The following is a 72,089-nucleotide window of genomic DNA, read 5'->3' as shown; positions in this document are numbered from 1 at the left end:
TTTAAAAAACCTTAGTTAGCTGGACATTTCTCTCATCCAAAACCATTGAAATTCCTCTGTTATAGTTAGTTGCACTAACTGTAACTCTCGCGCCTGCAATCCACTGGTGATGATGTCACATATTACATCATTCATGACATGGTCAGTGACATCACTGATGACATCTCAAATAACATCACTGATGACATCACTGATGACATCATCCACCTGACAATCAGATACACCTCATCATACACTAGTATAGTCAGTCTGAGGGGCAGATTTACAAGCCCCTTGGGCCACTTTTGCATCACTTTTAACATGGGAAAAGTGACACCAAAGTGGTGCAAGGAGCTTATAAATCTGCCCCTGAGTGCACAAGAAGAAGCATTCACCTCCGGACTTTGGGAATCAATGGGATGCAACTGTCTGGGGACGCAGTAATGAGAACTCACCGCTATGCAGTGGGAGTGCTTGGGGTATAGTACTTTGGAAGAAAAACATCTCCTTGAAGTGGAAATTGATGAAATACAATATCCTGAGTGTACAAAGACATAAAGCAAAAATATACTTGTGCAGTTGTATGTACTATGCTGTTACTAACTCGATAACATCTTTCAGATCACTAAACTGGAGGGTGCTTATGAACCGGCACGTGCTTGAACACACAACAAAGGCAAAATGGTGAGCTACAAAGATTTTCTCCAGTATTAACTGCTCCATCTATTACTTTCTCTCTATCACACTTTTAACGTCATTTTTTCTCTTTTTCTCTCTCTCACATTGTTTCTCTTTCTCTTTCGAAGTTATGGACGCTGCTGTCCACTCTGCCGATAAAAAACATCAAGGCTGAATTTAATACAGTCTGCAGTGTAGAACCAAAGCTGAGTTGAAGTTGTGAACTCTGTTCGCCACAGTGTTTACACAAGGTAAGCAGAGCGGCCTAGATACACAATGCCTCCGATTAAATGCATTCCCAATAAAGAACATTGTCCTGTATAATGACATGATCTCTCACCTAATTCTGTGTGATCTCTGAATCATTTTAAAGACCTGTTGGTCCATACTGTAAATCTGATGCAGTAGGCACTTCCGTACAGACACCTCTTCAACGCGGGCTATAAGAGAGGTGGAATGTATCAGGCACACTACAGACGTGCAAATTAACAAATATTGACAAGTGTTACCTTAATTTGTGATCGTTGACCTCATTCAGTCACATCGATCTAATTTTAAACACTTCATTTTTGTTTTTCAGATTACCTACCCTCCTTGCATTGGAGTCCATCGATCATTTTGTTTATTATATTGTTATGTTAAATTTATGTTTCTAGTTATTTACTATATTGTTATTTTAAAGTTACATTTCTAGTTATTTATTGTTGTTTTAATAAAAGTTAATTTTAAAAAGTATATACGTCTTCTTTTTCTGACAACATTTCACTATTATTTAGTGTAAAAATCATATGCTTACAAAACAAGTAACAATTAAAATAGAAATGATGTTTATAACTAGAAGTATAATACTGAGGCTAGCTCTTTACAAGCTCTTTACCAAAGGCTGTACCTGGGATTAACGGTTCCTATGGAACATTTTAAAAACTCCAGCACTGTAACTGTTTGGATTAGCAACATTGTGTGGTGAACTTGTAACATGTGTGCTCACTTAAGTATTCCATGGACTGTTCCAATGGTAACAGGCAGTAAGCAGTTTGGGGGTAGGGTTGAAAGGTACTGGCTGTACAGAAACTGTTATATTTACCAAGGATCCTCTACATGACAGAAAGGAAAGCAAACTAAGACAGAACACTGTGTAGCAGATTTACAAGCCCCTTGCACCACTTTCGCGTCACTTTTCTCATGTTAAAAGTGATGCAATAGTGACGCAAGGAACTTGTAAATCTGCCACATTGCATATTAAACATGCTTCAGTCTACTTCAGAACAGATGTTAGGATCCAAAATAAACCGCAATTAATGAGAGTTTTCCTCCCGGGCCTCAAATCCAGGGCCTTGTAAATACAACGCTATTGTCATACCTCCCTCTTCCTTTTTATATTTTCATAGAAACACCTACCTTCCCACTGACAACATCTACATTGAAACTCATTGGAGATACGAGGCGAGCCCTTAGCAAACCGGCTGCTAACATGCATTAATGCATCTTAGCGTCACTTAGTAAATAGGGAGATATAATTTTCACCGCATTTTTGCTTTTTTTAAAAAATTGTGGCTAAATGGCACTTGTTAATATGCCCACAATTTTCCTATGACAGAGCGGGAACCTCGACCCCCGCCCTGCCTTAGCAAACAGCAGTGTCCTGGGAGTAGATACCTGGAGACACAGCAGGAGCCGCTCCTGGGCCTGGGGGGTGGTGTTCCCCAAGGCTTTCGACTGCTCCAGAATGCAGACCAAATGGCCCCCCTCCGAAAACATTAAAAAAAAACGGAAGGTGGTAATCCCCCGGGCTTAGACGGATCTTTGAGCTCCCTCACTCATTTATTTTGTAGCACCGAGGAATGGCGGTCCTCGGGCTACAGGACCCCTCTGGACCCCCATCAAATGTAATATTTTTGACCCCAGGATTTGACCCTCCCAGGTAGATAATGCTTAAACAAGTACAGGAGCCCCCGCTTCATTTTTTTAATTATTTTTATTATGGCGGATCCATGCACCCAACGCACATTTCTCTTTTTTTCCCCACCCCAAAAAAATGTTTTTGGACCCTAGGGGTCCTTGTGGGACCCCATAAGCAGGTCTAGATGATCAAAATATTTCTTACATGCCCCCTTTATACCTTTTAAACACTTGTCCCACTATTTTCTAGAAACTCGCTTCTACTGAGGCACAAAATGGCTACCAATAATTCCTGTTTTCGAATGTTAACATCCACTTGACAGCCAATTAGCATTCAGTGTGTGATCGGTGTGGTGTGCTTAGTGTGCGCTCAGGATACGCGCATCCACAGAGGCCATAGATATATATGTACTTTTACTTGTAATTTTCTCAGAAACTACTGAACATATTTACACCATTTAAGCAAAAGGCACGAGTCTGAACTGAGGACTACCTCTTTGCCAAATTTGGTATAATTCCGTTCAACCGTTCGGGCTGTAGCCGTGATGAACGATTTCTATGGAAAATTGCATTGGGAAAACACGTTTTGGGACGCCCCTTTTTTCTCGGCCACTGTTTCAAATGCAATATTTTAGACCCCGGATTTCTCCTTCCCACCTAGCTAATTTTTAAACAAGCACAGGAGGCCGCGCTTCGGTTTTATTTTTTTTACGGCGGATCCATGCACCCACCGCACATTTCTCCGTTTAAAAAAATATATTTTTTTTGGGCCCTGGGGGTTCTTGTGGCACCCCCTAAGCAGGTCTAGAGGGTAAAAATATTTCTTACCTGCCTGCTTTGTACATTTTAAACACTAATTTCTAGATCCTCGCTTCTACCGAGGCACAAAATGGCTGCCAACACTTCCTGTTTTCGAATGTTGACAACCACTTCACAGCCAATCAGCATTCTGCACGTGATCGGGACAGTACACTTATAATCCGCGCATCCACCGAGGCCATAGATATATATGTACTTTTAATTGTAATTTTCTCAGGAACTACTGAACAGATTTACACCATATAAGCAAAAGACACGAGTCTGAACCTAGGACTACAACTTTGCCAAATTTGGTGTCATTCCTTTCAGCCGTTCGGCCTGTAGTCACGATGAACGGTACCTATGGAAAATTGCATGGGGAAAACACGTTTTGGGACACCCCTTTTTTCTCAGCCTCGGCTGCACGAATCAACCCAAGAGTTTCAGGATAGGAGCAAACCGGAGCGCCTCACCAGTTTTGAAAATTTCCCGAATATTCGTCAACCGGCACCAAAGTTATTCCAAATAGAATGTTGCGGATTTCCTATGGAAAAAAGGTCCTAACTATAACTACCTACTGGCGACCGCCAGTAGGTAATATATATATATATATATATATATATATATATATATATATAGACATATACATATACATATATATATTACCTACTGGCGGTCGCCAGTAGGTAGTTATAGTTAGGATTGGCTACCATAGGAAATCCGTAACATTCTATTGGGAATAACTTTGGCGCCGGTGGAGGAATTTGTGTGTAATTTTCCCAAATTTTGGCCAGCTCCGCTGCGCTCCTTCCCTGAAAATTTGGGGGGGATTCGTGAAGTGGGGGCTGAGAAAAAAGGGGGGTCCCAAAATGTGTTTTTCCCATGTTAATTTCCATAGGACGGTCTGACAAGTCTACAGCCCGAACCGCTGAACGGAATTACGCCAAACTTGGCAAAATTGGAGGGACTGGTACGCAGATGTGCCTTTGCTATATTTGCTGAAAATTGCTCCAGTTTTTTTTTTTTTAATTAACTTCAAAAACACATATATATCCATAGGCGCGCTCCGAGCGCTCACCGGTACGTGTACCGGGGAGCGCACCCGGCGCGCTACGGGAGTGTGCGAGCGGAAAGCTGATTGGTTGTCGGGTGTCTGTCAACATTCTAAACAGTCCGGAGAGTCCGCCATCTTGTGTCTCGGTAGAATCAAGACACAAGAGGTGAAAAAGAAAGGGGGAAATAATTAAAAGGGGGCAGAGTAGACACCCCCTGACCCCCTAGGTTTTCTGAGGGGGGCCTAGAAGGATTCTTAAGGGCAAAAAAACTTTTTTTGTTGTTGAAATTTTCACGGGGTAAGCGCTGGGTGCGCTCCCAGGAGCGCACTCCGGTACGCGCACCCTGAACGCACCATGGGGAAAAACTGTGTAAAAAAATAGAGTAAAAAAATAATGTAGAGTGTTTAGAGGTAAGTTAGCTCTGAAAAGAGCTGTTGTGTTAAGTGGGCGTTTTTTGTACCTACAAGTAGGTACCAATGCAGAGTCTTATATTCAAGAGGAAAACTCTATTCCCCTCATCTGTAAAATGCACACCATCTCTCCTATAGATGTCTTGCATGTTGTAACGCAAGTTGTTGTGGTAAATGGAACCCATACCATAGTCTCTGAGGTATGCAGAAACAGTTTTATTTACATGTTTCCTTGCTTTCTCAATCTCTGGACAAAATTGGTTGGACCAGTTCCATTTTTGCCTTTGGCATATATTAGAAAATACCAAGGCAGTTTTTGGAAAAAGTGACATCAATTGCCCAAAGATGTCCTTTAAAAGCATTTCCAGACCTACCCCAGTCAAAGTGCCTAAGTCATTTCCACCACAGTGCACAATTATAAGGTCAGGGTGTGATAAATGCATAAAGGATTTTACCAATGGTATCAATTGGTGACTCCTCAATCCTCTCTGTCCAATCCATACAATGTCCACATTTGGTAAATCAAGATTGTAAATAGCAATGTTAGCTGCGTATTTTTGACTCCAGTGGACATAGCTATGACCCACAAACCAGACTTTTGTCATTTTGAAGATAGATGTGCTTGCATTCAGATGAGTTGTGGAAATGAAATGGCAGTTTGAAAGTAGGAGTTATGTAAAAAAGTGGTTGAGATTCAGTGCACTTGAAAAACATAAAATGATTGGTGCTTTTTTAACATTCTCCACTGAAAACTAGGATGCATGCTTTTGTTTTTTGAAAGAAGTCATTTCAATGGTTGAGGAAAAGTCATTTCAAGAAACATTGCTCATGATTAGCTGGTACATTGAGTTGTCAAACACCCTTGCTGCTTTTTTTTTGCAACATAGTATGATGAACTTCTGAACTGTGTGCTGGGTGAGGAGGGAGTTACCATGGTAACAGGGGAATGAGCACTGGGGGGATGGGTGAATGTTATGTGACTTTCAAAGTGTTCAAAAGTACAACCAATTAAAATGTGCAGTTTCTTACTTACTCCTACACTCATCTTCTTTCAGACCTTCTCCTTTACTTTCACTGTTTTCCCTTCCCTTACTCTCCTTACTCCACTTCACTTATTCCTTCTCTTACTCCCTCTGTCCTCTTACTTCTACACTCCTCTTACCCCATTCTCTCTTTGTTAGCCTCATTCTCTCCGTCCCTTTAGTCTCTCACTCCTCTTCTGTCACGCTCACTCCTCTTCTGTCACGCTCACTCCCTATAACTCAGCCATACTCCCACACTCACCTTCTTTCAGACCTTCTCTTTTACTTTCCTTCCTCTCTCTTCCCTTCCTTTGCTCCTTCACTCTTTTCTCTTCCCTTACTCTCCTTACTCCACTTCTTTAACTCCTTCTCTTACTCCCTCTGTCCTCTTACTTCTACACTCCCCTTCCCTCATTCTCTCTCTGTTAGCCTCATTCTTACCGTTCCTTTAGTCTCTCACTCCTCTTCTGTCACGCTCACTCCCTATAACTCAGCCATACTCCCACACTCACCTTTTTTCAGACCTTCTTCTTTAGTTTGCTTCCTCTCTCTCCTTCCTTTGCTCCTTCACTCTTTTCTCTTCCCTTACTTTTTTATTCCACTGTACTAACTCCTTCTCTTACTCCTTCTATCCTCTTACTTGTACACTCCCCTTCCCTCATTCTCTCTTTGTTAGCCTCATTCTCTCTGTCCCCTTAGTGTCTCACTCCTTTTCTATCACGCTCACTCCCTATAACTCAGCCATACTCCTACACTCACCTTCTTTCAGACCTTTTCCTTTACTTTCCTTCCTCTGTCTTCCCATCCTTCGCTCCTTCACTCTTTTCCCTTCCCTTACTCCCCTTACAACATTTCAGTAACTCCTTCTCTCAATCCCTCTGTCCTCTAATTTACTCACTCCCCTTCTCTCTCTCTCTCTCTGTTACCCCCATTCTCTCCGTCCTCCTATTCGCTCACTCCTCTTCCATCACACTCACTCCCTATAACTGAGCCATACTCCCACACTCACCTTCTTTCAGACCTTCTGTTTTATTTTATTTCATCTCTCTTCCCTTCCCTCACTCCTTCACTTTTTTCCCTTCCCTTACTCTCCTTACTCCACTTCACTAATTCCTTATCTTACTCCGTTTGTCATCTTACTTCTACACTCCCCTTCCCTCATTCTCTCTTTGTTAGCCTCATTCTCTCCGTCCCTTTAGTCTCTCACTCCTCTTCTGTTACGCTCACTCCCTATAACTCAGCCATACTCCCACACTCACCTTCTTTCAGACCTTAACCTTTACTTTCCTTCCTTCTTTTGCTCCTTCATTCTTTTCTCTTCCCTTAATCTCCTTATTCAACTTCACTAACTCCTTCTCTTACTCCCTCTGTCTTCTTAGTTCTACACTCTCCTTCCCTCTTTCTCTCTGTGTTAGCCTCATTCTCTCTGACCCCTTAGTCTGTCTCTCCTCTTCTATCACGTTCACTCCCTATAACACAGCCACACTCCCTCACTTATGTTTCTTTCCTCCCTCACTCAGGGCCACATTTATGAGAAATGACGCATCGCTGCGTGACAGCAGCGATGCGTCACTTCTCAGTGTGCTCTCCTTAAGACATTCCTGATGAGTCATATTTAATGTATGACGCATCATGTCGCAAGGAGTTACAGATATGTCAGTATTTCTGACGTATATGTAAGCGCAAAAGTGACGCATTGCTCGAATTTGTCACAAAAGTGATGCAACTCCAGGAAGGCATCCGTTCACATGGCGCAAGCCCCGTGTGAAAGGGCCTGCGTCAGTCTTACGCCTGCTGCGAGGCAGGCACAAGATTTTGTCGCAACGGCGTCCTAAAAGAGATGCAGTGAAACCTCATAGATTTTACTGCGTCACTTCTACGACCCTTCCTTCCATCAATATGCCCCCTTTGCATACATTATACCTGGCACAGATATAATATGGCGCAGGGGTTTACAAAGTGACACATCTACCTAGATGCGTCACTTTGTAAATATGACTCAACAAGGCCCTTTTTTTACACCACTGGTGCGTCACAAAAAGTGACGCACCGGCGGCGTAAAAGTGACGCATGGGCTCATAAATGAGGCCCTCAGTCTTCTACTCTCACTTTTTCTTTCACTTTCTCTGTCTTTTTACTCCCTTACTCACCTTGTCTCACACTCACTTGCCTTTATCCAGTCTGTATCTCCATTCTTTCCTAAACATCACTGCTCTTTTCTTACCCTTCCACATCCCCGTTCCTTTACTACATTTTCTTCACTTATCCTCATTCCGCATGTTCACTCTCCTCCTCACTCATCTCCCACACTCACCTTCTTTAAGTCCCCCTACTTCACTTCACTTCCCTTCCCCTCTCGTCCCTTTCTTTGCTTTCTCACTCATTTTCCTCTCCTCTCTCACTGCACTCCACTTCAGTTACTCTTTTTCATTTTTTTAAGAATACAGCTCTTTTTTGAGAATTGGAGGTAGTTCTAAAAATAACTTTTTTTTTCTTCTTTTTTCTTTTTTTTCAACAAAAACAAAAACAGGGAATGGCAAACTGCTCAACAGGAGCAAAAAAAATCAAAATTAGGGCTGGGGATGGCAGCGGTGGTTCTCTAATGCTCGAGCAATGTTCAAAATACTTTGTTCCCCGTAACAAATTAGGGCATCACAATGTTTGTATTTGATGGATGCCTCATTAAAAATAGGTTGAATATTGGGGATCAGCTGCTCTGGTCGCCCCCTCACCGATGTAGTTGCTCCTCCAGTTGAAGTAGAGGCACCATCCCTTGTAGCCTCTCGTGCCAGAGCCCTGACACTCTCCCGGGCATAGTTCTGTGGGTGCCTCCTCTGGACGTGCCGAATCATGGTGGAATTTCCAAATGAATATTTTCTGGTAGGGTCACCCCGTGACAGGACAGTGTGACAAATTCGGCACTCCACCTTTGGAGCATTTACTTTTTTTTTATCATCTGGAATGGAAAAAAACTTCCATATGAAGTGTTCTTTTACCCTGGGCTGAGGAGCCTCTTCTTCTATGAACCCAACTGAGTCCTCACTGCTACTGGAGGGTCTTGCTAGCTACCCAGAGCGTTTTTGCGCGCTGCGTGCTGATGTAGATGGAATAGCGGTCTTCCTTGATATTTTAAAGTACCTCGTTTTGTATTTTCGTTATATATTCTATTTGTTTAGTATCCCTTGTTTTTAGTCTCCAGCCCCCCACTTGCACCATAATAACTTAAAACCCACCGCTGTTGGGCGGGCCCTCTTCCCGGTTCGTTTAGGATTTTGTGGCGGCCATATTGGGTGTACTCTGGGACGCCTGCCGGCGTCACTTGGGAGCTCTGACGTTCTAGCCGTCATAAGGACGATAGACGTCTTCGAAAGGAGGTCATGCTGACGCGCAGCGGGGATGCCGGATTTCCGCCGGAGTTATGCCTGAGTTCAGCCCGTCTGCGCCCGTCCGCGCTGAGGACGGGCTGGACGCAGGACACTCTCCTTCTACCCCACAGGTAACATCTGTCTATTCTTTTCAGGAGCTAGTGGCACTTAAGCCTGCTCTTTTGCCGTGTCACCATAGCTTTTCTCCAGAGGGTATATTACACTCCTCCCTCTGTCACACCTGTAAGTCGATCCTTTCGCTCCCCATTGCCTTTAAAAGTAGAGCACAGACCTCGCCGATATCTCAGAGTGCCATTCCATCTAGAACGGGCTTTCTGGTCAACGCTAGGTCTGTTATAAAAAACAATATAGCCTTTCCCGAGTTTGTGACCGAAAGACAACCCGAGTGGGTTTTTGTGACTGAAACGTGGGCCTCTGACTCGTCAGGTCATGACTTACTACTGGCGATTCATGATTGCATAGACAGGATAGAATCAGACGTAGAGGGGGGGGCTGGCCATTCTTTGTGAAGCCTCTCTGTCCTGCACTATAAAAGCTTTGTCTGTTGCCTCGGACCCTTTTGAGGCACTATACTTCTCTATTCTATGTTCTCCAGCGGTTTCTTTCACCGGTATTCTCATCTATAGACCGCCTGGCCCTAGAGCCAGTTTTAGCGGTGAGCTCCTGAGAATTCTGGAACCCTATTTTGGTAAACCCCACCTTACCATTCTAGGGGATCTGATTTTCCACTTAGATGATTTGGGAGCCAATGACACTGCCACGCTGGTGGACTCACTGGGAGCATGTGAGTTCACTCAACTGGTACGTAGCCCAACCCATCGGGTGGGCCATATTTTAGACGGTGTGTTTACTAACGACCTCAGACTCTCAGTTGGTCCTCCGGTGCCTTTGGTCTGGTCAGATCATCTGGCAGTGCCTCTTGAATTGGCACCCTCCCCAGCAGAGATGTCTTCTCCGGGTGCTACCAATAGAGGTCCCAAAAGGTGCTACAGGAATATTACAAACAAAGCCCTTGCTCCTTATATAAGAGCTAGCGGGCACTCCTCTTCGAGAGAAGCTGGGGAAGCGGCTCAAGAGCTTATTAATTCCATCACTAAAGCTGTGGATGAGCTAGCCCCCGCATCCCTTCGATATTCGGCACGGCGTAAACCTTCAGCCCCCTGGTTCACGGAGCCGTTAAGGCTTCTGAGACAGAGTTGCCGGAGACAGGAGAGAAGTTGGAGGAAAGCCTGGGATCCTATTGAAAGAGAGGCACACAAACGCCTTCTGCGAGAATATAAGACTAGAGTAATTAAAGAAAAACAGGAGTTTTTCTCTAACCTTACCACATCTCTCACTTCGTCTAGGGAACTCTTTAAGATTGTGGACTCACTGTGTTCCCTCCAAGTGCCTGATACAGTTGTGGGATCACAGGAGCTGTGCAATAATATCTCAGAGTTCTTTCATAAAAAAATCGAGGATATATATCTCGCCTTGGAAACTCAGAGGAACACTTTGGGGGATCCTTCCTCCCTAACTCTAGCTAACTTAGAGTCTTGGTCGAGAGTCCCCATCAAGACCCTTACTCATTTTCCCCCGCTCTCCCTTGATGGGCTTGATCGCCTGTTAGATAGGACAAAGTCGGCTTCCCCTTCGGACCCTTGTCCACTGAAGATTCTGAAGGAATGTAGGGACACCCTTCTGCCGCCTCTTCTTGAATTGATGAATGGTGCCATGGCTCAGGGTACCTTCCCTTCGGTTTGGAAAAAAGCAATAGTGAAGCCCCTTTTAAAAAAGCCCACCTTGGACCCCGAACAGCTTAAAAACTTCAGACCCATCTCTTTGTTACCTGCCCCAGCAAAAATCCTCGAATCCCATTTGAATTTTCATCTATCTTCTTTTTTGGATTCCTCGGGGTACCTAGACAACTCCCAGCACGGATTCAGAAAGTTCCATAGCACTGAATCTGCACTTACTATGGTGGTCAATAACATCCGCCTAAAGGTAGATCTGGGCCAAACCACTGTGTTGGTCCTACTTGACCTCACAGCAGCGTTTGATACCCTGTCTACCTCTACTTTAATATCTCGCTTGAAGGAGGCAGGGATTGCGGGGTCGGCCTTGAGCCTTCTGCACTCTTTTTTACATCTAAGAGAGCAGAGAGTCATGCTCGGAGAGTTCCTCTCCCCTGCTAAGTCCGTGCAATACGGGGTGCCACAGGGGTCGGCCTTGAGTCCGACCCTTTTTAACATCTATGTGGCCCCCCTTGCTAGGTTAGTAAAATCGCAGGGGATGGAGCTTGTGTCATACGCCAATGACACCCAAATCATGGTGTCTCTGGCTCACTCTGTTACTACATCCGCTGTCAACTTTAGGACCTGTATGCAGACAGTTGCGGAGTGGATGATCCAAAACTCCCTAAAGTTGAACGGCGATAAAACAGAGATCCTGGTCTTTGGCAAAGACCAGGACATTTGGTCTAAGGAGTGGCGGCCTACATCTTTGGGAACCTGCCCCTCTCCTTCCCAATTGGCCAGAAATCTCGGCGTCATATTTGACACATCGCTGTCCATGACTCTCCAGGTCAACCGAACGGTGGCCACTTGCTGGGGGATCATTAAGATCCTTAAAAAAATTCTGCACTATCTTTCTCCCCAAGCACGTAAGCAGACGGTCGTTGCATTAGTGGGCTCCAGGTTGGACTACTGTAATGCTCTTTATGCAGATTCCAACAAGGGCCTTATCCAGCGCCTTCAGGTCGTGCAGAACGCGGCTGCGAGATTTGCGTTGGCTCTACCTAATGCATCCTCTGCCACAATGGCCAGGAAGAGCCTGCACTGGCTTCCCATTCAACAGAGGATCTCATTTAAGATCCTGTGTTTGGCCTATAGAGCTCTTTCAGCCGGCCCTCTGGACCCTTTGGGCTCTCTTTTAACTCGCTATTCTCCTAGCAGGACCCTTAGATCTTCGGAGATGAATCTGCTTGTAGTTCCCCGCGCAAGAAAGGTCAGATGGGGCAGCAGAGCTTTTTCCATCATTGCCCCTCGGTTGTGGAATGCCCTCCCACTGGAGATTAAGGCCCAACCGTCTCTGTCCCTCTTTAAAAAAGCGCTCAAAACTTGGTGCTTTATCAAGGCCTACCAGTAGGAGAGTATATTTGCTCCAGCTATTTTCTTTTTGGTTAGGCGCCTTGACGCCCATTGGGCTTAGTAGCGCGATACAAATCAGATTTCATTCATTCATTTCATTCATGATAATCCAAAAAAGATTAAGCAGGAAAAAGACAGGTCTTGCAGTCACAAAAGTGAAAGAAGAAGTTAAGGAAATGGGTGGGGATTTCATTCTTTGGAAAAAAAAATGTTAACAACCAATGAAAAGTGTTACTTTAAGGTCACATGACTTGACGCGCTTACGCTGCGCGCACCGGAGCGCTTCCGGGGGCGCTTACGTGGCGCGAATGTAGGCGCTTCCGGGGGAGCTTACGCGGCGCGCCTGAGTGACGTTTTGGTAGCTTTACGGAAATGCAAAATCATTTTCATTCGGAAAATCAAAAATACTGCTTTAATAAGTATGGTACTGAATGTCTTGCATTATTATTTAGTTTTCATACATATTTTTTTTTTACGAACGCAGAATTATCGCTCTCGCTGCGCTCTCGGGAGAGCTTACCGGTGCGCGCACCCTGAGCGCTCCAAGACAAAATGATATGGGTAAGCTTACCGGTGCGCGCACCCTGAGCGCACCAGGGAAAAATGACCAAAAAAATATATATACATTGAACAAATAATTTAAAAATATATATATATATATATATAATTAATTGTTGTAAAAAAACAGCTAGTAAAAAAAAAAAGAAAAACGTAGGTTACAAAGTCGATATACAAAGGAATTAGCTTTTAAAAAAACTATGAAATTCACTGAAAAAAACCATAGGTTTCACAAACGTTATAGTTAGGAATTAGCATTTAAAAAACCTTTGAAATTCACTGAAAAAACCATAGTTTTAACACTCGTTATAGTTAGGAATTAGCATTTAAAAAACCTTTGAAATTAATTGAAAAAACCATAGGTTTCACACCAGTTATAGTTAGCTGGACATTTTACTCATACAAAACCATTGAAATTCCCACGTTATAGTTAGTTGGACTCACTATAACTCGCGCGCCCGCAATCCACTGCTGATGATGTCACATATTACATCATTCATGACATGGTCAGTGACATCACTGATGACATCACTGATGACATCTCAAATGACATCACTGATGACATCACTGATGACATCACTGATGACATCACTGATGACATCACTGATGACATCATCCATGTGATAATACGATGCACCTCCTTACACTCTAATCTAACCTTTGATACACCCAGTGTTAAATACAAACTACCATTCCTGAAATTATTGACACACCAATACCAGTAACTACATACGCACTCACTGATTTCTAGGTCTACACGCACATCCACTCATTGACCCATACAATCACTCATACATACAGTCACTCATCAATAGAACACTATCATATCCACTCATACACCTATACAGACACTCACACGCTGACACTCATCCACAGAGTAACTCACACACCTAGTCAGTTATGCAAAGAATCAATCACACTCCCATTTTCTTAACTACACAGTTTTACTCACTAAACCTTAATTAATCAAACATATACTAACACATACTTACTCTCTTTTACAATCACTGATACAAGTACACATTGATCCATACAGTCACTTATGCAATCACAGGCTCTCATATATAGTCAATTATATATGCCAACTCTCACATGCACTGTGTTTTACATATGTACTTACTTGGACATGGAGCACTGAGATAGCCATTCACTCACCAACACACCCATGCACACAGTCAACCACCCATACAGCACTTTCCACATGCACTCTTGAACCCATATACCAAGTGAATCAACTGCTCACACATATATGCACAGAGTCACACACCTCCCAGCCACCCACACACACACTCACCCTCACATACAAATATTTGGGCAACCAATCAATAACCCATATAACCACTCATATAGCTACTGATCAACACATGCAGCAGCTTACACAACAACAGACATACTGATGCACACATTCAGACAGTTTAGTTACTAACCAATGCATTCAATAAGACACATTTAATCACTCACTCATACAGTCAGTCATGCACCTACTAAATCCTTCATCCAGACACTCATACATACACTCATTCTTCAATATATAAAACATATTTTTACTTTTCAGTGACCATGTCATGAATGATGTATTATGTGACATCATCAGCAGTGGATTGTGGGCGCGCGAGTTATAGTGAGTCCAACTAACTATAACGTGGAAATTTCAATGGTTTTGTATGAGTAAAATGTCCAGCTAACTATAACTGGTGTGAAACCTATGGTTTTTTTCAATGAATTTCAAAGGTTTTTTAAATGCTAATTCCTAACTATAACGAGTGTTAAACCTATGTTTTTATCAGTGAATATATGTATATATATGTATATATATATATATATATATATATATATATATATATATATATATATATATATATCCGAATTAAACACCTCAAGCATTAGAAATTCTACAGTTATAGTTACCTCTTGATTGTATGATTTATGCACCAGTTATGTACTTTGTTCTATCTTATTTGTGCCAAATGGCTTAAATTCCACAACCATAACAAATTCAAAACTTTAACAAAGCATTCTTTAGAGTGGCATACAACTGAATAGGGGTAATTATACAAGCATAGTCTATAGTCACTTAAAGTAGTGTGTGGTTTAGTGGAGTGGGGCAGAATGTAGTCTAAATAAAAATAGCATACAGTCGATTGTGGTACAGTCCAGTGGTGTATAGTGCATTTCAGAACAATGGAGTGGTATAGATTGTAGTACCAGACACTGAATAGCGTACACGCCAGTAGTGCACCATCAAATGGGCCATAATAAAATGCATAATTGGATTAGGGTACAGTTGAATAGTGTAGAGTTGTGTGCAGTACACAGTACAGTTTGGGGCTGTCCAGTAAAGTAGCATACACAAATGTGTAATAGCATATAGTGGGAAACAATATGATATCTTAGAGTATAGTGTTGTACATTGCAATGGCATAGTGTCCAGTTGGGTCAAGTAGAGTGGATTGAAGTACAGTAGATTAACGTACAATGTAGTTGAATATATTGTAGTGCTGTACAGTGGAGTCGCATACAGTAAACTGTGTACAGTGCAATGACGTAAAGTGAACATTTAGATTTTGGAGTTGCATGCAATGTAGTGTGTTAATTTAAGGAAATGTAGTGTTAAAGCATGTCAAAAGATGTAAATGTTTTCTCTCCAAAATATATTGCAATATCTAAGGGCATTATTACAAGTCTTGTGGTACACAGACAGCTAGACTTGCGGGGACGCAGTGGTGGCGGTCTTACGACTGCCTCATTTCGACCAGGGTGGTCAGGCTGCCCTCGGACCTCCACAACCACCAGGGACCTCAGCGCGATAGTATTAAGGCCTCAATATGCTTGTGGGGCCACTGTGGCCCCGCCAAGCATATTACGAGTTTCCTCGCCGCTACACTTTTCATCGCAAAAGTGTGGCTGTGAGGAAACAAAGGGGTTCTACAGGGCCCTCTGGTGCCTCACGCCTTGTGTTTGCACACAGAGGGGGGGCTCAACATATTCCACCTGTGTGCATCTACATCAGTACCTGCATGGCATGGACTGCAGCAGTCCATGCCGTGCAGGCACTGCCTTTCACGTTGCCATTGTGGTGCCTATATCACAGGCACCACCCTGGAAACGCCAAATAAGCACCCACCATGCATGAGAAAACTCAGAATCTTCCAGGCGGGTTGTACATGGGTTTGGTGATGCGGGCGGTCTTGCTCCCACACTGCCAAACTCATAATATGGCCGAGTTGGACTTGGCCCTTTTGGCAGGTTCACCCCGAACATTTTTGCATTTGCCTAGCCTGTTTCTGTAACCTGGTGTTGGTGATTTTAGGCCTCTGCGCAATTTGTCACTGTGGTCCAGTGTAAAGTGCGTGCGCTCTCTGTGTATGTGTGGTGAGAGTGGCCTGCCCTCCCATAGGAATGCATGGGGATATGTGTGTCCATGGTATTTCCTGATGTGTGGGGAGTGCAGGGTCGAGTTTGGTATGTGCAAACTTGTGTGATTAAATGCTGCGCGATGATGTGCGCGGATTTATTGTGTCTAGTGTGGAAGGGCCACTTCTAGAAGTTGGCATGCCTGTGCAGTGAATGTGAATTGGCTGTCTGGCTTGTGATTGGCTGGAGATGGCTGGTGTGCCTGGCTCCAGGAGTAAGGATGGGTCTGTCCCGGTGGTGAATGGAGAGATCTGCATGATGATAGGAGGGACGAGTGCACCTGGGACCTGAATAGGGCTGGGTCTTCCTTCCACAATGCTGGCTCCACCCCCTGTGGTGCGTCTGATGTCCCTAGCCTGGCCAGTGAAAGGGAGAGAGGGGCCGAGCAAAACAAAGTGCTCAGGAGTTCCCCTGAACCAGTTGTAGCTGGTTCTCCCATTGCCTGCACCTTGTTAAACAAAGGGTTTGAGTGTATAAAAAGGGTCTGTGACCCCATGAAATGTGTTCTTGTTCTCCTACTTGAATCTATCAGGGGCGTGCTGCTACTGGGGCCCAGGGGAAGGCTTGCCTCCCTGGGCCCTGCCCAGCCCCTGGATGCCCTGGATGCTGGAGAACTTATTTGGACCTGGCCTTGGAGGGCTGGAAGACTTTCCTGGCTAAGGAGCTGTTTGTGCTTCATCTTAATGTCCCTGGCTCTCTCTCTGCGCTCTATCCCCCTCTGGGAGCGCTTTATTTTGGCCTTGTCGCACTGGGCTGCCTTCATTGCGGGTGCCTACTCCGCTTATTTTAATCTTTGACTTGCAGGTGCCCACCCTGCTTTATGGCCGCGATGCTCCTATTTATTTAAATTGCGCGGGTGCCCACCCCGCGACTTTGCCCTATTTCTCCTTTTAATCCGAGCGGGTGCCCACCCCGCTTATGAGAGCCTTAGCGGGTGTCCACCCCGCATGCCAGTGTTATTTTTTTTCCCTCAAGGGAGCCTACCCCTCATTTTCCCCAAGATATCACCACCGTGGCCCGGGCGGCCGCAGCGGAAGTCAGGCGCCTCTCGCCGGGACATAGACGGGGCCTGGGATCCGCCCGGAATGGTGCCTGAGTGAGGCATCACATGCGGGGCTCCCGTGTGAAGATGGTAAGCCCCGCGCCGTGAGGAGAAGTGCTGCGGAAGCTCGGCAGGGTTCCCGAGGTGAAGGGATAGCCCCGCAGGTGCCACGCTGGAGAAGCCTGTCCCCACCGATGACCGGTAGAAGTGGTGCCGGTCCCGGAGGCCCGAGAAGAGACCAAAGGAGTCCCGTCCTGAACCCGGGTGAGTGAACACCTTTCCCGTGTTTGGGCCGATCGTGGCCAGTGGTAGTAGGGATTCCCCTGAGTGGCCCCCGTCTTTCAGGGGTCAGCTCTGACCTTTGATGGGCAATCTTTAATCACCGAGTCCCGAGTGGCTCCAACGATGGGGGCAAAAGTTAGTTACCAGCCCCAAGGGGGCCAGAGGGCATCGTAGTGCCGGGCACCTATCTCCATACAAAGCTGCCCCGCGAACTAGAGGGCAGCTGCCACGTTGTTGGGGACCAGTTTGTTCCAGAGCCTAAGTGGCTCCCCCATGCCATATTTATTTAAGGGACCAGCCCCCTCCACAGTGCGCTCCGATCTGGGGGCAAGTTTGTTTCCTTGATGGTGGCCCTATTATTTGAGGAGCCTGTGAGCTCCCGGGGAAATGTTTATTTTTAGAGCCTAGAGGGCTCCAACGTGTGGCACAATTTATTTAAAGAGCCTCTGAGAGCCCATGCCGCATTTCTCTTTCACAGCTGCCCAGCAAGTAGTGGGCAGCTGCACCGTTAAGGTTTTTATTTCTAGGGACATGTGTTCTCTTGAACTCAGGAGTGAGTCGCACCACTTCGCCCCTACTTTGGCCTCCCCAGCTGCGCAGCACTTAGTGCCAGCTGCAGCGTTTAGGCCTCCCAGTAATTGTTCTCAGCTGCCCAGCAAGTAATGGGCAGCTGCAACGTTTAGGTTTGCGCAGATAGCGCACCCCTGACTGGCGCTGCGTTGGCAGCGCGCACTGACATTCTGGACACAGGGCATTTGAGTCCCTTCTAGAGATGGCCAGTTGATGTGCTCTAAATGTGGTGCTAGGAAATGTAATGCATTTAGTATGTTTTACGCACCCTGTTTGATACCTCTAGATATGGTGATTGATTATGAGCTTGTTTTACCTATTTAGGTTTGTGCTAGTGAGATTGTACTTCACTGTGTGACTTACGCCCCTAATGTGAGTTATACTTAGGAGGTAGGCTCTAATGTGTTTAGACTAGTGAGGAGATTGCATAATGTGTTTTGGCGCAGGATATAATTTGCGCCTGATGTGACTGTTCATAATGTAAAGTTATGTTACGTGTTGAGGTGGAGTACAGTGATTACCAGTAGTTACTGGTTGTAGGTTTATGATCTATTTTTACTTGTACCAATTTCGCCTAAGTGTTGATCCTGACAGTGGCCCACGTGGTCCTGTCCTGTATAAATAATCCCTTGTGAATATGGCCTGTGCCAGTTGGCACAATGTATATTGTGTGATTCCTATCTGAGGTGTTTTGAGAATACAAAAGCTATTTTTATATAACCTGGTGTGGAGTTCCTTTTGTAGTGTGCCTGGGATGTTGTTGCTGTGTGCGTGCGCAACTGCTTTACACATTGCCTCCGGGATAAGCCTAACTGCTCGTGCCAAGCTACCAAGGGGGTGAGCAGGGGTTATCTTGGGCGTGTAACTTCCTTGCCCTGACTAGAGTGGTGGTTTCTGCCTGGCTTTGGCGCAAGCCTTAGCCAACCAGAAATCCCAGTTCTAACGGGCCCTAAATGTTGTGGGGGTTCCAAAACATGCATACATTCAATGTAATTAACATACATTGTTTTACTGTGTGTATTGCAAAATCCATCCTTTGGATTTTGCTCAAACTTGCCTGGATTAGATAATATGTTACGCAATGCTTATGTTGGGTAGTGCAGGTAAGTAGTGCAACTACTTTATAAATGTTATTTCATTTAAACTTTGTGAGATCTGTTTACGTTGTGTGTTTACGAAATATGGGTGTATTTTGTTGTACTACCGCGGTACATAGTGATGCCACATCATTAGCTGATTGACTAATGACTGCCTCTACAAAAGTTAAAGGCAGGCATGTTGTTTTTAGGTCCACTTTGCCAGTGTTCTGTGTTACGTCTTCGAATATAAGTAAGTATTTAGTTTGGTATTTTTGCTCTACTTATTAACACTTTACTAAAATGGCAATAGGTTTTGCTAAATATTTATAACTTTCTTTATTTTATTTGTATAAATAGGGTGTAGTGTGATACTACCACGGTACACCAGAATTATTTAGTAAGGTTACCATTTTCATTTCTAAATGTTTCTCTATTTTTGTAGCACTGCTCGGAGCATGATGTAGTGTTTTAAGTATTGCAGTACATGTTAGTAATTAATGCAGTACCATGAACACTTTTGTCAGCATATTTAAATTTGTTAACATATGAAAATACACTTTAGCACTCTATATATATAAAAGATACTGTGTTAAAGCGTATTTCCATATTTTCAAGATATTTGTAAAAGTTTTTTGATACAGCAGTACTAATTATATATATGAACTTATAAATATTTTTACTTGCCCATTGCCATGTTAAAAAAAGTAGTAATGGGTATGGGAAAATACCAAACAAAATACTTACATTAAAGGCGTAATGCATCACACAGGGAAACTCAAGCTGAGGACAACGTGGCTGCCGTTAACTTTTGTGAAGGCAATCTTTAGCCAATCAACTAATGACTCTTATTTATTTATTTACTGCGATTTTCTAGAGCGCGAACATTGCCCGAAGTTGTCAGAGCGCTTTACATAAGAACCAGTTGTGATACATAAGGACTTAGGATTACATGAGTTACATAAAAGATACAAACAGAAAAAATTGCAAATGTACAAGTGGTAAAGTCATACAAGGAAGAGATACAAGCAGAAACAATTGCAAATGTACAAGTTGTAGAGTTACACAAGGAAAAGTTACAAACAGAAAAAATGGCAATGTACAAGTTGTAACGTCACTCAAGGAAGAGATACAAATGGATAAACTCTAAGACTAACATAGGAATGGTAGAGAGTACAGGTCTACTACATGTACTAGTGGTTAGAGTTATGTCTATATACATGTATATACAAATACTTGTTATTGCAATACACCCTCAGTAGAACCACAGGACTACAGTGGTTACAATTATAGCTAAGTTTAAAACATTAAAACTTGAGAAAAATGTCCTACTTGCCTGCCATACCCCACAGAATCATCCTCACACTATAATATATCATCCTGCCATATTTTGCACAAATCCAACTGACGTTTTTTGCTCTATGCGAAATACAGAAGTCTATGTAAATGCTTTGGATTTTTCATCTGCTTTGGGACCCCCTTTTGTTTTTGTACCCGCTTGACCAAATGCCACAAAACCTTCAATACTCAAAATATAAAACAGGGCAGTAGGTTGCATACATTTGTCAAAGCGGTGCAAAGTTATTAAGGGACAAAAAGTCTAAAAAGTCCCTATATCTGGACACCCTAACTATACCTGTAGAGTGGATACCACCGCTCTGAAATATATATATATATATATATATATATATATATATATATATATATATATATATATATATATATATATATATATATTCACTGAAAAAACCATAGGTTATAGACCATATATAGTTAGGAATTCGCATTTACAAAACCTTATTTTACTCACACAAAACCATTGAAATTCCATATATAGTTAGTTGCACTAACTATATATCGCGCACCCGCAATCCACTGCTGATGATGTCACATATTACATCATTCATGACATGGTCAGTGACATCACTGATGACATCACTGATGACATCTCAAATGACATCACTGATGACATCTCAAATGACATCACTGATGACATCACTGATGACATCTCAAATGACATCACTGATGACATCACTGATGACATCTCATTTGACATTACTGATCACATCACTGATGATATCATTCATGTGATAATACGATGAACCTCTTCAGACTCTAATATAACCTTAGATACAATCAGTGTAAACAGACACTCACAGACTGTCACTCATCCATGGAGTTACTCACACACCTAGTCAGTCATGCAAAGAATCAATCACACCTCCATTTCCTCAACTATACAGTTATACAAACTTTACTTATTCAAACATATACTAACACATATTTACTCTCTTATACAATCCCTGATACAAGTTCACAATGATCCATACAGCCACTCACACATTCACTGGCTCTTATGCACAGTTATTTATATATGTCAACTCTCACATGTACTGTGTTTTATATATGTACTTACTTTGACATGTAGCACTGAGATATCCATTCACTCACCAATACACTCATGCACACAGTCAACCGCCCATACAGCTGTTTCCACATGCACTTTTGAAACCATACATCTAGTGAATCAACTGCTCACACATCTATGCACAGAGTCATACACCTCCCAGCCACCCACACACACACTCAGTCTCCCATACAAATACTTGGGCAACCAATCAATAACCCATATAGTTACTCATATAGCTACTTATCAACACATGCAACAGTTTACAGAACAACAGACATAATGATGCACAAATTAAGACAGTTTAGTCACTAACCCATGCACTCAGTGAGACACATTTAATCACTCACTCATACAGTCAGTCATGCACCTACTAAATCCTTCATCCAGACACTTATACATCCACTCATTCTTCAATATGTAAGACATATTTTAACTTTACAGAAACATACAGTCACTGGATGTTGTCATTAGTGATGTCATCAGTGATGTCATTTGAGATGTCATCAGTGATGTCATCAGTGATGTCACTGACCATGTCATGAATGATGTAATATGTGACATCATCAGCAGTGGATTGCGGGTGCGCGATATATAGTTAGTGCAACTAACTATATATGGAATTTCAATGGTTTTGTGTGAGTAAAATAAGGTTTTGTAAATGCGAATTCCTAACTATATATGGTCTATAACCTATGGTTTTTTCAGTGAATTTTCAAGGTTTTGTAAATGCTAATTCCTAACTATATATGGTCTATAACCTATGGTTTTTTCAGTGAATTTTCAAGGTTTTGTAAATGCTAATTCCTAACTATATATGGTCTATAACCTATGGTTTTTTCAGTGAATATATATATATACATACATATATAAACATATATCATCTGTATATCTATATAAATACAAACATAAATGCATGCATACATATACTTATATGCATACAGATGCATGTTATTTACATGAAAGTTGAAAAAACACTAATAAAAGCAAAGCTAAAAAGCCACCTCATTACAAACAGAATGGCTTTAACTTAAACGAGGGCGAGATCTATTGCATTTTCAATGCTTGTTTACTTTGGTTCCATCAAGAAGGCATTCAGATGTGTCACACATTTGCCATAAATTCAGAATGTTAGCACTCTAGTTGCACATTAGATCACTGTAGTAAAGCTACTGCTCACCAGGGACGTCTGCTGCTGGTATTCAAAGTGCATGTTTCAGTCTGCATGTCAGAATTTTTTTTATGAAATTGAAGAGGGTTTGAGAAGTCACTCAAAATGTGCCCTAATTTTTCTTTCTGCAGCACTAATCATAATTCATATGGCAAAATATACCCCCTCATTTTGTTCCTTTTTAAATTAAATGTTTTAAGAGTTACCACTTTATTCCAATCAAGATGGCTTCAGGTGTGCCATACCTTTGTAATAAGTAGGACTGTTAGCGCTCTAGTTGTTCTTTAGAACACTCTGGGACATTCTGTCATTGGGCTATACTTGGGCTACATCTGGGTGATATTTGGGCTACATTTGGGCTCTTTTGTCTCTGGTGGCCATTTTGGGAGACTGCATGTCAGAATTTTTTAATGAAATAGAAGAGGATTTGAAAAGTCACTCAAAATGTGCCCTAATTTTTCTTTCTGCAGCACTAATAATACCTTCTATTGCATAATATACCCCCTCATTTTGTTCCTTTTTAAATTAAATGTTTTAAGAGTTACCACTTTATTCCCATCACGATGGCTCCAGGTGTGCTATACCTTTGTAATAAGTAGGACTGTTAGCGCTCTAGTTGTTCTTTAGAACACTCTGGGACATTCTGTCATTGGGCTATACTTGGGCTACATCTGGGTGATATTTGGGCTACATTTGGGCTCTTTTGTCTCTGGTGGCCATTTTGGGAGACTGCATGTCAGAATGTTTTAATGAAATAGAAAAGGATTTGAGAAGTCACTCAAAATGTGCCCTAATTTTTCATTCTGCAGCACTAATCATACTTTCTATGGCAAAATATACCCCCTCATGTTGTTTCTTTTTAAATTAAATGTTTTAAGAGTTACCACTTTATTCCAATCAAGATGGCTTCAGGTGTGCCATACCTTTGTAATAAGTAGGACTGTTAGCGCTCTAGTTGTTCTTTAGAACACTCTAGGAGGCTGCAGTAGAACACAAAGGAATCAACTGACAGTCTCTGTCCTTGTTGGATGTACATGTTTTACTGAGAATGTCAGACTTCATTTTGACATGACTGAGAAAGATAATGTGAATTTACAGAAAATATGCTTTCAGTTTAGCTTATAGATCCCCTTCCAAACCACTGTGGGAAAATCATGAGATATTAGTTTTCTTTCAAACAATATTCATGATATCACAGCAGAAGGTTTTTTCACATGGTAAAATCACCTTAGAACCCACCACAATTCCTAAAACGAGTATGGTACCATCAACAAATGATTTATAATGTAACTAAAGTTCTAAAACCCTCTATTAACTACAATGCTTTTTAATGAGGTGCTATCATGTATATTGGTCCCAAGATGGCTGCCAACACTTCTTGGATGAAGTGCTGACAGCCAATCAGATCAGATGTGTGGTTAGGCTCCGCCCAGATATATATCTTTTTTTGAACCTAAATTACTCAAAATCCACTGGAGCACATATATTGAGACCTAGCAAAGGCACATCGGGCTAACAGTCCCTACAATTTTGCCAAGTTTCGTGCAAATCCATTCAGCCGTTCGAGCTAAAAGTGAGGCCAACCGCCCTATGGAAATTAACATGGGAAAAACGCGTTTTGGGACCCCCTTTTTTCTCGGCCCCCCCTTGATGAAACCCCCCCAAATTGTCAGGGGCTGCTCAGAAACAAAATGTTCCATTTTCCTGAAAATTGCAGCCAATTCCGTCCACAAACGCCAACGTTATTAGACATAGAATTTTCAAAAATCCCATAGAGAAAAAATCCTAACTATATATACCTACTGGCGACCGCCAGTAGGTAATATATATATATATATATATATATATATATATATATATATATATATATTACCTACTGGCGGTCGCCAGTAGGTATATATAGTTAGGATTTTTTCTCTATGGGATTTTTGAAAATTCTATGTCTAATAACTTTGGCGTTTGTGGACGGAATTGGCTGAAATTTTCAGGAAAATGGCACATTTTGTTTCTGAGCAGCCCTTGAAAATTTGGGGGGGTTCGTCAAGGGTGGCCGAGAAAAAAGGGGGGTCCCAAAACGTGTTTTTAACATTGAGTTTTCCATAGGGCGGTTGGCCTCACTTTTAGCCCGAACGGCTGAATGGATTTGCAAGAAACTTGGCAAAATTGTAGGGACTGGTAGCCCGATGTGCCTTTTGTAGGTCTCAATATATGTGCTTCAGTGGATTTTGAGAAATTAACGTTCAAAAAAAGATATATATCTGTAACAGCGGACCGGGCAGCGCTCCAGTTCGCGTACTTTTCGCGCAACGGAGCTTTGTGAAGCGAAGCTGATTGGTTCTCCGGCGTCTGTAAACATTCCAAACAGTCCGTAGCCGCCGCCATCTTGTCTCTCGGTAGGATCGAGAGACAAGAGGAGGCCAAAGCGAAGGGGCAAATGACCATAAGGGGGCATAGTAGATCCTCGCTGACCCCCTAGGTTTGATGTGGAGGTTTTAAAAGGGCCCCGCGGGGCAAAAAAAAAAAAAAATAATAATAATCGAACGGCTGAATGGATTTGCACGAAACTTGGTAAAATATTAGGGACTGGTAGCCCGATGTGCCTTTGCTAGGTCTCAATATATGTGCTCCAGTGGATTTTGAGAAATTAACGTTCAAAAAAAGATATATATCTGTAACAGCGCTCCGCTTCGCGTAACGGAGGTTTGCGAAGCTGATTGGTTCTCCGGCGTCTGTAAACATTGCAAACAGTCCGTAGCGGCCGCCATCTTGTCTCTCGGTAGGATCGAGAGACAAGAGGAGGCCAAAGCGAAGGGGCAAATGACCATAAGGGGGCATAGTAGATCCTCCTTGACCTCTTAGGTTTGATGTGGAGGTTTTAAAAGGGCCCCGCGAGGCAAAAAAATAAAAATAAATAATAATCGAACGGCTGAATGGATTTGCACGAAACTTGGCAAAATTGTAGGGACTGGTAGTCCGATGTGCCTTTGCTAGGTCTCAATATATGTGCTCCAGTGGATTTTGAGAAATTAACGTTCAAAAAAAGATATATATCTGTAACAGCGCTCCGCTTCGCGGAGATACAATTATATCTGTATTACCTAGCTGTTGCTAACACCAGTTAGCGACGGCTAGTAGGAGATAGCGACCATCTTGGGCCCCACTTTGCATGTGAGTGATATTTATCACTAATGACATGCAAAGTGGGCATGCCAAGATGTTAGCGACAGTTCTAAGGCATGTTATCCAATGGGAGGTGGATAACATGGCTAAGAGCATTAGCTCGGTAATGCATGAATATCGCGGAGTTTTCAGCGATATTAATGCATTGCGGTCGTTTTTTATCGTATTTGCGATAAACCTTGATAATAGCAAGGTTTATCTGCGATAATTTCTGACGATGCTTAGCGGTAAAAAAATCGTTGCTAAGCATCGTTAGGGATAAATATCGCTTAACTTTGGTAATATGCCCCAACGTCTGTTAACGTTCGATTCGAAGGAAATCAGGAAGTGTTGAAAAACATTGTCTGCGCCATCTTGCCTTTTTTCAAATGCCACACTTTTGTCGTGCACGGCAGTCATTTTAGATGCCTTGACCAGACCCACTCTGTGCACGCTGTTGATCCTTAGCATGACTCCCCACCCTCGCAAGCATCTCCCCCAGGCAGTGGTCACCCCCGCTCTCTGTCTTATGCATGGGTAATAAACCACCCCCCATCTGCGCTGCTCTTCCCTGAGAATCACACCCTGTCCCCGCCCGACACCTCCCTTTCGCCCTATTCACTACCGCACCCTCTGACACTCCTTTTCCTCTGTGTCCGATTGTCCAGGCCGGTCCTAGGGTATCAGCTAGCCCTGCAGATGTAGTTTATGGCCCCAGCTGTAAAGAATCACCCCTCTTCAAAGGAGTTATAGTAGATCAAGGCCCACACTCGATGAGATCCGTCACAGCAGACGCGTTCCTATTATCTGAAAACCATCCTGTATTGTGATTGGGGAGGGGACCGAGCCTGAAGCGGAAGATTCCAGGGATGACTCTTTGTACATCAAAGTTTTTACAATTATGTGTCACATTAAAAATATATAGCACTCCAACAAAGTAGTAAGATTATAAAACTTTAATAACTTATAAATATATACAAGAAAACAAAAACAGTAATAACATATAAACATTTTTAGGGAAAAACAACGAAGTAGCGGTCGGCTGTGCGAATAGTCCCAACGCAGCACAACGTCCAGATTTCTGGCGTGGGGCGTCGCGGGGGGTGGGTCATCAGTAGCAAACTGTTGTGCGAATAGTTCCAAGGCAGCAGAACGATGGCACCAAGGTGATGTCCAGTAAGTTGCCGCACTGGTTTTGGTATCCTACAATGCTGCTCCGAATAACGGCGTGGGGCGCCCCGGGGGAGGCGGTGTGAACGGGCCTCTCCAGGTGGAGTGTCATCTGTTGTACTGGGGCGCCCCTTTACCGTTTCAGTTGCCATTCCGTCCGTTTTTGGTCCACTGTGTCAAAAGCCGCAATTCAGCTGAGTTGCGCCCACTCTTGCGGTGCAGCGATAGGCGGCTGTCACAGGACTCTCAAAATGGCGGCAGGCTCTTTCCTTTTTGGGTCTGGTCCACTGACATGGCCCTGGGACACCTTGGAAATCGGACGCTTGTCTGCTAGGTCTTGGACCCCATTCTCGAAAGCGTCCCCTCCGCCTTGAGGATTTATCAAAAGTTTTGGGGGCCCCCGACTCCTGTAGGCTTCTGGTGGGGAGCGGTTGCCATGATTGCTCGCGGAATGACCACGACGGAGCTACGAGATGGTGGTGCTCTCATGCTGAAGCCAGCTTCAGTCTGAAACATCCAGAAACAAGGTGGGGCTTTCATCGTTTGGGAAAAAAAAAAGTTTTCATCCAATGAAAAGTGTTGTTTTTAGGTCATATGATCAAGCCTTCCATCATTAGGAAACCAAAAGTAAAATGAACCAATGAAAAGTTTTATAAACAAGTCACATGACCTGTTATGCGGCATAGGGTATAAAATGCGGAGAAAATACGTTGGCACGTGAGGCGGCGTCAGTAGCGGACCGATGTGCGAATAGGCCGAAGGCAATACAACGCGCCAAGATCCGGATGGCACCGAGGTGGTGTCCAGCAAGTTGCAGCACTGGTGTGGCCATCCTACAATGCTGAAAGTCGGCGTGGGGCGCCCCGTTGGCCTGTGAGTTTGCGTCAGTAGCGGACCGATGTGCGAATAGGCCGAAGGCAGCACAACGCGCCAAGATCCGGATGGCACCGAGGTGGTGTCTAGTAAGTTGCCGCACTGGTGTGGCCATCCTACAATGTTGAAAGTCGGCGTGGGGCGCCCCGTTGGCCTGTGAGATGGCGGCAGTAGCGGACCGATGTGCGAATGGGGCCAAAGGCAGCGCAACAATATTTTCGGAATAGAAGACACCACAAGGCGCTGAGATGCCAAGATCCGGATGGCACCGAGGTGGTGTCTAGCAAGTTGTGGCACTGGTGTGGCCATCCTACAATGGTAAAAGTCGGCGTGGGGCGCCCTGTTGGCCTGTGAGATGGTGTCAGTAGCGGACTGATGTGCGAATGGGGCCAAAGGCAGCGCAACAATATTTTCTGACTGACACCACAAGGCGCTGAGATGCCAAGATCCGGATGGCACCGAGGTGATGTCTAAGTTGCGGACCGATGTGCGAATGGGGTCAAAGGCAGCGCAACAATATTTTCTGTATGGAAGATACCACTAGGCGTTGAGATGCCAAGATCCGGATGGCACCGAGGTGATGTCTAGCAAGTTGCTGTACTGGTGTGGCCATCCTACAATGGTAAAAGTCGGCGTGGGGCGCCCTGTTGGCTTGTGAGATGGTGTCAGTTGCAGACCGATGTGCGAATGGGGCCAAAGGCAGCGCAACAATATTTTCTGTATGGAAGATACCACTAGGCGTTGAGATGCCAAGATCCGGATGGCACCGAGGTGATGTCTAGCAAGTTGCTGTACTGGTGTGGTCATCCTACAATGCTGAAACTCGGCGTGGGGCGCCCTATTAGCCTGTGAGATTGCGTCAGTCGCGGACCGATGTGTGAATGGGGAAAGGTAGCGCAAGAATATTTTCTGAATAGAAGACACCACAAGGCGCTGAGATGCCAAGATCCGGATGGCACCGAGGTGGTGTCTAGTAAGGTGCACTGGTGTGGTCATCCTACAATGCTGAAACTCAGCGTGGGGCGCCCCATTAGTCTGTGAGATGGCGTCAGTAGCGGACCGATGTGCGAATAGGCCGAAGGCAGCACAACGCGCCAAGATCCGGATGTCACCGTGGTGGTTTCATAGTTGAGAGGCACTTCATCTGCAGTGGGGCGCCGAGATCCGGATGGCACCGAGGTGATGTCTAGCAAGTTGCTGTACTGGTGTGGTCATCCTACAATGCTGAAACTCGGCGTGGGGCGCCCCATTAGCCTGTGAGATGGCGTCAGTAGCGGACCGATGTGCGAATAGGTCGAAGGCAGCACAACGCGCCAAGATCCGGATGTCACCGTGGTGGTTTCATAGTTGAGAGGCACTTCATCTGCAGTGGGGCGCCGAGATCCGGATGGCACCGAGGTGATGTCTAGCAAGTTGCTGTACTGGTGTGGTCATCCTACAATGCTGAAACTCGGCGTGGGGCGCCCCATTAGCCTGTGAGATGGCGTCAGTAGCGGACCGATGTCCGAATAGGCCGAAGGCAGCACAACGCGCCAAGATCCGGATGTCACCGTGGTGGTTTCATAGTTGAGAGGCACTTCATCTGCAGTGGGGCGCCGAGATCCGGATGGCACCGAGGTGATGTCTAGCAAGTTGCTGTACTGGTGTGGTCATCCTACAATGCTGAAACTCGGCGTGGGGCGCCCCATTAGCCTGTGAGATGGCGTCAGTAGCGGACCGATGTGCGAATGGGGCCAAAGGCAGCGCAATAATATTTTCTGAAGAGAAGACACCAAAAGGCGCTGAGATTCCAAGATCCGGATGGCACCGAGGTGGTGTCTAGCAAGCTATGCAGTTGAGTTGTGTGCGCACTTGCGGCGAATAGGTCGAAGACAGCATAACAATGTTTTCTGAATAGAAGACACCACAAGGCGTTGAGATTCGGTTACCACCGAGGTGATGTCTAGCAAGTTGCCGCACTGGTGTGGCCATCCTACAATACTGCTCCGAATAACGGCGTGGGGTGCCCGAAGGGGGGGGGGGAGAGGCGGCGTGAACGGGCCTTCCTAGGTGGAGGCTCGTCTGCTGTAGTGGGGCGCCCCTTTACCGTTTCAGTTGCCATTCAGCTGAGTTTCGGCTGCTCTTGATGCTACAGCGACAGGCGGCTGCAACAGGACTCTCAAAATGGCGGCCTGTTCTTTGGATTTGGGCCTGGTCCACTAAAATGGCCCTGGGACACCTTAGAACTCGGACGCTCGATTTTTTTTTCCTTTCCTGTACATGCAAAAAAAGGTAAATGCCCGGTACGTTACACGCTTCATCTGCCACGATGAACTCTCCAGAGGAACCGAAAAAAATATATAGTTATGGTAACTATACCATGCATCGTCATATGGAGAGGTGGCACCAATTAATTATAGTGCTGCATAAAAGAGAGATTTGGAGGAGAACCCCTGACCTGCTAGTACATTCATCAAAGAAGTGGCACTGACAGCATCAGAGGCAAGGGAAACGGTCCCAAATATTTAGAAGAACTTTGGAAAGATTAAAATGACATGTTTAGATTGTGGCAAATTAATTTCATGTGGACAGATGAGTGTTACTCTAATAAATACAGCATATGAACATCATCATAGTCGATGGTTGGTAGAGACATTTTGACTATATCCTGGACCTGCCCGTCCTCGCCCAAAATGGCGCCGGAATAAATGGGACTCGTAACTCCTTGTTGTGTACTGGTTGCAGAACCTTGAAATCACGAGATACGTATGCAGTTTTGAAGCACATGGCGGGCGGGGACGAGAATTGATTGAATATTTCGACATCCCTATTGATATTAAGTTCTGATGTGTTATTGATTACTGTACTATTGAAAGTTCGAATTAACGTCACCCATGGTACTTGCCCGCAAATGTATATCTAGATAATTTTATTGTAACTGGCCCTGTCGTATTTTAATTATAAAATGTACGTCCACCGATTCCGTAACTGTTAGACACCTTAGTTCTTGCAACCTAATAGCCCGCCCGTTACGTTCCTCTACAGTGTAAATGTCTACTCATCATATACGATTACAGTTTGCTCCGTGGCCGGCCCACGTGGTTATAGGCTCGTATTTGTATAATGAAATTTTCACAATAAAGGTTTTTAAAAGAAAACATGGTAGTAGTATATACATTGGTAAAGTTTTTAATAATAGTCACTGTTTTAGAATCATTAAAAGGCAAGTGAAATAAAGCAGACCAATTACATGAAGGGTAAAAGGTATAATACGAAGGAACGCAGTAAAGATAAATGGTCAAGGGCTGTTGTGTTTTCTATTCCTGCAACATAAAGTGATCGATAAGAATCTCATATTCAGGCGTATCGGCGACTAAGGCAGCAGGTCGACCCTCTTTTGCTCAACGGCTCCGTCATGGGACGAAGAAACGCTCTTTTTCTCGAAAAAAGAATATATTTTACTTGCAGGACAGTTGTAAATTTTCCGGGAAAGTACATTAGCCTGGAACATTATAACATATATTTAAGAAAAAATAATGTTCGGAAGTAATAAAAAGCGTAATTTTTAGGTCATATGACCAAGCCTTTCATCATTAGAATAAGAAAAGTAAAATGAACCAATGAAAAGTTTTATTAACAAGTCACATGACTTGTTATGCTTACGTTACGCGCTGCGCGCCCCGGATGACTTCCGGATGCGCTAACGCGGCGCGTCATATGACGCATTACGCGACAACGCAGGTCCAGAATATAGTCAAAATGTCTCCACCAACCAGCGGTCGGAACACAACCCCTTTTAGCAGGCTAAATAGTTCTGTTAAATGACAACAGAAGGGACAGGCAACAAGAAACATCAGTCAAAGAGGGGAGGGCTAGTTCTTCTCTACCGGGTTACATTGGGGCGCTACCGGAACTGATCGAATTGGTAGTCTACAGTGTTTCTGGATGTTTCAGACTGAAGCTGGGGTTAGCATGAGAGCAGTACCATTTCGTAGCTCCGTCGTGGCCATTCCGCAACCAATCATGGCAGCCGCTCTTTATCGTTATTTTGGGCGGGGTGGGTGGCGGAGCCGAGCTGTTTTGCAGCCATCATTGTGTGGAGTTCAGTTCATTTCACTAGTTTTGTATTTGTCATGAGGGGTTGTTCCTAATGTTTCTATTTTAGCGAGGTCAAAAAGAGATCCCGTTAGTGGCCTACTGATTTTGCTCGATTCCTTTTCTTTTTTTTTTACACGATTTTTCGTTATCTGCAAAGACTAAACAGAGTATTGCGACTCTGTGTTTGTTTGTAAATAGAGAATGAACCAAAGAGAACCAATTCTAAAACAGTAAATACTTGGATAACAATCAATCAAATGGAGAGAGAAGCAGGCACGACGTATTACAACGGGGGCAAAGGCCTGCGTTAACTACCCTTCACTATGTGCAAAGAGAGAGTACTCCTAATAGAAATGAGGGGGGGGGGGCACCATTCAAAGCAGATCAGTGTGCATAAACACGAAAATGTTTTCACTTACCACGTACTTGACATTCGACAGCTTATGATATTTGCTATTAAAAAACCATTGAAATTCACTGAAAAAACCATAGGTTATAGACCATATATAGTTAGGAATTAGCATTTACAAAACCATTGAAAATTCACTGAAAAAACCATAGGTTATAGACCATATATAGTTAGGAATTAGCATTTAAAAAACCTTATTTTACTCACACAAAACCATTGAAATTCCATATATAGTTAGTTGCACTAACTATATATCGCGCACCTGCAATCCACTGCTGATGATGTCACATATTACATCATTCATGACATGGTCAGTGACATCACTGATGACATCACTGATGACATCTCAAATGACATCACTGATGACATCACTGATGACATCTCATTTGACATCAATGACCACATCACTGATGATATCATTCATGTGACAATACAATGCATCTCCTCACATTTTAATATAACCTCTGTTTCACCCAGTGTTAAATACAGAGTATAATTTTTGAAACCATTGACACACCAATACTAGTTACTACATATGTACTCACTGATTCCTACGTCTACACACACATTCACTCATTCACCCATACAATCATTCATACATACAATCACTCATCTTTACAACACTATCATATGCACTCATACACCTATACAGACACTCACACTCTGCCACTCATCCATGGAGTTACTCACACACCTAGTCAGTCCTGTAAAGAATCAATCACACTTCCATTTTCTTGTCTATACAGTTAAACATAGAGCACCTTACATTTTCAAACATATACTAACACATACTTACCTTGTTATACAAGCATTGATATAAGTACACATTGATCTGCACAGAGTCACACACCTCCCAGCCAGCCACACACACACTCAGTCTCCCATACAAATACTTGGACAATCAATCAGTAACCCATATAGTTAATCATATAGCTACTGATCAACACATGCAGCAGTTTACAGAACAACAGACATAATGATGCACAAATTAAGACACTTTAGTCACTAACCCATGCACTCAGTGAGGCACATTTAATCACTCACTCATACATTCAGTCATGCACCTACTAAATCCTTTGTCCAGACACTTATACTTCCACTCATTCTTCAATATGTAAGACACATTTTAACTTTACAGAAACATACAGTCACTGGATGTTGTCATCAGTGATGTCATTTGAGATGTCATCAGTGATGTCATCAGTGATGTCACTGACCATGTCATGAATGATGTAATATGTGACATCATCAGCAGTGGATTGCAGGTGCGCGATATATAGTTAGTGCAACTAACTATATATGGAATTTCAATGGTTTTGTGTGAGTAAAATAAGGTTTTTTAAATGCTAATTCCTAACTATATATGGTCTATAACCTATGGTTTTTTCAGTGAATATATATATATACATATATATATATATATATATATATATATATATATATATATATATATATATATTCACTGAAAAAACCATAGGTTATAGACCATATATAGTTAGGAATTAGCATTTACAAAACCTTGAAAATTCACTGAAAAAACCATAGGTTAGAGACCATATATAGCTAGCTGGACATTTTATTGACATAAAACCAATGAAATTCCATATATAGTTAGTTGCACTAACTATATATCGCGCACCCGCAATCCACTGCTGATGATGTCACATATTACATCATTCATGACATGGTCAGTGACATCACTGATGACATCACTGATGACATCTCAAATGACATCACTGATGACATCACTGATAACAACATCCAGTGATTTTTTGTTTCTGTAAAGTTTAAATATGTCTTACATATTGAAGAATGAGTGGATGTGTAAGTGTCTGGACGAAGGATTTAGTAGGTGCATGACTGACTGTATGAGTGAGTGATTAAATGTGTCTCACTGAGTGCATGGGTTAGTGACTAAACTGTCTTAATTTGTGCATCATTATGTCTGTTGTTCTGTAAACTGCTGCATGTGTTGATCAGTAGCTATATGAGTAACTATATGGGTTATTGATTGATTGCCCAAGTATTTGTATGGGAGACTGAGTGTGTGTGTGGCTAGCTGGGAGGTGTGTGACTCTGTGCAGATCAATGTGTACTTGTATCAATGATTGTATGAGAAGGTAAGTATGTGTTAGTATATGTTTGAAAATGTAAGGTGCTCTATGTTTAACTGTATAGACAAGAAAATGGAAGTGTCATTGATTCTTTACAGGACTGACTAGGTGTGTGAGTAACTCCATGGATGAGTGGCAGACTGTGAGTGTCTGTATAGGTGTATGAGTGCATATGATAGTGTTGTAAAGATGAGTGATTGTATGTATGAATGATTGTATGGGTGAATGAGTGAAGGTGTGTGTAGACGTAGCAATCAGTGAGTGCGTACGTAGTAACTAGTATTGGTGTGTCAATGGTTTCAAAAATTATACTCTGTATTTAACACTGGGTGAAACAGAGGTTATATTAAAATGTGAGGAGATGCATTGTATTGTCACATGAATGATATCATCAGTGATGTGGTCATTGATGTCAAATGAGATGTCATCAGTGATGTCATCAGTGATGTCATTTGAGATGTCATCAGTGATGTCATCAGTGATGTCACTGACCATGTCATGAATGATGTAATATGTGACATCATCAGCAGTGGATTGCGGGTGCGCGATATATAGTTAGTGCAACTAACTATATATGGAATTTCATTGGTTTTATGTCAATAAAATGACCAGCTAACTATATATGGTCTCTAACCTATGGTTTTTTCAGTGGATTTTCAAGGTTTTGTAAATGCTAATTCCTAACTATATATGGTCTATAACCTATGGTTTTTTCAGTGAATTTTCAAGGTTTTGTAAATGCTAATTCCTAACTATATATGGTCTATAACCTATGGTTTTTTCAGTGAATTTCAATGGTTTTTTAATAGCAAATATCATAAGCTGTCGAATGTCAAGTACGTGGTAAGTAAAAACATTTTCGTGTTTATGCACACTGATCTGCTTTGAATGCTGCCCCCACCCCTCATTTCTATTAGGAGTACTCTCTCTTTGCAGATAGTGAAGGGTAGTTAACGCAGGCCTTTGCCCCCGTTGTAATCCGTCGTGCCTGCTTCTCTCTCCATTTGATTGATTGTTCTCTTTGGTTCATTCTCTATTTACAAACAAGCACAGAGTCGCAATACTCTGTTTAGTCTTTGCAGATAGCGAAAAATCGTGTAGAAAAACAAAAGGAATCGAGCAAAATCAGTAGGCCACTAATGGGATCTCTTTTTGACCTCGCTAAAATAGAAACATTAGGAACAACCTGTTGAAAATAGCAATGTGTATGTACATAAGCGGCGTTCATTTGTGTTCACAGTACCCCTTGTTGATTGTTTGAATCGAGCATTGAATTGTTCGAAGTTGGTTCTCTTAAGGATCTTCTCTGCCTGCAAACAAGGAAGAATAGGAATATTCTCTCTCCCTTTGCAGATAGTGAAGGGTAGGTAACGCAAGCCTTTAACACGTCGTACCTATTTCATTCCTCATTGATTGATTGATTGTCCGAACATTGACTGTTTGGGAATTAGTTCTTTTTGGAGGTATTCCCTGTTTGCAACTAAACGTAGGAAAATCTTTGCAAGTAGTGAAAGGGTAGGTAATGCGGACCTTTCTCCCCCGTTGTAATCTGTCATGCCTATCTACTCCCCACTGATTGATGCACCTGTTTCACCCAGACCATTTACTAGAGATATCTGGCCCAACAAGAGAGCACCCCTAGTGAAAAGGACATATGCAATAATAACGAAGTGATCACTGTATCCTGTTAACAGAAACTTTAGCATGAAACAACCTGGAAAGAAAAGAATAGGAAAACGAAAATCAGTAGGCCACTGATGAACTTTTTATTAAATAACAAACAAAGAAACGATAACAATACGTAATGATAAAACCTATTATTGTCCTAGAAACAAGAAACGTTAGAAGTAAGCCCGTAATAAGAAACCTGAAAACATCGCCCCTCACTGCCCCAAAACGTGTCTGTCCCACCGCCTGCCACGGCCAAATAACGGCAAACTGGGAAAGATAGAAGTCAGCAGACATCCGCCCCATTCTAGAAACTTCCAAAGGGCAACAGGTTTTCAGCTACGCCCAGCCGGAAGCAACACATATAAGGCGGGTCCTGCTGCCACGCCTCGGAGATCATCACGTAGGGTGTAGCCGGAGGAGAGGCCGAGGCCGAGGCCAGCGGGACCCGGCCAGGGGGATTGACAACGCTGGAGAGTTGCAGGGGGGGGAATGTCCGTGTCCTCGACCCTCCCCTCTCTCTCCCAGTCCGGCCGCGGTGGCCCTTGACAGTTTCAGGTAGTCCCGCCACATTCTCTACCAGTCCGGCCACCAACGGCCGGGGCCGATGGGATCCGGCTGCAGCCGATAAACCAAGGAACCCGTTCATGGGGCCAGAGCAAGGGGCGTCTGGCCGACATCCACCGGAAGCCCGGCCCGAAGACGGACGGGACACTTCTTCTTTCTTGAATAATGGCTTTGACAACACTGGGGGGGATGTCTTGCACATGCCTCCGACCCCCCCCCTCGTCCTCATCGCCTGGTCCGGCCATAACAAATCTCAAGCGAGACGCCGTGGGGTGCACTGGGAGGGAGAGACGGTGCAAACAGGCCTCTCCCGCCTCCCCAGTGGAGGCTTCCCACCTGCACCCTCAGCGCTCCAGGCGCCCGGAAAAGGGTTCTTCCACTGTGGCGATGCTGCAACGTCTCGCCCGGCAGGGTGGAGCCCGTCCGCTCATTTGACCCCGCGAGCGCCAGTAGCTACCGAACTCTCAAAATGGCGATCGACCTGGCAAGAGCGGGCCCAGCATAAAGAAATGGCCCGGTCACTGGTTGACTCCACCACAGTAGTCCTCCACGACCTTGAAGATTCTAGAGGAGCCGCGGGAGTCTCCGACCCCCGCAGACACCGCCGATGGGGAATGACTGCCATGATCGCCCGTGGAGTGACGAAACTGTATCCGCGGGACGTCGGCGCTCCCATGCTGGCGCCAGCCTCACTTTGAATTACTAGAATCCTGCAAACCTCAGTTCCGGTGAAAGCACACTGTGACCCGGTAGGAAAAATTGTTGCACCCCCTCCCCTTTTTGACTGATAGTTCAAACCACCGATCCTTTCCTTTGCCCTTTTACCAGAACTTTGGACTGCCTCCCCCTCTTTTACATTTTCTAGAGAAAACAAAACATTAACCACTACATTAGCATAGCAGTTGACACCAGAACTGTTTTCAAATTGAAAACCAACAACATCTTCAACAGAATCCTTTTTGTTTCTGCTGTGACCCTGCTACAGCACAGGCATTGTCCCCAGCAGTAATTCTGCAATGCCGGTAAGAATACCTGTGGTGCCTACTGGACTCACTCACCCCCGCGGCGCCCCACGCCGTTATTTGCTGGGCGGCAACTTACTAGACATCACCTTCGTGCCATCTAGATTTCAGCGCGTTCTGCTGCCTTGGAACTATTCGCACAACAGACTGCTACTGACGACCCACCCCCAGGCAACATCTTCTGAATTTTCATAATTTGAAAGAACTAGTAACATGTCCTCATCAGGAATTTCCTCATGAAAAGTCTGCAATGATGATTCTTGTAACTCTATGGTCTCCAAATATTCGATAAATTCGCCATCAAGAGATTGATCAAAAAAATCATTCAAGTCATCTCCTCCTTGTGAGAAAATTTCATTATTGGTGCTGTCAATTTCAATAAATGTATTGGATAATTCAAAAGAAATTGCCACGGTCTCTTCGTTGCTTAAATGTTTTTACTGTTTTTGTTTTGTTGTATATATTTATAAGTTATTAAAGTTTTATAATCCTACTACTTTGTTGGAGTGCTATATATTTTTAATGTGACACATAAATGTAAAAACTTTGATGTACAAAGAGTCATCCCTGGAATCTTCCGCTTCAGGCTCGGTCCCCTCCCCAATCACAATACAGGATGGTTTTCAGATAGTAGGAACACGTGTGGTGTGACGGACCTCATCGGGTGTGGGCCTTGATCTACTATAACTCCTTTGAAGAGGGGTGATTCTTTACAGCTGGGGCCATAAACTACATCTGCAGGGCTAGCTGATAGCCTGGACAATCGGACACAGAGGAAGAGGAGTGTCAGAGGGTGCGGTAGTGAATAGGGCGAAAGGGAGGTGTCGGGCGGGCACAGAGTGTGATTCTCAGGGAAGAGCAGCGCAGATGGGGAGAGGTTTATTGCACATGCATAACACAGAGAGCGGGGGTGACCAGTGCCTGGGGAAGATGCTTGCGAGGGTGGGGAGCCATGCTACGAATCGACAGCGTGCAGAGAGTGGGTCTGGTCAAGGCATCTAAAATGGCTGCCGTGCACGACAAAAGTGTGGCATTTCAAAAAAGGCAAGATGGCGCAAACAATGTTTTTCAACACTTCCTCATTTCCTTCGAATCGAACGTTAACAGACGTTGGTGCATATTACCAAAGTTAAGCGATATTTATCGCTAACGATGCTTACCAACGTATTTTTTTACCGCTAAGCATCGTCAGAAATTATCGAAGATAAACCTTGCTATTATCAAGGTTTATCGCAAATGCGATAAAAAACGACCGCAATGCATTAATATCGCTGAAAACTCAGCGATATTCATGCATTACCGAGCTAATGCTCTTAGCCATGTTATCCACCTCCCATTGGATAACATGGCTAAGAACTGCTCAGGGCAGGTGTTAGTTTTTGGAGATATTCGCGCTTAGCGCGAATATCTCCAAAAGTTGGTAATAGGAGATATATATCTTGCATGTTGTAATGCAAATTATTGTGGTATATGGAACTCATACCATAATCTCTCAGGAAAGCAGAAACTGATCCTTTTGGGACCGCCTGAGAAGGCCTAGGGGGTGAGGGGTACTCTACTTTGCCCCCTTTTCACGTTCCGAACTATTTTATTTTACTCTCTTCTGTAATTACACAAAATAGCAGCGATAAGATGCATCAGAGACACACAGTGAGAGAAAGGAGGCCGGAGATGAAGAAGAGATGTCAAATACACATTGGAGATAATATAGTGGGAGAAGGGAAGTAAATATGAGTAAACTTACCATGTAACATAAAAATGTTGCACTCTATACTATAAGTCTCATTTTATACTACAATCACTTCGCTACAACCTCATAAATTAAAAATAAAAATGAATAATGTCTCAAACAATTTTTGATTTCTAAATATAAATGTATTCTTCTGAATTTTCTAAATTTGAAAGAACTAGTAACATGTCCTCATCAGTAATTTCCTCTTCAATCATCTCATCTGGAATCTCCTCATTAAAAGTCTGCAATGATGATTCTTGTAACTCTATGGTCTCCAAACATTCGATAAATTCGCCATCAACAGATTGATCAAAAAAATCATTCAAGTCATCTCCTCCTTGTGACAATATTTCATTATTGGTGCTGTCAATTTCAATCAATGTAGTGGAATCATTCAAGTCATCTCCTCCTTGTGACAATATTTCATTATTGGTGCTGTCAATTTCAATCAATGTAGTGGACAATTCAAAAGAAATTGCCACGGTCTCTTCATTGTGAGCCATTTTATTTTGAAATTGCTTGCTGTAAATTGCAGAAAAAAATAATCACTTTCATTTATCGTTTTTAGTAATACATAATATAAAACTAACTTTATCAAGTATTTAGTATAACAGAAGGACTGCAAATAAATAACAGAAAACATTTTTCAAATTATCTTCAAGTGTACAACATAGTTCCCCTTACAAATTAACAACTCACCTTTTTAAAAGTAGGAGAAGTGTTAGTACTGTGTAAATCAAACACCAGAAATTCACCACCAAAAATTCCTCACAAATGTACCTCAGACAGTAGTATCACAAAATGGCTGTGGTTTCCTCTCATTTGAGATATATACATAACCAATTAACTTTCATCACACACAAATACAAAACCAAAGTAACATTTTAATTGGTTCTAAATTTCAACACTTTCAAATGTGTTTTCCCCATGCAATTTTCCATAGGACATTTACATACGTCTACAGCCTGAATGGCTGAACGGAATTACACCAAACTTGGCAAAATGGTACATCAAACCTAAGAGGTCAGGAAGGATCTACTATGCCCCCTTATGGTCATTTGCCCCTTCGCTTTGGCCTCCTCTTGTCTCTCGATCCTACCGAGAGACAAGATGGCGGCCGCTACGGACTGTTTGGAATGTTTACAGACGCCGGAGAACCAATCAGCTTCGCAAAGCTCCGTAACGCGAAAAGTACGCGAAGCGGAGCGCTGTTACAGATATATATCTTTTTTTGAACGTTAATTTCTCAAAATCCACTGGAGCACATATATTGAGACCTAGCAAAGGCACATCGGGCTACCAGTCCCTAATATTTTGCCAAGTTTCGTGCAAATCCATTCAGCCGTTCGATTATTATTATTATATTTTTTTTTGCCCCGCGGGGCCCTTTTAAAACCTCCACATCAAACCTAGGGGGTCAGCGAGGATCTACTATGCCCCCTTATGGTCATTTGCCCCTTCGCTTTGGCGTCCTCTTTTCTCTCGATCCTACCGAGAGACAAGATGGCGGCCGCTACGGACTGTTTGGAATGTTCACAGACGCCGGAGAACCAATCAGCTTCGCTTCACAAAGCTCCGTACCGCGAAAAGTCCGCGAACCGGAGCGCTGCCCGGTCCGCTGTTACAGATATATATCTTTTTTTGAACGTTAATTTCTCAAAATCCACTGAAGCACATATATTGAGACCTAGCAAAGGCACATCGGGCTACCAGTCCCTACAATTTTGCCGAGTTTCGTGCAAATCCATTCAGCCGCTCGGGCTAAAAGTGAGGCCAACCGCCCTATGGGAAACTCAATGTTAAAAACACGTTTTGGGACCCCCCTTTTTTCTCGGGCCGCCCTTGACGAAACCCCCCCAAATTTTCAGGGGCTGCTCAGAAACAAAATGTTCCATTTTCCTGAAAATTTCAGCCAATTCCGTCCACAAACGCCAAAGTTATTAGACATAGAATTTTCAAAAATCCCATAGAGAAAAAATCCTAACTATATATACCTACTGGCGACCGCCAGTAGGTAATATATTACCTGGCAGTAGTTATAGGTAGGACCTAGTTTCCATAGGAAAAGCATTTTTTGTTTTCCCAATAGCTTTGCAAATTTTTCAAAACTCGTTGGGCGCTCCGGCCAGCTCCTATCCTGAAAGTTTCTGGGTGATTCGGTAAGCGGGCCGAGAAAAAAGGGGGGTCCCAAAATGTGTTTTCTCCATGTTATTTTCCATAGGAAACTTTAGACACGGCTACAGCCCGAACTGCTGAACGGAATTACACCAAATTTGGCAAAAAGGTAGCCCTTGTTTCAGAAAGAACTCTTTTTGCTAAATGGAGTAAATCCGTTCAGTAGTTCCAGAGAAATTAAAAAAAAAGAGGTCAGAAAATGAATTTCCCATAGGAAACTTTAGACACGGCTACAGCTGAACAGAATTACACCAAATTTGGCAAAAAGGTAGTGCTTGGTTCAGAGAGTGCCCTTTTTTTAAATGGTGTTACTACGTTAAGTCGTTGCTGAGAACATAAAAGTTTCGATATATAGAGGCGCGGTGGATCCGCGGACCCTCCCGACCACGAGCTTTATTGTAATTGGCTGTCAACACTCCAAACCAGGAAGTGTTGGCAGCCATCTTGTGCCTCGGTAACGGAGTCACAAGAAAACAGGGAAAGAAAGATGAAAAAAAGAAAAGGGGGCAGGGTAGAAACACCCTGACCCCCTAGGCCTGCTCACCGGCAAGATTTGCGCACCCAGAGACCCCCTGGGTGGGCCAAGTCCCGGAGGCATGCAATATTGTAATTGCGGCGGCCTAAGGAGGCCCCTGCAGCTCCAGGGACCGCCACCCCCAGGGGCTTTCAATAAATTCTTGCAGGGGCACACGGCCCCCTCCCCGGGGATGGCCAGCCCCGGGGCTTCCTATTTTTCATTTGTGGGGGCCTCCAAGGCCTCCCAAGCCCTGGGGACCGCCATCCTGGGGCTTTTATTAATTACTTTTGTTGGGTACACTGTGCCCGCTGCCCTAGAGACCGCCAACCCCTGGGGCTTTTAGTTTTTTTTACAAAGTACACCTGTGTGGGGGAGCTTTACCACCACACATGCCCCGGGGACTGCCACTTCCCTGGGGCACTAATATTCAAATGCGGGGGTCTGTTACGGACCCCCGAGCCCCGGGGACCACCACCTCCCAGGGGCTGTGCAATAGGTGAGGGGGACCGTGTGGCCCCCTCCTGGAGCCCTTCATGGCCCTGGGGACCACCACCCCCCGGGCCAGCTCTTGCAGTGTCCCGGGGTGCCCACCCTCAGGACACTGCTGTTTGCAATGACAGGGTGGGAGCCACGCGGCTCCAGTCCTGTCATTGCAAACTGCTTTGCTTCATTGAAGAGAGAGCAGGGAAACCTGCTCTCGCTTCAATGAAGTAAAGCAGAATTGCTTTTCCCCAAGGGGAGCTGCATGTCAGCAGCTTCCCATGTGGAAAAGCAATGCCGGCTCCCGTAGGACGCGGGGAGCCGGCAGCACCGCGGGGCATTGAGGCTCCCCCCATGGTCCACAAGGGATAGGGCCTGGCCCGGAGGATGGGGTCCCCGGGGCTAGAAGTGTCCCAGGAGGGGGGCCACACAGCCTGCCTCCCAAAATATAAAAATAATAAAAATAAATAAATAAAGGCCAGCCTCGGGGCCAATAGAGGCCTCAGGAGGGGTGCCATGAAAACAAAAAAGATTTGGCCATGCCCCGGGTGACGGGGTCCCCGGGGCTGGAATTGGGCACAGGAGGGGGGCCACGGGCCATGTGTCATGTTTTAAGTTAGGGAATTAATTCCTCTTCAATCCTGAGGGCCCCTGGGGGCCATCTAGCCCACCAGGTGCCTCCAGTAAGCGCCAGAGGGCTGCCTTGCGGAGAGGTGGTCCAGGCCATACCCCTTTTTACACCTTTCTGCAATGCAGCTCTGTGGAGCTTACTGGAGGTACCTAGTGGGCTAGTTAGACCCCAGGGACCCTCAGGATTCAAGGTAACTTAATCCCCCAACTAAAAACGCGCCATGGGGCACGTTTGCTCAGTGGTGAAGGGTGAGGGCAGGGCCTTAGGTGACATGTGTGCAAACACGCCCTGTGGCATGTTTTAAGTTGGGGAATTATTTTCTCTTCAATCCCGAGGGTCCCTGGGGTCAACTAGCCCACCAGGTACCTCCAGTAAGCTCCACTGCGCTGTGTTGCAGAAGGTGGTCCAGGCTATGCCCCTTTTTACACCTCTGTGCAATGCAGCTCTGTGGTGCTTACTTGAAGTACCTGGTGGGCTAGTTGGACCCCAGGGACCCTCAGGATTCAAGGGGACTTAATCCCCCAACTAAAACGTGCCACTGGCACGTTTTCCCAGTGGTAAAGGGAGGGGGCAGGGCCTGAGGTAACATGTGTGTAAACACGCCCTGTGGCACTTTTTAAGTTAGGGAATTAATTCCTCTTCAATCCTGAGGGCCCCTGGGGGCCAACTAGACCACCAGTGCCTCCAGTAAGCCCCACAGGCCTGTGTTGCAGAGAAGTGGTCTACACCACACCCCTTTTTACACCTCTCTGCAATGCAGCTCTGTGGCGCTTACTGGTGGTACCTAGTGGGCTAGTTGGACCCCAGGGACCCTCAGGATTCAAGGGGACTTAATCCCCCAACTTAAAACACGCCACGGGCGCGTTTGCTCAGTGGTGAAGGGAAGGGGTGGGGCCTTTGTCTACCTCTCACCAATCCCACTGCGTGGGGTCTACTGGAGGTAAAAGGTAGGCTAGTTGGTCCCTAAAGGACCCCCAGCAGTGAAGGGGGCTTTAATTCCTAATCAAGAGCATGCCAGGGAGCACGTTTGTAGAGTGGTGGGCAAAGTGGGAGTGGCTGGTACGAGTACTTGCTGCTGTGTGGGACTGACTGGCAGTAATTGTTTAGGAAGTTGGCCCCCAAGGATGTCCTTGGGGGCCAACTACCCCTCATGTTACCTCCAGTAAGTCCCACACAGTGGGATGGCTAAGACGTCTTCGGAGGCCATGGCTCCCTTTCTCTATCACCCTGCAAATGTGCCTCGTGGCAGACTATGGGATGGGGGGTGAAGTCCAATTTAGTCCTGAGGGAGTTTGGGGCCAAGAATACCTCCTGTAAGTCCTACGTAGCGGAATTCCTGAGAGTTGGTTGGAAGCCCAGCACCTTTTCTCCACCACTCTGCAAATGCGACTACCAGTTAAAGTAGCATATTTCTGCACCTCTGACTTAGAGGTAGTTTTAATCCCCCTGCCCTATGATGTACTAGGGCCTTACAGAGGAGGTCATGCTAATCACAGGGGTACCCCAACGCATAGTGTTCCCTAGTGTATGTAGGTGTTTTCACTGTATTCTAAGTTTCTTTTAGCATAGCACTACCTCTAGGCCTGGTTAGTCAGAGTCAGTTACCACCATTACCCATCTGAAAAAGTTGTGGGCACAGGATGATTTTGCAACAAGGCCTCTTTCTGCACATGTCTTGCTTCTTCCTGCACTTTTCTTCGTCTTTGTGGACTTTAGTTGATTTTTCCGCATTTCTTTTGCTTCTTTCTGTGCGTTTCTTCTTCTTTCTTCACATGTCCTACCTCTGTAGGCAAAGTTAGAAACTAGCATTTAAAAAACCTTAGAAACTCACTTAAAAAACCATAGGTTTGAGGAAGTTGTGAAATCGTTTTATCATACGTCCCCTTTAATGTGAATGGATCTATTTTACGATCATAGTTAAGACACACTGAGCTATATATTATACATACAAGAAAAGATATGATATGCAATGTATGTTTTCATAAATCTCACACCACTTGTTTTTCTATGTATATGTCACTCTAAAAAAAGTGTATGAAGAGAAACGTACATGTATATTTAAATGATAATGAGGGCATTATCATTCACTCAACACAAATTTTCAAACTAATGAATTAAAAATGTCTTTGATAATCTATGGACTCTTATTCTATCAAAATTTATATTTTGAAATAATCAAGTAAAGACCCACGTGGCAAAATTAACTGGAAGCTTAATAAACACATCTACTGCTGCAACTAATAATTCAGCCAAAAAAGTGTGCAACTAAAGATTAATTGGAGCGTAGTGGAGTCCTCAGAAAGATGTTGATAAATTGCTGTCTATTACATGATTCAAAGCAAACTACATCGAGGGATTAGGAGGAGCACCTTTATGTAAAGCCACTAAAGGCTGTCCTTTAAAAGCAGCAATAAAGAAATTGGATAACTCCAAGAACATTGGTTGTCACTGAAGGATCGATCGAGATATACAGCACCAATCTTTTGTTAACAATCATTAAAAACTATTATAACTATTATTTTATTCATTTATTTGTATGTGTGTTTTTCTATAGTGCATACTTTATAATGAAAAAATATAGGTTATAAAGTATGAAGTATAACTGAATCACAATAAACGCATACATCAACCAAGAAAAGAAACATGGATCAGTTAATATAAATGGCAGAAAGCCAGTAAAAATAAGCAAGTGCCGGGAAAATTCAAAGAGTGGAACAGTCTTAAAGTATGGTAAAAAGTAGAGCAACAGGAAGTGGTACCTACAACTGATGGAACGATTTTCATATTCTTGTCAGGCTGTCAGAAAATGTTTGAATCACAGAATGTTCTTTTGTGGAGCTGGAGGCTCAAAAAGAATCAAGTCTGCACCTTGAGGCACTTCTGCTTGCCAGAAATATTCAATTTCTCATCCAAATAAATGAGTTTAGATAAGTGTAAGGCATTGTAGGTGATGTAACGTTTCTTGGTTAGATGGATTGACTGCCATTGTAGCATTTTCAGTGCAGGGGTAATATGGCCAACTTTCTTGCATCCAGATTCAAAGAAAAATGCCACGTACAAAACTGCCCCAAATGGTGTCTTAAACATACTTTTGGTGCTCTATTCCAGAGAGAATGAGGGCTTGTACTATAAGGTCTTAGGTCTAGTTAAGGAACAAACTACCAGAACCCCATATCCACCTAAGGTGGTAATGTGCTCTCCTAGTCACTTTCTTATTTTGATATTGTATGTTAAATCTGTTACTAAGGATAAAGCACACCAATGTAACACGTTCCACAAAAACAGGTTTACAGTCCGGGCTACCACAGAAAGATACCCATAACTGTACAGATAGGTTGGAGCTTTATTTGAGATTAGTAAAATCTATAATTTCATTGGGTTCATTTTTAACTGATGTATAGTCATCCCTCTTTAAATGGTCTCCAATGTATTAGAAAGCAAGGCAATGCCACTAGGAAAACAGATTGAGATACATCTCTGTACCATCAGCATATTTATAATAGAGGATCTTAATTCCTAAGGATGAACTGAAGTGGTTCCATACATAGATTGAAGAATCAGGAACAATTTAAAGCCTTGAGAAACCCTTTGTCGCAGACTAACACAATGTGATAAATTCTTACTGAGCTTTTTTGGTGACCACATTGACAGGTAGGGGTAAACCACATTAGGACCACACCATCAATTCTTATTTGAACATTAAGGGTGTTGGTCAGAGAGGTATAAGTGGCAGAATCATAATCAGCATATAGGTCTAGGAGCCTAACTTGGCGTCAGTTTCCTCAATCAATAAAGAGGAGCACATTATCCACAGCTTGTGTAATCATTAACAGAATCTGTATTCAACTATTACAAACAGCCATAAAAGCACAGATAATATAATACTTAAAAATTGACACATATTAAAAAATACAAGCTTTTGCTGTTACCCATTACTAATTTATAGCTCAATACTTTTCCTTGCGGTAATTGGTTTTAGAATAAACAGGGCAGTGTTATAACATGTCAAAGGATCCTCTAAGCTTACAAGAAATGTCATTGGCAGGTTATGGGACCTTTCCACGGTTAACAAACATGAGCTTCAAATAAAAATTCCTAAAATTACAATAAAATTTGCAAAACAATAGAAAGTGCAGCGTACTTTGTTTACTCTTATTATCACATGGAAAGGGTACCTTATCTAAGGGAAGTGTCTTCATTTTGGGAATGCGACACAATAGTGTACAATGCCACATCTCAGCCTCAATGAAACATATCGATGCTGTGCAGGAGTCACATGCAACAGGTAACCATTTATTCCCTCTTCTAACACATATGTCTTGTATAGAGCCACAGTGGGTTTATTCAATTCCATTTTTTCTCAATGGTTTTCTCTAAATGACAGAAAAGAGGACTTAATTTCTTTCTTTTTAATAGGTAATATTTTTTCAGGGTCCAACCATAAAGACATATTGAACAAGTTTCCCAGTGTAGTATTAATATAAGACAGCCAGGAGATTTTCGAGGCGTCATCTAAGTTTAAGCAATCTAGAATGATGGACCTAGTAAAGGCAGTTTCTTCATGTTTCCCAGAATTGTGCCCACAAAAATAAGGGTCCTGCCATCAAGGTGTCCTCTAAAAATTGCAGCCCCCCCTTATAGTGTGCAATGGTGTTCGATACAGCAGATGGTAGGGACAACAAACATTTTATAAAACAGTTTTCTTCAATTTGTAGAGCACAACTATTTGCGTTGCCCCAAATGCCTGCCCAATAGATAGCAATGCCTATTCCTTTAGCTTTATAGATGGTAACATCTCCTTAATTGATTGGTTGCCCAATTTGGCTGCAAATTTAAAATTCCCTTGGTTGGCCCTACTCATTTTAACTTTTGTATTTGTGATATGTTGAGACCATGTACCATTATCTGAAAACAGTATACCAAGGTAGGAGAAGGAGTTTACTGTACAAATTGGGGTACCATATATGTGAAAGGTTCTACAAGTTTTCTTTTTAGGCCCACATATCATTGTGAACATTTATGATTTGTTAATTACCATCCTCCGTTGTTCCATAAAACCTAAAAAGCCATCCATCAATCTTTGGAGGCCTACTGTGGTCCGTGCCAATAGTACTGCGTCATCCGCATATAATAATACAGGTATCGGAAGACCAGCCACCCTGGGAACATCTAATTTAATTTTCTGTAAATAAGTATTAACTTCATTGAGAAAAAGGGAGAATAAAATTGGGGCTGGCACGCATCCTTGTCGTTTACCCCATCCCACTTTGAATTTAGGTGTACATTCTGCCTGGGAACCACACTAGCTAATTTTTCGTATAAGCGTGAAAGAAAGTTAATAATTGCCCATGGGGCTCCCAAATCGGTCAAGGTTTGCCATAGTAAATTAAGACATTGTTCGATTGTCCCCAGACATTTTCTGAACCCATACTGCACAGGCAATAAAATACAGTGCTCATCATCCCATTCCTCCAGCCTTTTAAGTAAAACCCTGCTCATTACTTTTAGGGAGGTATCTTAAAGGGAAATTGGGCGATCATTTTTTGGGTCAGTTTTGTCCCCCTTTTTATATATCGGGACAATAATAAACTCGCCCCATGTTTGTGGTGTTTTTTCCTTTACGGCTGAATTGAACACTCTAGTTAAAATAGGTCCCCATAATTCCGGTTCAGATTTATAGACGTCTATTGGAAGTGCATCGGGACCTGGTGCCCACCCCCCGGCACTCTTCTGGATTGCTAGTAGGACCTCTGTTATGTTATGTTATGTTATTTTATTTTGTAGTGCGCACAGCTACCCAACAAGGGTTTCCCAGCGCAAGCCATAACAGAAGCTAGGCGATATCGGAATTAGCAATCTTGGTTAAAAAAACAGGTTTTTAATTGCTTCCGGAAGATGGGGAACAGCTTCTCCCTCCTCATCCCATCAGGTAAGGAATTCCATAAGGTTGGCCCAAGTAGAGGGCACATGTGATATCTAGTGTGCAAAGGCTCTCTTCATGAACTTCCTTATCTACTCCCCCACCCCGTCCCCTCGTTATTATTGAAGATTAGAGAGAAATGTGTCACCCATTTTTCTGCTGGGTGAATGAACCAAACTCTGGTACATCATCATTTTTTAGGAAAGGGGCATTTATAGTGCCCCAGAAGAGTTTACTGTTCCTTGTTTCTGTTGAGGCAATCAGGTTATCCCATGCTTCTTTCTGTAGTACCTTTTTCCTAGTTACTAAAGCTATTTTATATTCGTGTCTTAGGGATTTAATCACCAGGTTGTCTCACAGTGCTTTGGGCAGTGCATATTTAAGTACCTGGAGTGCTTTAGTGCAGGTATTGTCAAACCACCCCTTCTTATTTTTGGTTGCTCTACTGGTGTGCCTAGTTAAAAGTCCTTTATTATACATAGTAATACAATTAAAATGACTAATTAGTACAATTGGGGAAATATCATCCTGGAGGCAGTATGCAATTTCACCCTGATTATGTAAAATTATTTGCTTTAGTGTCCTACTGGGGTCAACACCTGTCCACTTTATTCTAGTTCAATTATTCCTAAGTGGGGAAATATAGTCCGCAGTAGAAAAAACGTCACTCTTCGTACCCCAGAAAGACAAGGATAGAGCCAATAAATTATGGTCACTCAAAATAGAGGGAACAACGATGGGGTTTCCACATCTTAATATATCTGCTGTAAACACAAGGATATGGTCTGAATACATATTAATATGAATAGCTGAATACATATTTCTCCCTACATAAGTTGGGAGTAGAACCCCATCTTGGCCACAACCCCCCCTAAGTAAGAGGAGATCGTATTTGGATTTCATCTGGTTTAAAGCTTACCCATACTAATTTTGGCAAAAGTGGTCAGTTTCATATCTGTCACCACGAAACGGGCAGCATGTCTGGGGGTTTGAGACATTACATGCCTGTATATTGAAGTCTCCTATCCATATTAAAACATAATCTGTACTGATTGGTGTTAAGAAGGTTTCTAGTTGCCAATCAAGGGCTGTTACCACATTAATACGTTTAGTGTCAAAAATATTATTATAAAAGTTTACTAAAATAAGATCTTTCCCTCCCTTCTTGCTTAGCCATAAAATCTGGGCATCAGGTTCTACTAATACAACTTGTTTTTACCGTTATTGAAATTTTATTAGAAATGAGTATCTGTAGGCCCCCCTTTGCTCGACCTGATTTTGAGCCAGTTGCTAGAAGGAAATGGGAAGAATAACCATTAATATGTGCAGAATTTACACACCAGGTTCCTGAAGACATACAATATCATAACAGGAAATAAAAGTAACCAAGTCAATGTTCTCAACCTTATTTTTCAGCCTGTTCACATTCCAGGTCGCTAGGACAAACCCTTCCCCATGGTATTGGTCAGACAACCCTGTGCATATCACTGTACTTCTAGATTGATCCATTTTCAATCCCTCACATGCCTCTCCTACATCACACAGCGTAGTTTTAACCTGCCCACCCATATTGGGGATCTTTGTTGCATGGGTACCATCACTGGAACCTAAATTATTTGGTTGTCTCTCAGTAGAGGGAGAAGTGGGCCGCCCTTGCTGCTCTCTATGTAGCCGTGACTTCGGTCAATCACACTGTTCCAAGTCACTTAGGGGGGCAAATCTGTTATATATAGCTAACTCTCTAAAACCCCCCTCCATTGGAACGGGGATTTTCATTGGTCCTCCCCTCCCAAGTGATGTCCACTCATTAATCGGTTTGGGATGGTATCTAGGGAAGGAAAACCCATAAGGTAAGGCTTTTATCTGGGTATCCCTACTTGAGTACCCTCGCAGGTAATCCATGAGGATTCTAGGGCTGTGATCATTGTTGAAGTTCAGGATAACACAATCCCCATTCATCGATTTATTCGTTGGGCCCAACCGCTCCACCCTTCATGCCATATTGATCTGTTTTACTAGTGGGACAGTCCCCATTACCCCTCTAGGGACCTGAAGGGAGAGCCAGTGAAGAGATTTATTTAGCAATTGGATAGGACTTTCTAACTGATCTTTCCCTAAGGTTGGGACATTGAACAAGATCATAACAAGAGGGTCTGAGGCCTGGGGAAGATAGAGAGACTGATACTGTTTAGTAAGGACCCCCTCTAACAGGCTTTGTTTGTTCAAATGAGCGACCCCCCCCCTTTTGGCCCTGTGAAATTGTGCGGGTATTATTGCCTGGGCATTTATGGTAATAACCGGTTGCAATAGGGGGGTCTCATCGCTCTGATGAGGTTGGTGTTTGCTGTATCTCGTAGGCCATTTGGGTTTGTGACTCAATTTGAGCAGTAGGTGGCAAACAGTTTGGAGTAAATTGGCTATTTCTGTTCTCCTCCTTTGAATTAAATGGATCCTGCCCTCCATCGCCCAATGGCTAGGTTGGTTCCCCTGCACAGTGCCATTCCTTAGATGCGACGGGGCAGTGGTGGAAGCGGCGGCCCAACCTGTTGCTGCTGATGGAAGAGCCAAGCATGGGAATTACAAAATGTTGATACCAAACCCTCAATGTTCAACATTCGTTCCTCAATCCCATTCAGTTGTATTTGTAAAGGGTTTAGCAATACGGTAATCATTGTCTCAAACCTCTCACACATACCATCACCCTCTGTTGATGGGATGGAAACGGAATCCTTGTTTATCGCATGAGGCGAAGAGTGATTTGGGCCAAAGTCAATTCTTTCAATTGCTTCTTTCCTTTTGGATCTTGTTGGTTGAGCTTTTTGCTTCACCGGTTGCTTTGCGGGTGCACTAACCCTTCTGCGCTTCACTGGGGGCTTGTTGTTTTTATCAGGCACTACTATTGACCCCTGGCTTACTGTCAGTGACTTGAGACTAGTGATAGGTTCATCAGGTGGATGGGATGAGTGTGAGCCCACTAATGCAACCGTTTGTACAGGTGACGCCAGTGAAGTTAACAGGGTAGAAGGCGAGCCCAAAAGCGGCTTTAGTGAGGTAAATGTCCCCAATGAGAAACGCTTTTGCACGGTTAGTGAGTCCAAGGAAAGGCGTCTCTCTGTTAGGGCAATCTTGTGTGTCAGTACCGATTCTGCCCTAATCAAAAAGACATCTAAAGTTCCTGCCACACTCCCTACAGTGTGATCAGCACGGGTCTTCCTTTTTGCCATTGATTCTATCTTAAAATTAAGTAAGTAGTCAGCATAATCTGTCTACAAATGGCTGTAGGTTTTGTGACACTACCTTATTTGGTGAAATATGGGGTCCCAAATGTCAGAGGGTGAGCCCAGTCCAGTCTCTTCCAGGCTCAAGTGGAGATCTGCTGGCTTGCTGAACTCGTAGCGGTGTGGTAGTAAGATCGAGCTTGTGTAATCATTATTAAGAGCTTTCTCTGTGCTTCAACCATTTCTGACTTAAAACATAGGGGCATATTACCATCAACTAGCGATAATTATCGCTGTGTTGGCTTAGCGGGAATATTTCTATCACCTTCCTATATTCCTTCACCTGTTTTTATCGCTGAGATACCTTGCTATTAGCAAGGTTTATCTCAGGAGCGATAAAAAACAGGCGAAATGCGTGAATATCGCTGTCAATACAGCGATATTCAGGCATTACCGTGACAATGCTCTTAGCCATGTTATCCACCTCTCATTGGATAACATGGCTAAGAACTGGTCAGGGCAGGCATTAGCTTTTGGAGATATTCGCGCTTAGCGCGAATATTTCCAAAACTACGCCTGTGTTGATCAAAGGTGATAGCGACTGCAGCGACTGTTTTCAGTAGCTGACATTTTGGCACGCCCACTTTGCATGTCATTAGCCATAATTATCACTGACATGCAAAGTGGGCCCCTAAATGCCCACTATCGCCTACAAGCTGTCGCTAATTGGTGTTAGCGACAGCTTGGTAATAGGGGGATAAAATTATCACCGCATTAGCGGGAAAAAGTCCCGCTAAAGCGGCGATAATGGCCCTTGGTAATATGCCACGAAGTCCTTCTACTTAATAAAACTGCTCAGCAAGGTAGGATTTGCCTTTCCAATTATTTGGAAATGTTTCCAGGCAATGCAACAGTAAAATGGTCCAAATGTTTCATCTTGACTATAATGTTACATAAATAACACTGTGTGGTAACTATGATATGATATTAAGTGGGCTGAGCTTTATATTTCAAATTGCAAGTGACCGGAAGGAATGAAATTGGAGATAGATAAAGTTAGAATAAATTGATTGTTTCAACATAAAACTTCTAGACATCTTCACATTTATAGTGAGGGTCATTGACCATAGAAGCAGATGATAGCCTGATGGAAAATGTTAGAACTACTTGCAGACGTTATGAGCAATTATCAGTGGTATGTAATGACCATTTTATGTGGGTGGACTTCACCACATAGATGTATTTCTTTTCACAGACCTACACTGAGTCAGAGTGGCAGATGAGGGAGATTATTCTCATTTATTCTCCAATCTTTAAGGGATTTCCTTTTATCAAATAGATCATTCAGAACTGTGGAGCAGAGGGTTTCAGACATCTTTTTACATTTCAGAGATATGCCATTATCAAGACGATCAGTCACACAATCATAATAATTAACTATAGAAACACTGCCAGGGTCGGACTGGGACAGAGCACCGAAATAAAAGTGGAACAAATTAGGTCATTAGATAGCTAAAAAGGTGACTAATTTGCAAATTTGTAATAATAACGGGGGGAACCCAATCAACCAAAAGGCATCTGGGTGCTCTAAACTAACGAAATACAGGTGATGCCAAAGGTATTCAAATTGAAACGTAATTATTTGAGGAAACAGATACCATCAATTATCTATCTCCAACATACATATTTACACTGATTCAATCAATTGTCCCATTTCTATGTTCATCTTATGGCTAATTTTTCTAAAGAAAAAATAAAAACCAAACACATAAATGATATGTAGTCTTCATGTATTAATCTATAAAGAATCGTTTTAAGATCTTCAATATTTCGATCATACACATCAAAAGAATCACACAATATATATTCTTGTATCGATTAATTTTCAACAGGACATACAAGAAAAATAACAAATCAAGTTAAACAATCGTTGACCCTTGCTCCATGGGTTATGTCTGAAGCCCAAAAGTTTGTAACACAAGGAAATTTGGTAATGTCTTTTGTAACCTTAATTCCTTTTTCAAACACCAAAATTATATGTAGGAGTCAGTGAAGCACAACTAAACGTTTTTGTGGCTCCTCAAGTCAATCTAACTCCTAGGGAATGTATCCCATATTGCTTCTAAATCAAACAAAAGGTGTCGAAATCAATGGTAAACTGTTGACGCGTTTCGGCCTGTCAAGCAGTTTCAGGCCTCATCAGGACAATGGGCAAACAAAACACGCAATATTTTACCTAAGACAAAAAATCAAAAAAATACGAGTGTCCTTAGTAGTTAACAACATGCTCGGACACATCGACAAAAATAGCGGCGAGGTTTGTTTATATATTGAGTACATGTAATGACATTTAGATCTATGTAGAACTGGTTTTATTGTACAGTTCGTAAGAAGTGGTGAATCATTATCCATGGACAATATGACATTTAGAAGTGGTTGTCGATTATGCCATTTTGGACTTGTCAGAATTTAGGAGATGGGATATTTTGACAGAACACAGATATGTCTCCATACAGATAGATGTTGGCTTTACTATGACTAGATTTAGTTAGATATAGTCTCATTTTTGTGCACATTATATTGCAGGTTGTACCGCCAAAATGGATAATGGCCATATAATACCTTTGGTATAACATATAATTGTACATACGATCTTGAAACTAGGCTGGGACTTCCATCAGTTGTGTATGCGGTAGGTAATGTATTGAGTTTTCACACAGGGTGTTCTTGGTGTGGAAAATGGTTTGGATGTTGGCTAAAAGGGTGTCCTTAGGTGTTTAGAGTGATACCAGTAATTTGGTTTTTTAATTTCTTGAATATATTCACTTGGTGGTGGTTTTTACTATATTCACTTTTCACTCAGGTGTGATAATGACTAAGAGACCCCAACCTCAAGGAATCTCTCTCTCTAGAATGGTAGTGGCACCCTAGGGTACCTGTGTCCGTGAATTCAGCTGTCATGATATTGTGATTATTTATAATGAGTATTTTTTTGATTTTTTGTCTTAGGTAAAATATTGCGTGTTTTGTTTGCCCATTGTCCTGATGAGGCCTGAAACTGCTTGACAGGCCGAAACGCGTCGACAGTTTACCATTGATTTCGACACCTTTTGTTTGATATAGAAGCAATATGGGATACATTCCCTAGGAGTTAGATTGACTTGAGGAGCCACAAAAACGTTTAGTTGTGCTTCACTGACTCCTACATATAATTTTGGTGTTCGAAAAAGGAATTAAGGTTACAAAAGACATTACCAAATTTCCTTGTGTTACAAACTTTTGGGCTTCAGACATAACCCATGGAGCAAGGGTCAACGATTGTTTAACTTGATTTGTTATTTTTCTTGTATGTCCTGTTGAAAATTAATCGATACAAGAATATATATTGTGTGATTCTTTTGATGTGTATGATCGAAATATTGAAGATCTTAAAACGATTCTTTATAGATTAATACATGAAGACTACATATCATTTATGTGTTTGGTTTTTATTTTTTCTTTAGAAAAATTAGCCATAAGATGAACATAGAAATGGGACAATTGATTGAATAAGTATAATTATGTATGTTGGAGATAGATAATTGATGGTATCTGTTTCCTCAAATAATTACGTTTCAATTTGAATACCTTTGGCATCACCTGTATTTCGTTAATTTGCAAATTTGGCAGTTTTTAACTTGTAAAGGCTCACTGTATAAGTGTTTTGTAAGGTAGTGGAGTGGTGTGGCTCACTGGTTAGAGGTGGCAGACCCGGAATCAGAGGACGGCCCGGGACCAGGGTTCAATTCCCGACGCGGCAGGGTCGTGGACCAGTGTCAGCGGACTCGATAATTCTCACCTCGGTGCCTACTCTAACCAGGGATCACACTCGGCAACTCTGGGCATTAGATTGCCTCATCTCCACAACGGCACCCCACATTCGCCGGGGATGCCTGGTTTCACCTTGGAGATACCCAGTAGGGGCCATCTCAAAGGGAAAGCCAGGACGGGTTCCCCAGCGGTCTACAGCGCGGAGATACCCCATGTGGGGAGATTCATGTGCTTTACAAGACATCATTACATCATTACACCCAAAAAAACGACCCACACGTTGACCTTTCAGACCACCCTGTCAAGTCCTGATTGCCCTTTAGGCCACTCCGACCTTAGACACTGTCATCTTTTCAAGCGCCAAATGGGTGAGATTTATCAGTGCCCTACCTGCAAATAATAAATGTAAATGTTTCGAGCATCACAACATGAAAGGGATCTATAATTTAATTTTCAAACCAATCTACCTATGACAAGGGATGGAGTTATATGTAGTCAGTAAGGCATCCTTAGAAATGATCAAGTAAAGTATGCACCCTTTAGTGTTGTTGGTTTTTGGCAGTTTTGCAAAACTTCATTTTTACGAAGGTTTCAACTGAGCAAATTAAATGATGTGTCTTAGAGTCACCCCATTGAAGGTCAAAGTTCCCAATAAAAATTTTAGAGTCAGAAATAATAAATTTGAGATGAACCAACAGTATAATCCGGTAAAGAAGACATTTGACTTGTTCATTTAGTATGGATTGCTATTTCTAATTCAATTATCCTAATACAAATCATGATCAAAGACTTTCCTGTAGTTGTGGTTTGGTATATAAAGGTCATGGACTTTCTTGTAACATTGTCTAAAGTGCTAATATGCAGCGCCCCGTTCCCACTCTATTCAGCTTGCCCTGTACCACATAGGTAAAGGATTCTCATGTCACACTATAGGAGAAGAAGGCATGTTTGTTGCTGTATATTTACAAATTCACCAGTGCAATGGAGAAGTGGCATAATCACTTACATAGGCTCAAATGTTTCCATGCACTTAGCTACAGGATTGCACTTAGGGTCAGACACAGGGGACAGGACACTGGCACGAGCTGGACAGTGACCACTCTATCACTGCAATCCTGAAACCATCCGATCTAGACTGGTGTCCTGAGAAGATGCAAACGCTCTCTTAAGACAGAGACTTGATATTCTTGCAGAAGGTATTACAATTTGACATCACACGAAGCTGTCATTAATTTAGGCTATTAGTTTGCAGGAAGGTTATTGAGAGTTACACACTCCCATCTGACAAATACATTGACTTGCTGTATCTGGTGGTCTAAAGGACTAATATGCTCCAAGCACAGATAACTGCTCCACCAAAGTTACCTTGATTGGCCCCAGTGTCACGGGTTTGAATCTCAGAGACCCATCAAATCACTAATTTTTTAAAAATCGGTGAAATAAATACCTTTGGTTAATAAAAAACACCTATTATCTGTCAATAGTGCCAGGAGACTCCATCTGGGGTGACTGTACGATCAACCCACAAATACACTAGTTATATCATGCAAGTTAAGAGTTTGAATCTTGGGGAGGCTAACTCAATCTTCTCTCTTTCAAAGGTCAACAAATTGAGTACCAATAACATGAGTAGTTATAAAACATGTTATAGTGCTTAGAAATGACAGGAATATTATATGCAAACTAGTAGTAATTGGCATGTGTTCTTATTTTTTATTGTTTGTGCCAAAACAAATAAAGTGGAGCAGCTGCATACTTCAAAATAAAATATATAAAGATATTATTCCCTTTTAAGAGACTTTTGGTACGAAGACAATTTTATTTGCTAGTCGTCGAAAATATTCCCAAAACACCCATCAATGAAACAAAATAAGTACTCAGAAGTTACAAATTCACCAGCAGCATGGTGCAGAAATGCGAAAGCGCACACAAACTGGCGCGGAAGCCAATCAAGGTGAACTTGGTTGGGGTGAAAATAAGATGGTTGAAGAGGGGCGTCACGTACCACCACTTACTAACTAGAGGGATCATCAGCGTTCCTGGTAATCTGTGACTAACCCAAAGAAGCATGGTAGTGAGAGCACACTAGCCCCACTTCTGGCCTGAGAGTAGCTCCACAAACTGTACGGTTTGTGATTAGATGGAGTTTGGGGAGGTATGCAGTTGTAAATACTGGCAATTTTTTAAAATGATGGACCAATACCCAACGTACTTAAATATAGTTTACAAAATACATCATGGACCACTCATTCATGTCACCTGACAGCTGTTCATCCGATTCCGTGCTCTAAAATTCGTCGAACCACCTTCTAGACTGTCCTTCAACCTAATGACAATTCTGACTGTCCAGCCTGCCTGCTCACTGTCGACCATAAGTCCCTTCGTGCCTTCCCCAAATGCCAAAATAGCTCCAAGACAACCTACATCTACCCAGAAACCAGTGGCAAGCATTTAGAGTCAGATGTACGTCGCTTGCATTTAGCGAGTCGCAAATTGCGACTCGTAATTTCAGACTCGCTAAATGCAATATACAACAGTGTCTCAGACGCTGTTTGCGATTCCGAATGGGGTCACAAATTGCATGCCTCATCAATATTCAGGAGGCAAGCACAATTTGCGACCCCATTGGGAACGGCCAGCAGTCACAGGGATGGTGGCCTGCTGGGGTCAGCACACCACCATGTCTGTGACTGCTTTTTCAATAACGCAGTATTTTTTTTTTTTAACGCAGCCTATTTTTCATAAAGGAAAGTATGATATAATTAAAAATTAAAAATGAAGCTTTTCAGTTTCATTTTTTAAGGGCAGGCAGTGGTCCCTGGGATCACTCCCTGCTCCTAAAAAATATTTACACACACACTGACAAATGGGAAGGGGTCCCCTGGGGGCCCATTCCCGTTTCCGAGTGGTTTACCACCTACTTGAATTAGGTGGTAAACTGCAAGTGTTTTTCAACCGCAAACGTGGTCGCAAAACAACAGGACATGGCATGGTGACTCGCTATTAGGAAAGGATGCCCCTTCATAATAGCGTGAGTCTCATATGATATTTTGCGAGTCATTGACTTGCAAAATGGCATTTGTACATGCCTTGAACCTTTTTTGAGGACTGTAGTTGTGCCATGACTGAATGCAGTTTTGTGGGATATGTTCACCTCAGACATTCATTCATTGACCCTTCTAAGTATGGCAGGAGCAGTGTGCAGCTCTTTGGCTGTCCACTTCACCAACCCAAATGTGCATGTATTTTGGACCAGGTTACGCAAAAGAATAAGGATTTACTATGTAGTGGACACTGTCATACTAGATATCTTTAGCCTTAACAGCTTTCTCCATCTCTCTTTCGGCCATGGTGTCTTTTAGGCATTAAACTATCTTTCTATATGTACGTTCTCCGCATGCCATGGGTGCTCCATTGCAACACATTACATATTTCACCCATCCCCTGGTTTCAGAGGAAGCAACAACAAAGATTGCTTTGCCACATTTCTGGCATGAGAAACAACCTTTACAACGCAGTCATCACATCGCACTACATTTACAACACAGTTATTACATCGCAGCATCCTTTACAACACTTGTCACTACAACGCAGCCATTACATTGCATGTCACTACAACGCATGACACATCAATGCATGTCACTACAACGCAGGACTGTTGAACCCGTGGAGTTAGAATAGTAATTTTTACCCCTACACTATCCAATAATTACCCTACTGTTGCACCCGTGGAGTTAGAATAGTAATTTATACCCCTACACTATCCAACACTTACCTTAAATGCAATGTAATGGTATGCGTTGTAATGGTATGCGTTGTAAAGGTATAATGCGATGTAATGGAATGCGTTGTAAATGTAGTTTTAAAAAAGGTGTTGTAAAGGAATGCAATGTAAATGTATGCATTGTAAGGGATGTTGCGGTGTAAAAACTGTGTTGTAAAGGCAGGCATTGTAAATGTATGCGTTGTAACGTCATACATTCTTCTGGCACACATTGTGCTAATGGGAAGGAGTGGAAAGGTATTCACTCTAGGATGCCCTGCAAGAGGCAAGAACAGTCAGAAATACTGACAGAGATAGCAGGTAAAATTCCATCATCGAGTTTAATACACAGTTTGCAGATAGAAAGCACACGAACACCAGCTCTCTGTATGGCACCATATGGAAACTGAACTAGGACACCTCAACAGTGCAGGGCAAGGACGAAACTTCAACCCGGAGGGGAAGGTGAGCAGTGAGGTGGTGGCTGTGTGCTTTCTATCCGCAGGACTTGAATAGCACTCAATGCTCTGATTTTGCCTGCTATCCCTGACACTATTATTGACTGTTCTGGCTTCTTGCAGGGCACCCTAGAGTGAATATATTTCCACTCCTTCATATAATCTCAATCTGTGACAGATTGCTGAAAGTCATGAAAAAAATGGTGAGGATGACTGAGTTGGATGTATGTATGAGTGCATGTGTGTATGAATTGGGATTTACATACACAGGCTTAGCTAGAAATCAACGGAATTTTTCACTAAGAAATGGGTAAGGTATTCTTCAAGGTCACCTACAAAAAGCAGATGGGTTCGTGGATAGACCGCAGAGTTCCTTTCATAGTTCTGCTTCACTCGAGGAGTAATTCAGAACTTCACTTATCCATGGTGGGAAACCCTGGCATTGTGTACGTGTAAAGCACAAGTCCTTATGAGGTCAATAGTGGTAAATGTAGTATCAGCACCAAGAGGGCTGAATAGCACAGGAAGACCGACTTGGGACAAGTCTCTGTGTACAATCCATAGCACAGATTTCAAGGATAACTTAAATGGGCTAACGAACCCATCAGAAATGGAAAAATGACCACCAATGCTATCTTGTGGCAGGCCATGATCACCAAAGGGCACATTGATACTTTTGTGCACAAATTTCCGTCAAGACTGACCACCGCTCTAGAAGCATAGGAGAGGAAAAAACTTGGAACACCTTGACAACAATCATAAAACAGTTTTGGTGGGCTCACTTACATGTCCTTGATTGATGGCAAGAAATACAATACGTAGTGCAATCGTCAGTCAGTGTACCTTAAAGGCAGATTTTTGGAGGTAGTAATGCATTAAAAGAAGATTTGTGCAAATTTGTTCTGCTACATTTTTTTAGAATAATTAGGAGAATGATGTGTGTTTTTTGCTGATATATTTTTGTGCTGTGATATTTCACTATTGTCATGTTGGTCTGCAGTGTTCTGTTGCCTCTTTTGCTGTGTTGTACTGTTATGTTTTTGTTGTATGGTTAGGGCTTCCTGTGCTCACATTATGGGATACGGGCCCTTCCTTGACTCAGAAGCAAGAAGCAAACGTTTCTGAATGAACATGCAAAGTGTTGCACGTCAATAATTAAATTAGGGTAATGGTTTTTTAAATGTTGATAAAGTGAATGACCCTCATTAAGTCGTGAAAGTAGATTGTTTTCCAATATATTTTTCTACGAAGAGCTTTTTTTATTGATGGTGTTGTCTATATGCGGTTATCCTTATCGAATCGTTTGCTCGTTAACACGTAAATGATCACAGAGAGAAGTAAATTGAATATCCTATAAAAAAAGAAACAACGTTTTCAAAGAGAGAGATGGAAATAAAACAAGGTCAGTTAAGGGGAAGTTAGAATGGAAGTTGAGGATGTTTTTTACACAGTGTACTTGCACTAAATGTTCGGCCTTTTCAGAATCTATGGGTTTTAAAAGAATCAGACTTGTAAAATCGGTACTACTTCTTTATCTCTTGCTAATATTTTTCAGTAGAAAGACTTGCTCAGCAGGTTCACTATCTTGCTTTTTTTTTTTAGTTCACCATCAGTCACATAGCCTGTTTAGGCTGAGTTGTCTTACTGGATATGCCCCACCAGACTGATAAACGTATGACTGAACGGATGTTTCCACCCTAGGTAGGCTAAACAATGTGGACGGACCCACGGAGAAAATATTTAATAATCACTGTTGTGGTGAGTACATGAACCCATTAGGTTTGCTTAAAAAAACCCTCACACACCAACCTAGTTGGTGTCATTCTTCATCATTGGGGTCCCAACTGGGTGGCCTAATGCCCCCCGGTTGTGCTAAAACGCTTGAATACAGCTCCACTGTGATTATTACATATTTACTCAGTGGGTCCGTCCACATTGATTAGCCTAGTATTGTTTTGGGGAGAAGGACGTACCCCCTATTTCCCTTGCCCTCTCCTTGTTTTCCACCCTCAATATTACATGGCGTAATTACTGGATTATTGATCTGACTTCCAAGTCTAGAAGTTTGACCAGATAATTTTGGTTTTCTTTTGATTGCCCTCCACATCCACCAGAGAGACCTGATTTACTGCTCCGACCCAGTGGAGCCCCCTGGAACATCTCCACTCCAGCATCTGCTCCTCTGCTTTGTTTAAATGTCCACTAAGCACAGGACCAGGTGCAAATAGTATTGAAGTATCGGGTAGCTTTACATCATGTCTAAAAACCTCAGACAGGAAAATATCACAAACTGCCAAAATGAAGGAAGCTTTCGAAATACTACAAGGAGATGCTTATCATCCCCTCCGGGGAAACCACACTTTAGGCAGGGTCCATGCTTGCCTGGATATTTTAATCTGTTTTTTTGGAGTCCAATATATTCTGTGTAATGTAAAGAGATGATTACGCTTTAAAGGGGCAGGTTTTATTGTGTTATAGAGTAGTTTAAAAATGTTTTGCCACAGCCTGCCTGCGCACTGTCGTCCCTAAGTCCCTTCGTGCCTTCCCCAAATGCCAAAATATCTCCCTGACAAGCTACATCTTCCCAGGAACCAGTGGCAAGCATTTAGAGTCAGATGAACGACGCTTGCATTTAGCGAGTCGCAAATTGCTTCAAATTGCGACTCTCAATCTGCAACTCACTAAATGCAATGTACAACAGTGTCTCAGACACTGTTTGCCATTCCCAATGGGGTCACAAATTGCATGCCTCATCAATATTGATGAGGCAAGTGCAATTTGCGACCCCATTGGGTATGGGCAGCACTCACTTGGATGGTGGCCTGCTGGGGTCACCAGACCACCATATCTGTGACTGCTTTTTCAATAACACAGCCATAAAGAAAAACAGGATTAATTAAAAATGAAAAATGAAACTTTTCAGTTTCATTTATTAAGGGCAGGCAGTGGTCCCTGGGACCACTCCCTGCTCTCAAAAAATATTTACACACACACACTCACTAATGGGAAGGGGTCCCCTGGGGGCCCCTTCCCGTTTGCGAGTGGTTTACCACCTACTTGAAGTAGGTAGTAAACTGTGAGTGTTTTGCAACCGCAAATGCAATCGCAAAACAACAGTACATGGCATGGTGACTCGCAATAAGGAAGGGATGCCCCTTCCTAATAGCGAGAGTCGCAAATGCTATTTTGCGAGTCAGTGACTTGCAAAATGGCATTTGTACCTGCCTTGAACCTTTTTTGCGTTCGCAAACGGGCCGATCTCCTGTTTGCGGTAGCAAAAAAGGGTTGTACATCTGGCCCTTAGAGGGGTACAAAACAACTGTTTTTGCTACTGGAATTGCATGTTGTGTTCCTTATAGCACACATCCCCTATACTGGTACCTATTTGCACTTCTCATGAAAGCCTCACAGAGGCCATGACTGACTGTAGTTGTGCCATGACTGAATGCAGTTTTGTGGGGTATGTTCACCTCAGACATTCATTTATGGACCCTTCTAAGGATGGCAGGATCAGTGTGAAGCTCTTTGGCTGTCCACTTCACCAACCCAAATGTGCATGTACTTTGGACCAGGTTACGAGAAAGAATAAGGCCTTCCTATGCAGTGGACACTCTCATACTAGATATCTTTAGCCTTAACAATTTTCTCCATCTCTCTTTCGGCCATGGTGTCTTTTAGGCATTAAACTATCTTTCTATATGTATGTTCTCCGTATACCATGGGTTCTCCATTGCAACTCATGACATATTCCACCCATCCCCTGGTTTTAGAGGAAGCAACAGCAAAGATTGCTTTGCCTCATTTCAGGCATGAGAAACAACCTTTACAACACAGTCATCACATCGCACTACATTTACAACACAGTCAAAATGTGAAGGAAGCTCTCGAAATACAACAAGGAGATGCTTATCATCCCCTCCGGGTAAACCACACTTTAGGTAGGGTCCATGCTTGCTTGGATATTTTAATCTGTTTTTTTGGAGTCCAATATATTCTGTGTAATGTAAAGAGATGATTACGCTTTATAGGGGCAGGTTTTATTGTGTTATAGAGTAGTTTAGAAATGTTTTGCCACAGATCTTTGAGGATGGGTAATGGTACAGTGCTCTCCCAAAGTTGGTAGAGCCGCCTGTCTTTTGCATTCTCAACTTCGATTATTTCCCAGTAGCAGAGTGTGACTTCCTTTTCGAGTATACCATTAGAGACAATCAAGTCCTGAATTGCCCCACTCTTTTGATCGCCCCATACTTGAGCTTACCACCAGTAAACTATTTGTAAATACTTGAACCTAGAAAGTGTACCCTTCGTTCTTTCAAGGGCTTCCTGCCATGATATTAACTGTGATCCTGTTCTAAAGTCTCCCCATGTTCGGAAACCTGCCTAAGAGGGATGGTGAGTATATCCTTCATACTTTCAGGTGCTCCAGAGAGCCTCAGACTGGGGAAGTATTTGAATAATAGGTAATTCCAAAGATTTTCCTTAAAACACTCCAGGGCAGATTTATGAAGGCCTTGTGCCGCCGGTGCGTCACTTTTTCCCATGTTAAAAATGACTCACCGGCGGCGCAAGGCCTTCATAAATCTGCCCCTCCAGATTCGGAGGGCGTCTTTAGGTGCCTTGGTCTAATTTATCTGGAGGAACTTTGGGTTTCCAAACCTATATAAGAACTCATCCTGTCTATGCTCTTCTACCATCGCTGAACAAAGGTATCCTATGGTAGATTGGCTAAGGGCTGAGCATAGCAAATAACATTTCCTAAACTGAAAAGCATAAGCATATATTTGGAAATTAGGTAGTGCTAACATGCCACTTTTTAGCTTGTTAATATGCTTTTTCCATGAGAGTCTAGGTGATTTGTCCCTCCGAATAAAATAACTCACTTGAAGTATCTTTTTTAAGTTCAAAAGGATTTTATTTGATAATAATAAAAAGATAAGAACAGGTGTCAAAACAAAATACAATGGAATACAAAGTTAAAGACTCTTAAAAGGACATAAACGTACAAATGCATTTGCAATAAAAAAGAAATATGGGTACAAAATGAAAAATAAGGAAGAGAGAACGGAAAAATGCATGAGCGTAAAATATGGCAATCATAAAATCATTGGGAAAATTTAAGAGAGTGATACAATGAAGGATAGATGGAATGTATTGAGCGTTTAGGGGGTTTGGGAACTTCTTGTTGTGAGGGCAGTGGATGAAACAGACGTTTACTGCAAGAGTCCAAATAAAGTGTAACTGGAGTCCATAAGTCCATGCGTTTAACAGCCAAACATGCCGGGAAAACATGGATGGTATCGAGTCTGTGGTTATGGCAGACATTAAACCACCACGCTTTGAAAGAAATTTTGGAGAAATCCTTCCAGTTAACTGTTATTTGTTGGAAAGCAGCAGCAAGTAAAAGGTCAATAATCTGGGGTTTTAAGTCAACATCATCCCAGCAAGGGGAGAGGCTACCCATAAAAATATGCGTGTGGGAGAAAGGGATGGAAGTATGAAAAATCACATTAAGTTGAGCCCATACTTGTAACCAAAAACTACGAACATGAGTGCATAAAAATAACATGTGGAATAAGTCAGCTTGTGGAGAGGAGCAAGACCAGCATGTGTGAGGAGTATTGGGAAGGCGTTTGTGTAGGTCAGAGGGTGTAAAGAGGAGTCTATTGTAAATAAAGAATAAAGTCTGAGTGAGTGTTGCTGCTCTTGAAGATTTGCGGAGTTTGATCCAGATTTTGTCCCAGAAGGGAACTGACCAAGATACAGACAAGTCATGCTCCCAGGATTCCTCGACTTTGGATTTAGGTCTTGGAGTCCTAGTAGCGTGGAGGTATTTATAAATAGTAGTAGCCTTTCGTGCAGTGCGCAAAAAGGAGTGGAGCGAGATAGCGGGTGTGGGTGAGGAAGAAGGAGGGTTGGGTTGAGCGAGGAGATCATATTTCGATAGAACTGCATTTTTAAGCGAGTGATATTTGCGTGCGAAGGAGGTGGGTAAGTCATAGAGGATACGAAGTTCATGAAAAGGTAAAAAAGAAGAGTCGGAAAAAAGTTGGGAAATCCATTGCAGACCCCGAGTGTGCCAAGATTTCCAGAAAAAGGGTCTGTCTCGGATGAGTAAGGAGGTATTATGCCATATGGGGGAGGATAGGAAATCGGCAATAGTGGTAGGGGGTGAATGAGAGGAAGAGAGGAGTATTTTTGTGGTAAACTTATGAATCGGGGTAGAAACAGATGTAGGTTTGCGAGAGAAGGAGAGGTATTCGGAAAAAGAGAAGGGGGATAGAAGAAGGCGTTCAAGTTTGGCCCATAATGGACATGGAGTATCAGGATCCTGGAGCCAAAAAGAGGCTTGTCTCAATTGGAACGCCTTGTGATAGGCTGGGAAATCAGGGAAGTTGACCCCACCCTCTGATTTGGGACGAATCAAGCGTGCCAAGGACATTCGTGGTTTCTTTTTGTTCCAGAGAAAGGAGGTTAAAATGGAGTTGATCTGTTTAAAAAATTTGGATGGGATAGGGACCGGAATATTAGAGAGTGTGTATAAAACAATGGGAGATAGCATCATTTTTATAGTGTCTAAACGGCCCCACCAGGAGAGGTAAAGGGGGTGCCATTTGGACGTGAGATCTATCAATTTTTGAACACATTTGGACATACACAAGGAAACAGTATCTGGGATGGTGGGGGCAACATGCATTCCAAGGTACTTGATATGGGATGGTTTCCATGTGAAGTTGGAGGCAGCAAAATCTGGCTTGAATGTAAATTTGGTTAAAGGAAGGATTTCGCATTTATCATTATTAAGTTTGTAACCAGAGATTTGGGAATAAGCATGGACTTCAGTAAGAAAAGCAGGAATGGAGACAGAGGGGTTGGAGACAAATAACAGAATGTCATCCGCATAAGCAGCTAGTTTGACGTGGGAATCTGGTAGTTGGTAGCCATGGATGGAGGAGTTTTGACGAAGCTTGGAGAGGAAGGGTTCTAACGCCAAGTTAAAAAGAAAGGGAGATAGGGTACATCCTTGACGAACGCCTCTGTTTAAATCAAAAAATGAAGAAAGTTGACCATTAGCACAAACCGCTGCGCGTGGGTTAGAATAAAGTAGCGAAATTAAAGACGTGAAAACAGGGCCAAAACCGAACCATTGGAGGGTATGAAACAAGTAAGTCCACTCAACTCTATCAAACGCTTTTTCAGCGTCCAAAGCAATGGCCGCAAGAGGGTGAGGTAAAGGGCGGGATTTAGAGAGAATGTTAAAGAGGAGTCTGGTGTTATCAGTAATAAATCGGCCTTTGACAAAGCCGGACTGTTCTTCACCCAATAAGTCTGGAAGAAGAAGGACGAGTCGAGCTGCGAGGGATTTTGCAAACATTTTGTAATCAATATTGACCAGAGAAATCGGCCTGTAATTCTTGCAGTATTGAGGATCCTTTCCCTCCTTGGGTATGAGGCAGATATGAGCGTCTGAAAAGGAGCCAGAGGAGGAACCCAAGGAAAGGAAGGTGCCAATAAGGGAATGGAGTCTGGGTATGAGAAGCTTAGAAAAGTGGAGAAAGAATTCTACCGTAAAGCCGTCGGGCCCAGGGGCTTTGTCTTTTTGGAGGGCTTGAAGTGCTTTGAGTAATTCTTGTTGGGATATATCGTGTTCTAATTGAGAGAGGTCAAGTGGAAAATGTGATGGCTTTTGGATGGTGGAAAAAAAAGTATCCAGTGAATGGGAGGATGGTTGAGTTTCAGAAGAATATAAGGTCTTATAGAAAGTAGAGAATGCAGTGAGAATGTCTGCGTCTGTGTGTTTAAGGTTTAAGTCATTGTCGTAGATAGATTCAATGTTTAGTTTGTTATGTTTCACCTTTAAATAATTGGCTAAGATCTTGCCAGCCTTATTTTTGCCTCCATAGAACTTGGCGCTAGATTTTAATAGATATAGTGATGCATCATCAGTGGATTTTTTGTTAAATTTCATCTTAGCGCTGATGAGGGCGGTCAGAGTTGACTGTGAGCGAGAAGTAAAATAAGAATGCTCCAGTTTCTTAATGTCTAGAAGGATGGTTTTAGTAGCTTCTCGAGCAGCTCTACGTTTTTTAGCAACAAATCTAATGATAAAGTCCCTCGCTGCTGCTTTAAAAGCATCCCAAATAGTATGTTTGGGACCAGAAGAGTCATCGTTTAGGGCAAAGAATTCATGGGAGAAAGAGGTGAAGGCGGTAGTAAATTTGGGGTCGAGGAGAAGAGAATTGTTGAAACGCCAATGTTTAGGACCTGTTAATTTGGGTAAGAGATTCAATTGAACTAATGTAGGGGCATGGTCAGAAAGTAAAATTGGACCTATTTCTGCATAAGAGATAGTTTGGGCAATATTGTGAGTAACAAAAATGTAGTCAATTCGAGATTGGGAATGATGACATGGGGAGTAGAACGTAAATTCTTGGAGATTCGGATTACAAAGACGCCAAGCATCAGTGAGTTTATGTTGGGAGATGGTGTGGGAAAAGGATTTGTGAGGTTTATTAGGAATAAAATGTGCTTTGGAGTTCCTGTCTAAAAAGGGATCCAAGGGCTGATTGCAGTCTCCCGCTAAAATAAAATTATCATCAATGAATCTGGTGACATGTTGGGAAAATGAATGCCAGAAAGTGGGATCACCAGTGGTAGGGGCATATACATTTAGGAGAGAAACTGGAACATTCTTAACAGAGAGTTTAACATAAGTCCAGCGGCCCTCGGTATCTGACTCTTGAGCAATCATAGAAGGAGAAAGAGCTTTGTGACAAAGGATAGCAACTCCATTGCGTTTACCATCCCCAGGGGAAAAATAAACATCACCCACCCAGCTTCTTTTCAGCTTAACAGATTCTTCAGCAGACAGATGGGTTTCTTGTAAAAAAGCAATGTCCACATTTAAACGAGAAAGATGAGACAAGATTCTTTGTCGTTTGATGGGGGAGTTGACGCCCTTAACATTCCAAGTGATTATTTTAAGAGACATATCATATCAAAGAAGAAGAAAAAAAAGAGAAGCAAAAGAAGAGAATAAAAAAGTACTGAAAAAGAAGATGCGGAAAAAATGAGAAGGTGGTCCAGGGACACATCATGTCAAAGAAAAAGAAGAAGACCAAAGAGAGAGAAGGGAGTGCAAAAGAGACCCAAAGGATTAAAAAGCCAAGAAGAATAAGAGAGTCAATAAAAAGCAGTGCAGCACAATAGAGAGTAAAAGGATGAGGGAAGAAGAAATAGGGTGAGGAAAAGAAAAGTAGAAGCGAGTTGTGTAGAGGAGAAGATGAGGTAGTCCAAGAAGTAGGCAGAATAATAGATATAAGACAACAAAAGAAGAGTATTCGAGAACTAAGAAGAAGAGACACCTGTGAAACAGAGAAAATTGGGAGACATAAAAGCAAAAAAGATACAAGGAGGAAAGTGAACACCTGGGAGGAAAGGGAAAACATACTTACGAAGGGTAAAGATGGGGAGGGTTGAGCACCAGGGGGAGGGTACGCGAGGAGATGAGTGAGGGGGGGAGCACCAGGCAAAGGAAGCAAGCGCCCGATGCAAACGAACCAACAGGTCGGGGGAATGACGCCAAACATATGGGAAAACCTGCAAGGAGAAGGGAGGAAAGACAATAATGAATGAGACGCATGAAAGAGGATGGGAACAAGGCAATAATGAGTAGCAAAAAGGTACATAAACAGGCGGCAGTAAACAATACTAAGTATTGAACAGGGAGAGAAGAGATACGAAGGGAAATGAGGGGGAGAACAGGGGAACATGAGAACAAGAGCCGCCTGACAACATAACAAGGACAAGCAAAAAGACGTTTAACCATGCACGACAAGCATGCAAATTAACTGAAATTGCAAAGCTGTAACACATAGAAATCATGGCGGAAAGGCTGATGATGAGCTGGAGAAGTACATATCGGAGGCTTGAGTTGCATTCAAAAAGCTTCGTAGACGGACAGGATCTTCATATGTCGTAGTCTTGTTGTTGTAGGTCACTCGGAATAGGCATGGGTGGAAAAGACCGTATCTGGCTCCAATGGCGCGAAGATCTGGTCGCATGTCCAAGAAGGCCTTGCGTCGAGTAGCTGTAGCTCTTGCGTAATCCTGTGCAAAGAAAAGGTTAGAACCTAACCATTGCAGTCGAGGTGTGGCGCGGGCTGCTGAAATAACTTTGAGGAGGTCAGTGTATTCTAAGAAGTACATGATGATACCTCTTGGCCGTGAAGAAGGAGAGGAAGTAGAAGGGGGGCGTCCCATCCGGTGCGCACGTTGGATATTAAGTGCAGTATCTTCAGGTAGGTGAAGGAGCTTGGGTAGAAATGATTTGAAGAAGGCAATAGGATCAGTCCCCTCACAGTTCTCCGCCAGGCCGTAAAGACGAAGATTATTGCGCCTATTTCGATTTTCCAATTCTTCAACTTGCTTTTGGAGAGAGGAAATCTGAGATTGCATGTGTGATACCTTGGAGGATGACTCCTGGAGAGAAATGATAGAGTGTTCCACTGTAGTCACTCTGGCATCCATTTGGGCCCAATTGTCGGTAAGAACTTGCAACTTAGAATTGGTTTCTTCCATGAAGGGCCTGAGAGCACGAATCTCTTCCAATAACAGCTCCATAGAGACAGCCGATGTGGACCCCGTTGGCGATGGAGGATCTTTTTTGAGACGTTTCGTCGTGATTTTCCCTGAAGACTGAGTAGGTCGTTCCGCAGATGACTGCGACATTGGAGTGACAAGATTCTGAGAGGCCTCAAGGTGTGCCAGTGCAGAGAAGACTTTGGAGTTTTTGATGAAGACACGAAGCGGGTTTTTGGGGGCCCGAGAGAATGTCTTCTTATCCATAAAAGTGAAATAGAAGTGAATCGTTGGTAAGGAAAACAAGAAAGATAAAGTCCGATGATAAGCACTGCTTGTTCAAAGACAGCAGAAGACTGCACAGAATGTAATAGCGCCAAAGAGTCAAAGAGATGGGTAGAGCTGCAGCCAATTCCCTTTGTGAGACAGAAAGGATTCTTCAGGTGAAAAACATCAAAAAGATATGGATGGTAGATGTGGAGAGCGTGTAAAAGTCAATTTGAAAGCTGCCCTGAGAATATAGGAGCGTGAGAGAAAACAGCGCCTCCAACACAAAGGTGACTCAGTCCAATAACACCAACAGGGTATTTGAGGAGAGGAAATTCAATTTACTTAAAATGGCTGCCCAAGACATGCTGAACGCTGAAAAAACTCGTTTGGCTTCATTGAAGAGCAGCTCGTATTAAACTTGCGCAGCGTTGAGATAAAAGTGCAGAAGAAAATCTCACCAGAAGGAGTTGACAATGCCCAGGTGTCATAAAGAAGCTCGCATGGTCGGGTGAGAGATGCGCCGCAGTCCGCGCTGACTGAAAACAAAATGGCGGGCGCGACTCTCACTCAGCCGCGTCCGCTACGTTATTGCTGAAACCAACCA

The sequence above is a fragment of the Lissotriton helveticus genome, chromosome 5_1 (genome assembly GCF_964261635.1).
Source record: "Lissotriton helveticus chromosome 5_1, aLisHel1.1, whole genome shotgun sequence".
Lineage (NCBI taxonomy): Eukaryota > Metazoa > Chordata > Amphibia > Caudata > Salamandridae > Lissotriton > Lissotriton helveticus.
This window is presented reverse-complemented; position numbering follows the sequence as displayed.